The 70,575-nt window shown below is 44.7% G+C and overlaps 4 protein-coding genes across 5 annotated transcripts in view; all 4 read right to left on the bottom strand.

Moving 5' to 3' along the window:
- The window catches only part of Mmp27 (matrix metallopeptidase 27), a 10,105-nt gene extending 421 nt beyond the window's left edge, over positions 1 to 9,684 (bottom strand). Inside the window, exons 1-9 of one of the 2 annotated variants that reach the window (XM_005077321.4) lie at positions 9,531 to 9,683; positions 8,429 to 8,667; positions 6,956 to 7,104; positions 6,746 to 6,877; positions 4,180 to 4,341; positions 3,895 to 4,018; positions 3,068 to 3,198; positions 1,884 to 2,043; positions 1,039 to 1,142 (exon numbers count right to left, since the gene is read on the bottom strand). In XM_005077321.4, the coding sequence (XP_005077378.1) occupies positions 1,039 to 1,142; positions 1,884 to 2,043; positions 3,068 to 3,198; positions 3,895 to 4,018; positions 4,180 to 4,341; positions 6,746 to 6,877; positions 6,956 to 7,104; positions 8,429 to 8,667; positions 9,531 to 9,632 (1,303 nt within the window). In that variant the 5' untranslated portion in view covers positions 9,633 to 9,683. Of the gene's footprint in view, positions 1 to 1,038; positions 1,143 to 1,883; positions 2,044 to 3,067; positions 3,199 to 3,894; positions 4,019 to 4,179; positions 4,342 to 6,745; positions 6,878 to 6,955; positions 7,105 to 8,428; positions 8,668 to 9,530 lie in introns of both variants that reach the window. The other variant, XM_040734772.1, reaches the window with a different exon arrangement.
- Positions 9,685 to 12,430: 2,746 nt separating this feature from the next.
- On the bottom strand, positions 12,431 to 22,974 carry Mmp8 (matrix metallopeptidase 8). Its single transcript, XM_040734764.1, has 10 exons — positions 22,717 to 22,974; positions 20,319 to 20,560; positions 19,639 to 19,787; positions 19,434 to 19,559; positions 17,749 to 17,910; positions 15,733 to 15,850; positions 14,800 to 14,933; positions 14,126 to 14,279; positions 13,189 to 13,292; positions 12,431 to 13,046 (listed from the first exon to the last, which is right to left on the bottom strand). The coding sequence occupies exons 1-10, from the start codon at positions 22,942 to 22,944 to the stop codon at positions 12,937 to 12,939; spliced, it is 1,527 nt and encodes a 508-aa protein (XP_040590698.1). The 5' UTR covers positions 22,945 to 22,974; the 3' UTR covers positions 12,431 to 12,936.
- Positions 22,975 to 45,730: 22,756 nt separating this feature from the next.
- Positions 45,731 to 54,563, bottom strand: Mmp10 (matrix metallopeptidase 10). Its single transcript, XM_040734774.1, is given in 11 exon segments — positions 45,731 to 46,092; positions 47,268 to 47,371; positions 48,083 to 48,242; positions 48,992 to 49,125; positions 49,927 to 50,068; positions 51,288 to 51,382; positions 51,384 to 51,450; positions 52,790 to 52,915; positions 53,295 to 53,443; positions 53,528 to 53,772; positions 54,347 to 54,563. Coding segments are annotated over 11 exon segments (1,464 nt in total). The 5' UTR covers positions 54,488 to 54,563; the 3' UTR covers positions 45,731 to 45,991.
- Positions 54,564 to 57,861: 3,298 nt separating this feature from the next.
- LOC101824185 (interstitial collagenase A) lies at positions 57,862 to 69,332 on the bottom strand. The gene is made up of 10 exons (XM_013118541.3): positions 69,234 to 69,332; positions 68,421 to 68,662; positions 68,174 to 68,322; positions 67,849 to 67,974; positions 66,687 to 66,845; positions 66,472 to 66,589; positions 60,831 to 60,964; positions 59,200 to 59,362; positions 58,637 to 58,740; positions 57,862 to 58,405 (listed from the first exon to the last, which is right to left on the bottom strand). The coding sequence occupies exons 1-10, from the start codon at positions 69,330 to 69,332 to the stop codon at positions 58,296 to 58,298; spliced, it is 1,404 nt and encodes a 467-aa protein (XP_012973995.1). The 3' UTR covers positions 57,862 to 58,295.
- Positions 69,333 to 70,575: the final 1,243 nt, after the last annotated feature.

The following is a 70,575-nucleotide window of genomic DNA, read 5'->3' as shown; positions in this document are numbered from 1 at the left end:
AAATTACAGACAAGGAAGCCTAGCACAAGTTTCAAAGGGTTTCTGAGTGTGGTAGCCAGACCCCGGCTAGATAGATTTCAACAAGGCATCTATCTCACTGAGGGGAAGAGAGGGGCCCTCTGGGTTTGTGAGTGGACCGTACCCTCATTTCTACAGATCTATTTCAGGCTTTGAGGTTCTGGTTTGATGCCAAGGAGATAACAAATTGTGGAATCAAATGTTTTAAAAAATATTATTATTATCATTGTAACTGTGTGTGTGTGTACATGTGCATGCCATAGTATATGTGTGGGGGTCAGAGGACAATTTTGTGGATTTTATTTTCTCCACCTTCCTTAACATGAGATCTGGTGATTACATTTGGGTCATCAAGCATCTAGCATCTGTGTCTACCGAGCCATCTCACTGGTCCTCAAACAATTTTTTGGACTCTCCGTTGTTTCAGCCCTGAGCCATTGTATCTGAGAACGCAGGGTGTGAACTTTGCGCCTGAAATTGCCTAAGGTTCTGGACTGAGGGTGTAGCTCCGTGGCGGAACATTTACCTGGTCCACGTGAGGCTCTCAGCTCAGTCTTCAGTACATCGAAGAACTGCAAGCTCAGCCAAACAAACCCAACCAAGCAACCAACAAGACAGGCAGCAGGATGAGACCTCAGACATATAGTTTTCTCATACACGCATTCCAAGCTGTGTATCTTAAACTGTGTGTGTGTGTGTGTGTGTGTGTGTGTGTGTGTGTGTACACCTATATGTATGTTTGAGAATCATTGTTCATCTTGTGAGTTTAGTCATCTTTCACACATTGGGGACTCTTTTATGGAGTATCTCAGGTCAGCAGGAACTAAAACTGATTTTTGGTTCTCTTTACTTAGATGTGAAGTAGCATCTCGGAATTCAGCATTCCTGGTTCAGTTTGACAGTGTCTATGGGTGTGATGCTCATCAGCTGGTGCTGAGAACGGTAGACTTACACTAGAATAAAAGCTTTCTTCTTTTGTAGTCTCCCCGGCACCCACACAGTGGAGGCACTGGCACTCACCTTTGTGCTGGAAGGCGGAGTCCACACGGAGACCGATTCCTGGAAAGCGTTTCACTATCCTCTGTGGGAACCCTTTGTCCATGGCTCGCGCCACCTCATCATACCTGCACGAAAGGATTTCAAAGGCTTCTGCTTGATGTCTGTTTGGTGAACTTCATCTTTCTACTGCCCGGTTCAGAGTCAAGCGGGGTTATGGGAACTGAGAAGGCATAGCAGAGGGAATCATCTCATAGGACCAATGATAAAAACATGGCAAAGACTGTGTCTGGCTGAATCATTTATGTGTGTGTGTGCATGTGTGAACGCACGCACACACACACATGTGCACATGATTGTATGTAAATGTACATGCACATATACTACTGTATCCAGCTTTTGACGCAAGTTCTTGGAATTGAATTAGGTTCTCACATCTGTAGACTGAGCCATCTCACCATCTCTTAAAAACAATAATGACAATGCTAAGGGCTGCAGCTATAGCTTCGTGGACAAGGACTTTAAACCACCACCATCACCAACAAAGTCGTCTAGGAAAAGGGCCACCTGTCAGAGCAGTTCTCCCTGAGGAATTGTTACAGCAAGTGGAGGCTCACTTTGTACCTCTTCTAGATTCTGACTGGCTATGCTTCTGCCATGGAAAATCTGGATAGTGTTGATAGATTTATTTTTTCTTATTTTTATTTAAATTGGCGGGAGATAAGCATCCAAGCATCTTAGTTTGACAAATGCCATACACGACCCACGGGGAGACTACAGACTCATTTTGGTTTTGTCTACGTGGGTTACGATGCTGTGGTAGGTGATGCTCTCCCTAGTCAACCGAAGGGGTCAGTTGTCAGAGTTACCTCCAGCACCAGATGCCCACAAAAAAGAAGGTTTTCCTTGTGTTGTGGTCACAGACAGCTGCATCAATTTTCTTCACTCGTCTTGGAAACCCAAGTGTGTGGATGGATTTGGGGTAACCAGACAAGATGGCGTATCCCCTGATCACCCAGAAATTCTCATCTAGAGAGAGAAAGGAGTAGCTTTAAATGTCTTCTGCTTCATGTCTTACAGGGAGAAAGAGATGACTTGGGAAGTGTGAAAACATCTGGGTACCCAGTTCCTCAGCTCCAAGGCCAGGTATCACTTCTCTATTCTTTTTTTCTTGTTCTATTTATTTTATTTGCTAAATACGACAATACTATAAAAAGGGAACATACAATTGAGATAGATTGTCTTCTTTACTTGGAAGAAAAAGAATAGACTTCCATAGTTTTTAAAAAAATATTTATTTTTATGTATGGGAAGTTTGTCTGCATGAGTATCTCTAGACAATGTGTGTGTGTGTGTGTGTGTGTGTGTGTGTGTGTGTGTGCGTGTGTGTGTGTATGGTATGTGGTATCCATTGTCTTAGTTATGGCTTCTATCGCTGTAAAGAGACACCATGATCATGGCAACTCTTATAAGGAAGACAGTTTCAGAGATTTAGTCCATTTACATCACGGCGAGGCATGCAGGCAGGCATGGTGCTGGAGAAGGGGCTGAGAGTTCTGTATCTTGATCCACAGGCAACAGGGCATGAACTGTCTGCCACGCTGAGAGCAGCTTGAGCGAAAGAGACCTCACCCCCACAGTGACACACTTCCTCCAAAAAAGTCACACCTACTCAAACAAAGCCACACCTCCTAACAGAGCCACTCTCTTTGGGGGCCATTTTCTTTCAAACCACCACACCCATGGAGGCCAAAAGATGTCTTTGGGTCCCCTAGGACTGTCGTGAGCTGCCATATGGATGCTGGAAATCTAACTCGTCACCTATGGAAGAGCAGTCAGCACTCTTAACTGCTGACCAGCTCTTGACTTTTATAGTTTTTGTCATATATATTTCTCTTAGTGAATTTGGGGTGAGAGCCTAGCTCATTGTTACTTGTGACAGGAGTATAAATTAGGGGAAAGGTTCTATCATTCAGCTCATGATGAAGATTGCATTTGACTGAAATACCCATTGCCCTGTTTGGGAAAGAGGAGGAAGAGCAGGCAAGCTTACCTTTGAAAACAAGGATCTGGTCTCTGGGGCTTTCATAGGCAGCTTGAAGGTCAGCTGGCAGAGATGGCCAGAAGGAAGCAATGAGTTCAAATTCAACATCAGCAATATCAGTGTAGGTCCTCCATAAGTGCCTGGTTAAACACAAAACACTTCGTGGATGTTGTTTGGGTGTCCAAGTCCTTCAGCATGTTGTAATCTTTGTTTGTCTTTTTTGTGGTATGTGTATGCATGTCTGGACTGCATATGTGCATGCATCTTATATATGTGGGGCACACACGTGAATGTGTGTGTGTGTGCATGTGTGTGTGTGTGTGGAGGCTTCAGGTTGCATCTGGGTGTCTTTTTCGACTGTCTCCACTTCATTTATTGAAGAAGAATCTCTTGCTGTGGTGTGCCGATAAACACTCAGCGGGGGCTCTCCAGGTGGGTGGAAGACATGTGTGTCAGTGGATGCAGATTTCCAGCGTATGACTAACATGACCAGTCCCAAGCCGATGTGGACTGATGCGCAAAGCTCCCCAAAGTTTAACAGGCCCCTGAAGTCAGCTGGACGTTGACTTTGAGACGCTCTACAGATTAGTCTGCATCAAGAAGACACCGAACATAGACTTTATATTATAATATCTACTAAGTTAAATTTGCTTAAAATTTTTCAAATTAATTTACCAAGTGAGTATGAGATGTATGCACATAGAAAACCATTTTAATAGTATGTGCATTGTAAAATGTGAAGTACATGTGTTCTTACAGTGACCAGGACTTCCGGGTTGCCCCCAGTTCCTTAGGAAAGAAAATCTTCATATGGAGGTGGAGTGTCAAGGGTTTACCTGCCTTTAAAGAACATGACTTCTCTGCGGAAGGTAGTGATAGCATCCATAGCCAGGCCAGGGTCTGTACAGGCGTGGGGCTCAGGGCTTGCCTTCGGTTTGGCGGGTGCCTTGCGTGGACTTCCTTTGGGGAGAAAAGGAAGGGACAGGAACTGTGTCTATACCAGGATCTTACCTAAGCATAGGTTTACTTCATGATAATATTTCAGGAAGCAACCATGTCAATTTCCTCTCTGAAAAGCTTTCTGTTTAGTTACATACATTCGGTTGCACAATGCTGCTCACCATAGATGGACTGGATCCCATCAATATCATCCTGAGAAAGTGGGTATTTGCTAGGATCCAGGGAGACATAATTGGGGAACATCAAAGCTGTTTGATCACTGGAGTGAGAGAGCCCCAGAGAGTGGCCAAATTCATGAGCAGCCACGAGAAACAAGTTGAACCCTTGATGAAAACAGAACACATGTCCATGTGAGTTCATGAAGAAACTTAACTCAGCAGGCAGATAGCTTGAGACCACTTACTCAGAAATGCGTAGTATTACTTAACTGGCAGGACAGTGTACACTTTTATTTCCAGGATCCGGGGGGCAGAAGTAGGCAGATCTCTTTGAGTTCAAGGCCAGCCTTGTCTACATGTGTTCCAGGCCAGCCAAGTTTACACGGTGAGATGCTGTCTCAGAAACAAACAAAACAGAACAAACCAAGTGGATAGCATTATTTCAAGAAATGGAGCAGCCACTTTTGACTTCATCTGATCATCCTTATGTTCTTCTGTGGTCCTCTATCAACCAGCCTAGAAGGTTTCCTCCCTTAGCCCTTGGCAATCTAGCCCTTGCCCTTTTCCATCCACAGACACAGCTGCACAGCCCTCTGGTCTTTCTTCCCTGTCTCACGTTCATTTCTCATCTGTACTAAGTTCTTTTTCTTGTTTTCTCAGATGGAGTCTCATGTTTACCTGGCTGTCCTTGAACTCACTGTGTAGCTGAGGATGGTCTTCAGCTCCTAACCCTCCAACCTCTGCCTCCCAGGTGGTAGGATTGCAGACGTGCACTACCACACCCCGTTGATTTTGTCCTGGGGTTGAACTCAGTCTTGGGCATGCTAGTCAAAGCTCTTCCAACTGAGCTCCATCCCCAGCCCTGTGCATTCCTGTCTCCCGCTCGGCCAGTGTGTCCTGGCTCCTACTCTCTTCCTCTCCAGAGGGATGCAGCACAACTGGCAGATCACAACTCCTCCCGGCCCATGCGGAGCCTCTTCCTTAGAAAAATCAGCCTTTCTAAACTTGGACCACAACCCTGCCTTTTTGATAGTTCACCTCACACATCCTCTTCGGCAGACGGCTGGAAGTAATGTGCAATGCAGCAGTTAGCACTAATCATTTGTTAGGGATACTCAGCTAACACTAGCCATTGGTTAAGGATAGTCGGATGGTGAAATCGTCTACTTCTGGAAGTGAAGCCTGCTGGAGGAAGGTTGCCAGTTCTCAGTTTGGCAAGTGCTCAGGCCATTTCTTATAACTGGTGGAGCACATGTACTCTGGCTTTGGACCAAGATAAAATGCAAAGAAGTAGTGGTTGCTGCTCAGTAGAAGATACACAACAGAAATGTTCACTCTGTCTTTCAGTGTCGAGTACAATGTTCCTCCTCCGTCCCCTTCTCTGCGATGCTAACTCACGTGGCAGTGGTCATACCTCACCCCAGATTCCTTCTGATGCCTGGAGCTCAGCTAGTGCTGACTTCTCCGTCTGTCTCAGCAGCACTGGAAGGTAATAACTCCATGTTCCCAGTGGAGAGAGTGGTCAGTGTTTGTTTGTAGAAAATAAAACACAAGCAGAGCATTTGGGCTCTCGGAGTCAGGGATGCTCATGAGGAAGGTCATGACACTCACTTCCCTGGGGTCAGATCCCAGACCCCAAACTGATGAGTCACTGATAGGGATAAAAGGATGGTGAGAACCAGAAGTTCTGTGGAGCCTGCTCCTTTACAGTGTCACCACGGGGAGGTTTGGGTGCTCTGTTTTAATATATGACAGTACACTGGGGCTGCAGAGACCAGTCAGTGGTAACGAGCACCGGTGCTCTTCCAAAGGACCCGGGTTCAATTCCCCAGACCCACAAACTCCTATTCCAGGGGATCTGATGTCCTCTGAAGGAATCATGCACGCGTGTGGTATAAGCATATGTGTAAGCAAAATACTAATACATAGCACAAAACATGTCCAGTGCTAGTCACGCCCTTCAAAGAAATGAAATCAACTTACTTGCCTTACAGGAAATAGCAAATGTAAGAGCAGGGGTCCAGTCCTTTTGCAGATGGCGAGGTGGGTAGCATGCTTTCGGATTGTCTCTTTATGGGCCACACCTCAGGCTTGAAAGCACCAGCCCTCTTAGGTTTTGTCCCAGTCTTCAAGCTACAGATGACTGCAACCATTGGCTCGGTGTGCAGCCTGGTGGTAAGCACCGGTTTAAAGCTTCACACATCACACAGGAGCACCAGCATCTGCAAGGCTGGACCTTTTGAGCTCACCTCTGGGGTTCATATAACACACCTTGGGTAGCTTTATGTTCACAGTGGAGCAGCAGGCACTGTGAGCGTTCAGGGCTATGCTAAAGAGTGCATGGCTAAATGGCCAACGCTGTTCTTACATCAGGACTAGGAACGCTGTGAGAGCCTCTGTTGGGACAAGACTACGCAAGTACAACTATTATTAATGGTTGTTGATCGCTTTACTGATGTGATCTGAGATACAGAAAATTATGAGAGGAAATAGATTTGGACTCAGGCAGCTAACAGCACAGAGAGTCTTTAGATTGATGCAGTTTTTTCCTAGTGAAACTTAGACTCACCTTCTCCATCCTTGGCGGTCCAGTTTTCATCTTCATCAAAGTGAGTGTCACCACCTAGACCCAGCCCTGGAGGAAAGGCGTGGCCAAGGACTCCCAAGGGACCATCAAAATAACGAGGACACCAGCCGTGGACTGAGAGAGTCAGTGGGGAGAAAAGTCAGCTTCCTGAGATCTTGGAAACTGCCACACCCACCCCATCGCGGGCCTCACCTCTAGTCCTGAAGGCTATCATGATGTCTGCCACACCCTTGGAAATCTTGGTGAACATGAGTGGAGTGACCTTGCTCCAAACTTCTAGAGCTTTCTCAATGGCCTCATCCACATCAGCTCGTGTCATATCTGGAGTGTAGTTCATTATTCTGTAAAGTAGGCAAATCACAGCAATTGCAGATATATGTACATGTATGTCATCTAGTATGTGTGTTCTATATATCAAGCGATCTGTCCATAATCTATTTATACCAGTTTACTTTATTAGTCACAGACTGTAGTAACATATGCTTTTGCTGTCATCTAACATTCGCTGCCACTTTATTTAAATAAGCAGTTTTACATAACCTAACTCAGAGGTCCCCGCTCTTGCTGAAATAGAACACTTTGACCAAATGCAGCTTGCAGGAGAAAAGGGTTGGTTTGGCTTACACTTCCTGGTCACAGTTCATCACTGAGGGACTCAGACAGGAGCCCGAAGCACCATGGGAGAGCACTGCTTGTTAGCTCACTCCCGGCTCAGGCTTGGCTGCTCTCTTTTTCTTCTATTTATTTATTTGTTTGCTTGCTTATGTGGCATGCGTGCGTGCGTGCGTGTGTGTGTGTGCGTGTGTGCGTGCGTATGTGTGTGTGCGTGCATATGTGTGTGTGCATGTGTGTGTGCCTTAGTTTTTACATGCACTACATGTGTGCAGGGGCCTGCAGAGCTCAGAAGAGGGTATCGGATCCCTTTGAACTGGAGTCTCATTCGGTTGTGAGCTGTCATGTGGATACTGGGAATCGAACCTGGGTCCTCAGCTAGAGCATAACAGCTCTTAACTTATTAATCATTTCTCTAGCCTCTTAGCTAGCTTTCTTTCTCTTCTTCATTCAATCTCTTGGTGCCCCTTATTCTTAGATGGCTGAGGGAAAAAGCCTTTTTAAACTGGGACTCATCCAAGATTTGAGATTTGACAGTTTTAGAACACACACACGTATCACAGACACACACACCACACACACATCACAAACACACACTCAGATAACATACAACATGCACAGATGATGCACCACACACACATCACAAACACACACTCAGATAACACACAACATGCACACACACGCATGTGCGCACACACACCCTTCCTATCTTTCTGTACAACCTCATCACGCCTCCATGCGCCACAGCAGAGGTCGATTCTTCCCATCCTGTACTCGCATTGGGAAGGAAAGCCTAGAGAGTAGAGCCTCTCTGTCTAAGCCGGTGTCCTCTGCAACACCAGCTACAGGCAGCAGACTTTGGATTTCGTTTCTCCGTGGGTAAGGTGTCAGAAACAACACTGCCCACAGCATAGGTCTAAAGTGGAGACAGGATTCATGGAACCCCGTAGAGTGACGTGCACTTGTGAGGTGTCGGTTAGATAAGCCGTAATTAAGGTTGCTTCTTGGAGGTTAATTGTTTGGATTATTAATGTAAGTTGGTAGGGACATTACCTGTATGTGAGGTTGTGTTTTCTCCACCCAGGGAGGGTGTAGCCATACTGCCCCACATCGGGCACCCCACACCTGGGCACCTTCATGATCTCGAGGGTGTCTGAGTCCAGCTTTCCTGTCACCGCCAATCCAAAAAATGCCTGCATTTCCCGCAGTTTGCTGTCCAAGAGACTCCTGTTCCTGCTTTGGACAAGATGACTCCCTTCCACTTCAAGAGAGTAGAACTGGTTGAGATACGCCTGACCAAAAGAAAAAAAGACAAGAAGAGAAGGCAGAGCAAATATTCTCCTCAAATGAATCAAAGTGGCCTGAGAGCCCCCTTGGCAGCAGGGAAGATAAACAGGAAATAAGCAGCAGGGGGAAGAAGGGGGAAGACTTATCAGTCTTCCAGGGCCATGAATCCTTGATTTGTGAGTGACTAGAGCCAGCCAAACCACACAGTCCATGCAGCTCGGGTCCTCCGTCTACGGGTGACCACTCAGCTTGTTCAGTGCTGACACAGAGTATGCAGCTTTGCTGTCTCTTTTATCTTGTAAACTTCAGGAGATCTTATGGGTGATTATCTGCTTTACACACTTATATGATTTAACCAAAATATGAAAAACTAACCGACTTTCAGAAGGAATTGCCAAAGCCGCAAACTTTTTACATATACATTTATATATGCATGTATAAGTATATGCATATGTACACATCTATACGTAAACATACATTGGTGTATCTCTCTGTATATGTACATACACAAACACATAGAGTGTATGCACTAAAGGCTTCTAGACTATAGTTTTGTGTGGTTGGTTGTCTTGAAATGTATTTGTACAGATTTCTATCCTCTTGAGCTGTTCCTTTCTTCGCCCATTTTGGCCCCTTGGTGACCACTGTTTAAAGGTGTAGTAAATTCAGTCTCCTCTCAGATGTCCCTTCCCTCACCTCATACCCAGTTCATGTCTTTAGAGTTAGACACATGGAAGGGACCTCATTCTTCTGGGGACCTCTGAGTGCTGCAGAAATTTGCTGTCTTGGAAGGTCCGAGTAAAGCTAGAGAGAAGCTAGACAAGGAACATTTTATTGCTAGTTGCTGATGCATGCATTGAGATCCTACCTGGACCAGCTGGTCGTTCCCCCCATCTTTGTCCTTCCGGTCGGGAGGAAACGCAGAAGAAAATGTTATAAAGTTAAACAGCAGGGGCAGAAGACACCTCATCCCTGCCTCTTCAGATAAAGCTGCTTCCTGTTTGCAAGGGATTTAGAGAGTTCACAACGAGACGTGGCACCAAGTGTTCATGTAATTAATAACAGCAGGGGACACTTGCCATGAGTGTCCCGTGACTCCCCCGCCCTAGAGAGACTGGAGTTTTGCAGCCAGAGCCTGCGGTAGTTTATCCAGCATATTGCTCACTTGTGAATTGAGTGAATTACACAGCAAGGCCCCAATTAGCTTTCTCTTTTCAAAATTGGTAGTTTCCAACACGAATTTCGAAATATTTTTCTGCTAGGAAGTACTAGCATGTCTTGGCATTTGATGTACAAAGACAACTGGTTTAGGAATGAGGTGCTAAGGTCCCGGCTTCTACAAGAGTTCTGGAGACCCTAGCTTATCTCTTCCACGTGTCCAGCAAATGCTCCCACTCACCGAGCATCTGCCTGGCTCTGTGTCGTTAATTGTAAGGAGTATTGTCTAGTGATCCACCTGTGTGTTTATTTTTATGTATTGTGATTGGTACTTGGATGTTTTCTCTTTCTGATGGTGGTGATGTTAAGCATTGTTTATTTTGACTTTTTTTTTTTTTTTGAACCAGGATTGTCTCTCATTTCTCAGGCTTTCTTGTTTGGTCTCCGTTTTTCACATTGCAAACCTTCTTCAAATGTTTGGAGGGTCTGTGATGTACGGTATGTTTGGACTGTGGGGAAAGAAAGCCTTCCGGGGGCTGCTGTGTTCGAGGATGGCCTGGGAGTGGGGAAGCTTCCTGGAAGGAAGGGGTGGCTGTGTCTCAGGCCTTCCACGGATCGATCAGGGTGGGGTTTCGTTGAACACAGCAGAAAAAAATCTCAACAGTAGATGGGCAATAATACCAAAATCTGAGTTTTCCTCATGTAAGAACAGCCTAGATTTGGTATCTGTGGCTTCTAGGATGACTCCGTGCAACCAGGATCTGAGTGGTTTCTCAAGATGGAGCATTGCAGGCAGGCAGCTCGAGGAAGGAAGGAAGGAGACAGGCAGTTCTTAACACCCTTTGAGAAACGATTTTTAGCTTACACATTTTGGGTAAGAATTAGGCACACGCCACACCTATCTGTAGGGGAGGCTGTGAGGTCTTGGCTGTAAGCAACGGTAACACGGGCTTGCAAAAGGAGTGGAGAATGTCAGCCGGGGCAGCCATGCAGGGCTTCCGTCCGGGCCAGCATCTGTAGATCTGCCTTTCTCAGACTGCTGAGTTTCTCAGAACAGACTCCCCCAATACTGTGCCATCACTGTCTCCTAGCAGCAAATTCTCAGAAGACATCTTTGATGCCCTCCCCGGGTCACTTCCCCTCCGCACACCTCTGCTTTGCAAAACTCACCTTCCTGTGACAAACTATGTGTCTTTCTGCCCGTGCGGTGACATGGGGTCGCCACATCAGTTTGAAATACAGCATAGAAGTGTAGGAATCAAACACTCCCAGGAATAACCCTCTCCCAGTCAGAGCTGGGAAATGCCTCCAGTATAAAGTATCCTGTGGGATTCTTGGTAGGGCCTGGGGAACCAGAGCCGATGCTCACAGTAGAAATCTTCATGACACGCTGTACTCTATCTCCGTTCCCACCTCATGCTCAGGCTGCTCCCCCTTTCCTTCTGGAATCATGACACTCTCCCAAAATAATTGCACCAGAGTCTTCACTTAGGGTTTGCTTTTGAATAAACTCAAAATAAATGCGGAAGAACCTCATAATGTAAAATCTAAGCTTAGCTTCATGTGTCTCTTGTGTTCTGCGACTCTAAAATGTGGATAGTAAAACAGCAGGAACTGCGTTCTCATCTCAAAATGTAGAAGTGATGTTTGGGCCAGCAATCTGTCAAGACCAGCCCACAGAAGTAGCAGATGTGAGGGAAAATGTCCCTCTTGCTTTTATATCTTTAAGAACTGTCATGTCAGGAAGTTTTGGAAATAGGGCACCTGCCACTGTGGTTGACAGAGGAACAGACGACTCGTGGGCGCCTGACACTGACTGTGATTGACAGGGGAAGAGACAGTTTATATGTTTTCTGCTGTTTCTGGTTTGGCTTCTTAGAGAGCAGAGAGATGTGGGGAGGGAGTGGGCCTGTCCTTCTGTCTCTGCACTGGGAAGCCACCTCAGAGTCCTCAGCAGGGTGTGACTGAACCTTCTCCATTGATTTTTTTCTTAACTGATGAGTCAATGCACCTGAACTTGATGGTGCATTCTCATTTTTGTTATTGCTGTGTTTTGCTTTTAATCCTGCTAGCAGGAATTGAACCTGGGGCCTCATGCATTCTGGTCAAGTATTCTACCACTCAGCAACGTGCCCCAGTGGTCTTAAGTGCTCATGTACTGTGTTGGTTTTCCAGGGCTTCTCTAACAAAGGAACACATATCAGGTAGAGTAGAAAATAATTTTTTTCCACAGAAGACAGAATCCCCAAATCAGTAAGTGTCTCAGAACCAGGATCTGCTTGCTGAAGGGAATGGTCCTCCTTGGTCCCTTCCTGCCTGGCATTGGCTGGGGAAGTATGGGCAAACAGCCTTACTGATGCACCATACCTGCCTTTGTTCGCTTTGCTTGGTCTCTTCCAACGCGTGGCACTGCCTCTGGTGGTTCTTCTCCAGCCCCCTCAGAACCAAACAGGTCAGGCAAATGCTTTACCTCTGAGTTATTCGTGCACCCTCTCCCTTTTCTATAAGGACACACATGTGGGTTCACCCTTAGCCCTATAAAGCCATCTTTTCCCTTACATACAACCAATTCTATTGGCAAAGACTCCAGGTTCAGATAAACATCTGGGGTTAAGATTTCAGTATGGTTTCATTTATTTATTTTTTTCTTGGCATGAAGAAGGGCATGACTCAACTCGAAAAATATATTCTCACAAGGGAGGAACTAACAGCACTTTTTTTGTAAAGACTCAGGGGTGGATAATCTTTATGTGTTTATAATCCTATGTGTAATCAAAATTCATTGCTAGATTTTGAAGAGATTTAGGAATACCAGGAGTCAGATAAGCAAGTAGTAAAGCACCAGGTTTAAGAGGCAGAAGGCAGAAAGGTAGATGATGAAACAGCCTGGGTGGAGCTGACAAGCGACTTGCTGTCTCCTTGTGTTCACTAGCCAGGCATGGGATGCACAGAAGGAATCAGCCAAGAACGAGAGATTGCAAACGCCGATTCTTCCAGGACCGCTGCAGAGTTAGTCACGGTCGAGGAGAGCGTAAGCAGGACACATGGCATGAATGTGTGGGTTGAGCTTCCCTTTTGTACTCAATAGATTAGATACAAGGACATTTGACTTTACTTCAACTCAATGGACAGTTAAGCCACAAATTGCTTCTTGCTCTTCTAGTGACCGTGCGAGTGGCGAGATTAAACGCAAAATACTGTGGTCCCCCGAAGAAGAGGAAGAAGGCTGTAAGAAAGAGACGAATGCCAAGTGAGCTTAGGGATCTCGGGCATCCGGGTGAGCGTCCCACCAAGTAGACGGAACAGCGTACAGGTGCAACCGTGCTGTTTTACAGACGTGAACAATTGCTAACTTCTCTCCTACTCACAATCCTGCAGGAAAACTGCATCGACTCTGAAGTTCACTCCTGGGAAGGCACTTGATATGCTTCTGGGATAACCTGGGTCCATGGATCCTCTTCTGTTGTCATATCTAACGAGAGCAAAGCATCACACGACTTAGAAGCAGGACACACACAGCAGCTTCCTTTTAATTTCTGCACATTACAAGGTACTCGCCTACACGTTTTCACATTAAGTCTTCACTGTGCCCCCTTCGCTGAGGGTAAGAAAGCTTAGCTTCTCTGCCTAATATTTTGTTTGTAAAACACACAGGAGTCACCAACTCTGATCACTAACTAGGGGTTATTTTCCCAAACTACAGGCTATATTTTCTAAGTATTTTGCTTACTTGGTAAATCAAGCATAATTGTGTGTACTTATATGCATGTGTATATAATGTACATGTTGTTTTATTAATATTTTTCTTAGCATGCAAAACAATGGGCCTGATTATGAGCCTCCCACACTTATTCACCGTTGGTCATCCGCATTGATGTCTCCATCGTCCTCCTTTTAGCCCCTCCCACCTGTCCTCTTCCTCCCCACAGAGCATCTCTCTTCTGCTTTCTTTTAATAACTTCCTCTTGTGCACCCAATCCTGCCATTCAAAACATTCATTTGAGGACATCAGAACTCAACTCATAGTAAGAATCAGTCTTCTGCCTTTATGCCCCACCCTCAAGCTTTACGGGGGCGTGAACTTTTCATGATACAGAATCCTCAATACATTTGTGTAGGCATCTTAACGTGATAAAAATGAAAAATCCAAAGTCTGTGTAACATCATCTTGTGTTAAGACCGTGTCCTCACCAAGTCTATCAAAGATCTTGTATATTAAAATGTCTCTGGATGTCCACGTTGATAGCTTGTACCAGGGAAGAGAAACAAGATTTCAACTTTAATGGAAAAACTTGTTCATCTCACCTCCAAAATTGGTTGTTTACAAAGAAGTACGTCTTCCCACTATAGGAAACAGCTGCATCAATGGCTTGGACGCTGCTTGGAAATCCGTAGTTGGAAATATCCCTGGGGTAACCTCGCTGAATGTCATAGCCCCTTAGAGCCCAGTACTGTCTGCCTGTCAACAATGCAGGAAACATCTTTAACAAGCTCTTTTTTTCTAGAATATAAAGTATAGCACTTTGTGACCCCCCACAGTAATGAAAATGGAGCAGATAGTCTGTAAACAAGAGAGTGTCAAAGAGGAGTTCCCAAGTGCGATGGCAGCCCTAATGGTTCCTCTCTCAAGCTGTAACACAGCAAACATTTCAACCTGCCATTCAAGGCCCCCAAGTCAGATGTCTTGTTTGGTGTGACTTCTGTACAGAAACTAAACCACAGCCTTGAGTCATCGTAGAAAATAATATCTAGGATGAGGGCAGAGCAACAGAGGACAGTGCAAGACCTAATGAGGGTCCAGCTTGTGTAAATTCCTTCAGTTGTTTGTGACCATGATGGGCCTAAGCCTGGAGTCTTGACAAGGGTCTGGCCGACAGCATGCTCTTCCCGGATTGTCCTCTCTGACAGTGTGGAGCAAAGGCGAGTTCTGCCCCACCTGTCAGGAAGAACAGAAGGAAGAGGATATAGTAGGAGGTTACCTTTGAATAGGAAAACCATATCTCTGTCAAAATCCTCATAGGCAGCCTGAAGACCACTGGGTAGGAATGGCCAGAACAGAGAGATGAAATTGAGTTCGACTTCTCGAAGCTGAGGGTGCCGCCTCCAGAAGTACCTACAGGAGCAGAAGGACTGGTGTGGGCGTGGGGAGGGAGACAGAGTCACCTTCTGTGATGCGTGGCTACAACTGATCCTTGTGTGGCTTACACAGTATACAGATGTATAACACAAGCATGATTTATGCTATTGATGTTCATCTGGTGACCCCTTGACAGATGCTGGAGGTCACAAACATGCTCTTATTTGACCCTGACAAACCTAACTTGGATAGGGCCTCTCAGTGTTTAATAGGTCTTGTAGCAGGAAACAGTGTTCCACCATTAGCCATGTGACTTATTAGAAGCGCATACAGATGAGGTAATAAAAGGGCGGTTTGCCACACCGCTAAACACACCCACTTTAGGCATGACTAAAGACATATACATGGCTAGGGGCATAGTTCACCGCCTACATCCATATACATCTTTAGTCATGCCTAAAGTGGGTGTGGTTAGTGGTGTGGTAAACCTCCCTTTCATTACCTTATCTGTATGCACCTCTAATAAGTCACATGGTTAATGGCGGAACACTGTTTCCTCCTACAAGGTCTAATACTGAAAGAGCCTAACCATATTAGAAATGCTTGTGGATGTTTGATGTTTTAGTTCCCCCCCACCTCTGCATGTCTCATGATACCCAGAGAACACTAAGAATTTCAAGAAGATGCCTATGTGTTGGGTCAAAAGGAAAGCCGAGTGACATGATTCATTAGAACCTTTTAAGATCTGAGAGAGAGAGAGAGAGAGAGAGAGAGAGAGAGAGAGAGAGAGAGAGAGAGAGAGGAGATGTGAAGAAGGGACAGCTCAATTTTATACTTGTCTTTAAAGAAGTAAATCTCCCCTCGGAGTGTGGTAATAGCATCAAATCTCAGGCGGGGGTCACAGGCTGTGGGTGTGCTGGGCCCTGTAGGTTGGATAGGGCTGTTTGAAGGTCCTGGGGAATGAAGACATTTAGTGTGAGCACGGGCTGCTTTCAGTGCTTTTCAAATACTGAGGAAGGTAGAGTGTCTCTTCATGAGGAAAAAGCCACCAGTCATTCCACGAGACACAGCAGACTGTACATGCGACACTTGTAAAGACTTGGTCTGTTAGCAAGAGTAACGTGACTCCTGTATAAGCTGGGAAGTCATTGGAGATCTATACTTCCTCAGGTTCTGACCCCTCCTTCTCCCTCCTGTTTCCTCTTTCTGCCTGTTTGTCACTGAGAACACACTCCCTTGTTCCTCACCAAAATCCAAACACAAAGGCAGATCTCATATTAGTCTTTTACCCTATAGAATAAATATAACTCAGGTTTTTTTTGTATAAAAATTTGCATCTTGGCTGGACATGGTAGCTGTGGTGGTTTGTAAGAAAATGGCCCCCAAAGGGAGTGGCACTGCTGGGAGGTGTGGCCTTGTTGGAGTGGGTGTGACCTTGTTGGGGGAGGTGTGTCACTGTAGAGGCAAGCTCTGAGGTCTCACACACTCAAGCCATGCCCAATGAGACTGACCATTTCCTGTTGCCTTCAAGTCAAGATGTAGGATACTTGGCTGTTTCTCCAGCATCTTACTGGCTGGCCTACATGCCCCCATGCTGCACCATGACATTAACGGACTAAGCCTCTGAACTGTAAGCGAGCCACCACAATTAAATATTTTTCCTTGGTAAGAGTCATCATGGTCATGGTGTCTCTTCACAGCAATAGAAACCCTAAGACAGTATCACAGGCTTTCTAATCCTCTCACTGTGGATACTGAGGCAGGGGGATTGTAGGTTTGAGACTAGTTTGGACACAGAATGAGACAATATCTCAAAATATTAAGTAAATACATAATAACTTATATCTTACTGAATTTTCTCATTGAGGAGTTAAGGGTTGTACTTTCCACTAAGAAATACTAGATTACCAAGAGAATTGAAAACATTGACAAGCAAAGTAAGTGACTGTTAGCATGTGTTGGGGGGTTTGGGTCAAGTTCCTTGTTCTTAGAAATTCTGCAGTGATGAGAAAATTCTCTGACGTGATGCTATAGGGCAATCCCACCACAAGAGGAGAGAGCATTTTCTCCGTCCCACTGCCTCCCACATTCTCCCTCTGGGTCCTCCGCCACAAGCCACACTTCACTGAACGTTCTTGACAGGCCTCAACCATGTCCACTCTGGGATCTATGTGAGGATTTCTTCAACAGATGATTCTGGGAGGAGAGTTGCTGTATGAAAATGGGTAATCACATTTTTTCATAATTTATAAAATTGGAAAGCATAAAAATGGAGGAAGAAAATGCCTCTTCCATTTAGAGATAATTATGGAAAAGTACTTCTACACATTTCTCCAAGTCTTTCCCCTCTCTCTCTCCCTACCCTTCCTTCCTCCCCTCCCTCCCTCCCTTCCTTCCTTCCCCTTTTTCCTCCCCTCCTTTCCCTGACTTCCCTTTCTCTCTTCCCTCCCTCTTTTCTTCCTTTTCCCCATTTTTTGTCTTGAGACCAACTATCACCATGTAATCCAAGTTGGCCTCAAATTCCTGATTCTCCTGCCTCAGGCTCCCGAGTGCTAATATTGCAGATATGGGCCCACAGGCCTGTTCTCCAACCTTCCCTTTAAGGCCATAATAACTAAAAGCCAAGCTGCAGAGAAATCACATCCGAGGCTCAGTGTGGTGATATCTTGCTTATACGATTAAAGCCTCTTTTGCCAATACTACCTTGCTGGTGACTTTCAGAGATCAATTTGGGTTTCCCTTGTGCATAGCATCCAGAGAGTCCAAAGGAGAGATGCTTGGATGGATGCTGGACCTGTTGGGATGGATTCCCAAGTCCTGCTGTGTCCGGCCATGTTTTCACATGTCTTACCGTAGAGTGTCTGAATGCCATTAATGTCATCTTGAGGTAGTGAGTAGGTGCTGGGTTCACTGTAAGCGTAGTTGGGATACATCAAGGCACCGGGATCAGAGGAGTGGGAGAGTCCTAAGGAATGGCCAAATTCATGAGCAGCCACGAGAAACAGGTTGTAATCTGAAATGCAAGAAAATACGATGAATGGTCTAACTGGCTCCATGGATGGTGGAAAATATGATCTCAAAGACTATGAGCTTAAGGCTGAAACTGCCTAGGAAGGACACTTGCATAAGTTCATCTTTTTCTTTTTCTCTTCAGGTGCCTAAAGAAAGGCAATTAAGAGACATCAGGGTAGACACCAAAAGCTTCTCATCAAGTCTCAGAGCTGATGAAATCTGCCTTTGTGGAAGACTGGTGTCAGGGCTGTGGTTCTCGGGATGGTGAGAATCTTTCTCTTGCACTCAGCACCCTCTGGCCCTCAGGCTCATTAGCAGAGTCTCAAGGAGAAGACAGGAAAGAGCCTGCCTCTTGACTGCAGGACCCCACTACACTGCCCTCAGGTAAGGAGATGTCCTGTTCACAGACACACACTGCTGAGAAGGGAGGGACCACGGGAGCGACAGGAAGAGAGAGCGTGGCTGCTCTTTGAACAGGCTAACTTTTCAAATGAATCCTGTGCTTCAACATTTTCAAAGATGCGAAGGACAGGCCTTTTCAAACATTAAACTCAGACTATTAGAGAGGGAGGGGGGAGAGGGAAAAGGAGAGAGGAAAGGAGGAAGGGAGGGAGGGAGAGAGAGAGAGAGAGAGAGAGAGAGGAAGAGAGGGAGAGAGGGAGAGAGGGAGGGAGGGAGGACGGAGGGAGAGAACTAAAGCAGAGTGGTTAGCAAACTTTTTTTACCTTGGGAGCTAAGAAGCCCCTGTCTCAACTACTTGACTTGGCCACCAGAGTGAAAGCTCTCACAGATGAGTGAGTGAGCGTGGTCTCCCTCAGCTCTGCCTTGTATGCACACCCAGGGCCTGGACAGGGCTTGGCTGTGGTTTGCAATGCTAGATTCCCTTCCCTGCCTATGACTTGTGAGGCTTCTTTCACAGATCACGAGTCACAAAGAGAAACAACGCTAGCTGGTGACCCTGATGGGAATGGTCTGGAGTGACGCTGCTGTGAGAAGAGCTGGTGGCTTCAGCTTCATTGACTCGGTTTTCCCTGTCCTTCTGCCATGTGAGGATGCATTAACAGGAACCCCAGCCCTGGGCTTCCCAGTGCCTTAACACCGGGAGACAGGCTTCTCTCATTCGTCAGTTAACTCCATTTATCCCAGACAGTGACACACACAGACCTCAGCACTGTGTGGGAAATAGCTTCTGATATTTTGCTTTGTTTTTTGAGACAGGGTTTCTCTGTGCAGCCCTGGCTGTCAGAGAACTTACTCAATAGACCAGGCTGGCCTTGAACTCAGAGATCCCCTGCCTCTTTCCCAACAAGTGCCGAGATTAAAGACACGCACCACCACAGCCTGGCTTGAATTTTTTTAGCTCTAAGTTGATTTATCTTTAAGTAACAAAAAATGTAAATGATTGATTTGTGTTTGAAATATTATAGTAATGCAAGTGGATGTGTATTTGTGAACACGTCTTGATATTGATGTGGGAAAGGTGAGTGTAGAAGCTACGTGTGACCCTGACAATGATCCACTTACTTCTGGAATCTTCAGTCCATGTTTCTTCTGAATCAAAATGGGTGTCTCCTCCAATCCCCTGACCTGGCTGAAAGGCATGGGCGAGGATCCCATTGGGTCCATCAAATGGAGAGTTGTCACCGTGCTCTGAAATGAGATGGCTTACGGTTAAGCCTCTGCCTGTAGTCTCGGGTTAGCTAGGGAAAGCAAAATGCCTTGGGGCTACCTCTTGGGACGAAAGCAATTTTGATGTCTGGGTCTCCCTTTGAGAGCTCGGTGAAGGTCAGGGGCGATGCTACACTCCACACCCGAAAGGCTTTCTCAATCGCTGCTTTCACTGCAGCCTTCGACAGCTGTGGGGTACAGTTTATGATCCTTGAAAGTGAAGAGCGAGAATGCCTTGTTATTATGAGCGATGCCTTTGAACTACACAGTCAGTGAGTCACTCCATTTGGACTAAGCTGCTGCTTCAGTATGCTCCCACTTGGACAGAGCATCGGTGCTCACACTCGTAAGATGAGTACCGTACTTTAAAATCCCTCTCACAGGTGGCCGAGGGAGCATTAGTTAGTGGCTTGACAAATAGTACTCCACAGATACTATTATTATTGCTGTTACCAAAACATACAAAGAGGGTCCCAGGCACTCTCCTGCTGCCACAGTCTCTTTAGATGGCTGAGGGCAGACAGTGCAGTAAGCTTTGTGGGCGAAAGACCCAGGGTCTCCTGATTCTTGTCCTTCCCCTAACTCCCATTTCACACTCTACTCACTGCCCCACTCCCTCAGAATCTGCCAGGGAAGGGTGTTTGCCCGTTTGTCTCCAGGAGTTCTGCAACAGACGTCTGAGCTTTCACCGGCTCTCATCACTAGCTGGGCGGATGGATCCGAGGACTCTGGGAGTGTTACCTGTAGGTCAGATTAGTGTGTGGCCACTTGGGGCTCCCTGGGGTCAGCATGAAGTCACCAGAGTCGGGCACTCCACATCGAGGCTTTCTCATCATCTCCAGAGTAGCGGCATCTGCCTTCCCCGTCTCGGCCAAGCCAAAGAAGCGCTGCATTTCCTTAAGCTTCTCTGTAACTGCTGTGCTGTTCCTCCTTGCAGTCCGAAATTGATTGCTTGGTAAGTGGTAGAATTTTTGTAGGTATCTCTGATCAAAATGAAACAAGAGTTTTTTTGCTGTGAAATGGCCTTTAGTGCTCTGGACATCCTTTCTAAGTCACTACATAATGCCAAACAGGACCTGAGATTTCAGAGGCTCAGTGGGTAAAAGCACTTACTGCCTCGCCCGCCAAGCCACCATCAGTCCTCAGCACCCACACGGTAAAAGGTGAGAGCTGGCTCTTACAAGTTGTGCTCTGACTACCACACATGTGTTGTGGCATGCAATACCTTCCACATATAAATAAATACACTTGACTAAAATGAGGAAATTCTAGATTGGCTTTGAAAAAACAATGCCCATAGAGCATCCTCTCCATTCATTGATCTGACTACCTTATATTGTATTGTTTGTTTGTTTGTTTGAGGCAGGGTTTCTCTGTGTAGCCCTGGCTGCCCTGGAACTCTCTTTGTAGACCAGGCTGGTCTTGAACTCACAGGTTCATCTGCCTCCGCTTCCTGAGTGCTGGGATTAAAGGTATGCGCTACAACCACCTTGCAAGAATCTAACTACTTCTTAGCACAAACATTAAAATCTTACAACAGGGGAGGAATGAATTCAAACCACACACAAATGGCTTGCCTTATTATTATAGAAAAATTAGCAGTAGTTTTTTGTTTTCACATCTGTTGAGGTGTTATTCTCATCCAACTCTCCCTCTTCGAGTCCTCTGACTCAAGGCCGCCAGACCCTTCCTGCCACCAAACCCCGCAAAGGGACCTGGAGGCAGAAAAAGCAGCCAGAATCATTGGCCCATTGGCCGCTGTTCTAGTCTTGCCCCTCTACCCTCCAGGATAGGGGAGAGAGAGAGAGAGAGAGAGAGAGAGAGAGAGAGAGAGAGAGAGAGAGAGAGAGAGAGAGAAGAGGATAGAGCCTTGAACCCATACTCACTGGAAGAAGACATGGAAAGACAACAGTATAAGAACACATTCAACAAAAGAAAGACTTACATGACACCAACAGAGTCTAGGGACTCTACACCAGTAACATTCCCTTTTAAAAATCACTAATGGAGAGAGTTCAGTCATCCCCACAGAGAAATGGAGGTACCAAGAAGCAAGTGACACTTTAGGTCCTAGTTCAACTCTCAATGAGGACTGATGGTTTCAAAAGATGTGTGTGGTAACAGTAGCATTTTATTCACTAAGACACTGTCCTGGAAGGGGCCAGCTCTCACTCAGAAGTACTGTTCACGAGGGCTGTAACATGCCAATCAACAGTAAGGGTTCTTCACCTTAACGCATGTAGCCTATGTGTACGTACTATGTGCCCTGTGTACATGTGACCTCCTGGTAGTCAGGAGGTGACAGAAGGCAGAGCTCTCATTTTGAGATCTGACAGCTTTAAACAAATCCTAATATCCCTGACATGGAAAAAATAAGCTTTCTGCTACAGGTTATTAAGATACGCTTAGAGGCCCAGCCTCTACAGAATAAACTTAACCCACTCTGAGTATGAATTTAGGGGTTACTGTGCCAGTCACAGAAAAATCACCAAGAAAAGAAAGAACAAGAATGACACATCCCAGAAATTTCAACGCTAAGAAAATTATGCACAGGAAACTTGTGATCACATTCCCTTGCATAAAAACAAAAAGCAAGCAAATGAAAACAACTGGCCTCACTACACAGTGTGCTAACTCTAATTCCTTATAACCCACCCCAATCTCTACTCTGTCTTCACACATGATAGTTTTTTTAGCTGCAAAGAAGTATCCACAGAGGAAACAGTAGGCAGGTCATAACCGGATGGCCCTGCACCAGGACGGCCCCGCACCATTGTTTTCCTGTGTGGAGACACTTGCAAGCGTCCTATTAGTCTAGCACTGGCCAATAGAACACCTGGATTACAGGGTTACCGGAAGAGAAGAACGTTAGGTAAAAACTTCAGTTCATTATAAATAAACACACTCTCTCTGAAAGGGTGCAGCCGCAGCAGCCTCGGCCTTCAAAGCATCGGCTGTTTTCCCATCTAGATTTCCGAGGGCCTGGCCTTGTCAGCTTGGCGTCCTCCAAGCCCCAGAAGGAGATGCTGACCCTCTGACAAGGCGGCCAGAAAGTCTCTGGCTGTTCAGACCAAGAAGGGGAAGCCACCCTCTGAAGCCTGCAGCAGTCAGCAATTCACCCACAAAAGAGTTCCTTTACCTCAACAGTTTTTGCATTTTCCTCTTCCAGGTCTTCAGGAGATACCGGAAAGGCCTTGGCAAGCTGAGTGTGGAGTAAGAAGAGAAAGGGAAGCATCTTCAGGCAAAGCATGGCCCTTCTGTCCGAGACAGCCTGTCCGGCCTTCCTCTGCCCGTCCAGCAAGCGCCCCGAAGCTCCCAGCATCCCTTGCCAATCATGGCTCTTGTCTGGTCCCTTATAAAGCTGCATCTTGAGCAACAGCTGTCTCCGCAGAGTGAAGCAACATAGTTAACCAGACCCAGGCAGTTCTGCAATGTTCGAATGTGATTTGGAACCCGAGAGTGGGGCCGTCCTTCAACAGGAGAAAAGAGTGGAGGTTGCTCTGCCAGCTGCCAGGACGCGGTTCCAGGCTTCCACTCTCTCGCGGTGTGTGATGTGGAGGCTGTACTAGTTAATATTCACAGATCACCCCAGAACACACTGCACACCTGGCAGCCCCCTGGGTCTAATCCACCACTGCTGCCTGCGAGTCTGTGTCACAAAGTAGTCTGTGTGGGGACCACAGGCAGCATCCAGAGATGGCTCAGCGTTTGCCACACAAGCACACCTGGGTTCCACTCAGAAGGCAGGTAAAAAGTTGGGTGTAGCAGCACATGAGTGTGATCCGGATACTGTGTGTGCGTGTGTGTGTGTGTGTGTGTGTGCGTGTGTGCGCGCATGCGTGTGTGTGCATGTGTGTGTTGGGGTGGGGTTTCTATGGCTAGTTGGCCAGCCAGCCTAGTCTACTTGGTATGTTCCCCGTTAGTGGCACAAAAACAAAACTCACATGGCAGCGTTTAAGGAGCGGTGCTCAAGGCTGTCCCCTGGCCTCCACACACACACTCGTGCAGACACGCGCACACAACAGTAGGCAAGTTTAAATGCACACATACGCACACAGTGGCTGCCTTAGGGCGTGGCTTTGTCATAACATACTAAAACATTCACTATCTGTAAGGAGGGTTTTTTTTCCAGAGAAAGGACAAAGATTGGGATATTTATGATACAAACTAACATTTGTTAATATTTACAGTGTTTCACACATGTTCACGTCACCTAAATTCCCCGTCTCCTCTCCCAAGGCTATTATTGTAACTGGGAGGAAGGAGCAGAGGTTGGAAGACACAGAGGAGTCACAAGCTCAGTTTATGGAAGACTCAACCCCAAGGGGGCTGAGAGAGAGAGAGAGAGAGAGAGAGAGAGAGAGAGAGAGAGAGAGAGAGAGAGAGAGAGAGAGAGAGAGAGAGAGAGAGAGAACATCCTGTACCAGGCTCTGGTTCACCAAGCCCGTTTGAATTCCAGGCTGGACCACCAGTGCCTGCTGAAAACTGGCCTGGATTTATGGATGAGAGGACAAGGGAAAGCGTGACATGTGTCCTAGGGAGAGCGTGACATGGATGTCCTAGGGAGAGCGTGACATGGATGTCCTAGGGAGAGCGTGACATGGATGTCCTAGGGAGAGCCTGACATGGATGTCTAGGGAGAGCCTGACATGGATGTCTAGGGAGAGCCTGACATGGATGTCTAGGGAGAGCCTGACATGGATGTCTAGGGAGAGCGTGACATGGATGTCTTACATCGTCCCAGAGCGATAGGAGGGTCAGTGGGGTGGGGATTCTGGACAGTGCGGCCTCACAGGTCACCGCACTGCTCTCTCCGCCACCTGGCCGTCTCCACCTGGGTCCTGGGATCTAACTCATGTCTTCATCTTTGCAAGACAAGAAGCGCTCCACAGATTATGCTCTCTTCTCAGCCCCTAACCTGAACTTCTATTTTGCAGAGGTGTCTAGAACATAATCATTCAGTACTATTTTCAGTCTGTGACGAACATGGCAAAGGGGAACCGGAGGCCCCGCTTGGAAGCCTGAGTTCAAAGGAAGCGGTCAGCCCCCTGTGTCTGCTCCACTCCGAATGGACTCCACTGTTTTCCTCTTCCTGCTACACATGGTGCAATTCCAGAGTTGGGAACAGAGGTGAGGGTGCCACTACCTGAGTGTCTGCACCTCACCTCTGTTCCCCCTCCTTCCTCTCCCCCAGCTCCCACATCTCCCCTCCGTGCTCCCTTCCCGTGCTCCCTCCACCCTCTCCTCCCCCATTTCTATTCGGAGGCCAGGCCTCCCTGAGTCCCTGCAAGCGGTTTATTTGATTTCTGGCTATTGGGCGACCCCTGCTGGCCACAGGGAGTATCGTCACCCCCTCTTCTTCATTCCCCTCCTTTCTCTGATGGTCTCTTCTCTTGTAACCCTTCCCCTCCTATCCTCCTTTCTCCTTCCATTTCTTTAACCCCCCTCTCTACCTCTTCCTCCTTTATTGGACTGTCATGAAGGATTTCACAAAAGTTACAGGTGAAGGGGCACAGACACAGGAGTAGGAGAAGGCACATGGCTCTCTTATGCCTAATGCGTGCTGAGGCTTCTGTCTTCTCTCTCTCTCTTTCCTTCTTTCTCTCTCTCTCTCTCTCTCTCTCTCTCTCTCTCTCTCTCTCTCTCTCTCTCTCTCTCTCTCTCTCTCTCTAAATGAAAGGAAAGCCTTTTTTTTTTGGCCAGGCTTTGAAACAATGGTTCTCTCCCAGAGGTCCCAATTTAGTATAAAATTAGAAGAATCTTTCTGTAGAACCGGGTAGAAAATATGTAGACATATTATGTTTTTCTTTCAGTATGAGCTGCAGTGACACTCAGACATTTAGAGAGAGGTTACTCAAGGTTGTGTTGTGTATTCTGTTGTGGCTGTCATTTAGTGCAGCGATGGGCAGACACAGATTGTTGATAATCCTTTCTATTTCTCAGTGGAAAACACGACCTGTCAGGGTTTGAAGGGCAATCCATTAGGAAACAAGCACACATCTCGAGTTTGCTTTGCAAATTAAGTGAGATGCATTCGTGGAGATATCTCTTGCATGGTGGGGACCGTAACAGGTACACGCCATTTAACCACCGTTGTCCTTCTTCCCGTACTTAATTTGAAAACCTCGTGTCTTTCATAGCTTCAGAACAATGCTCACATCTGCATGTTCAGCTGAACTTGGGATGTAGCCTGTCCACCTTGTATTTGGTCCAAATCCAGTCCTTAAGATTACTGCTGTATGTTCAATTTCATTAACAGACTCTCAACAACTGTTTTGTGCAATCATCTTAAGACTCCTATTCCCATTTTGTGACTCTCCCCAACCTCACGTGAGACTGTCTTTGTGGTATTACCTGGAGACTCTATCGTCTCTTTGGGGCAGGATTTTGCAGGGGCGAATTTCTCCCCTCCCCCACTCTTGGTGTCTGACCCTCCTTCAGCAGAAACCCTACCACGTTTCTTCATATGCACGGTATGAAATTTGGCCAGAAACTTGGTTTCCCACACACCGACACCCACAGTGTTTCTTGGGTACAACTCCCCCCACCCCAGCATTTGGTGTTCAGAGTGAAGCCCAGGCTGCGTCTAATAGTACATCTCTTTTTTTCCCTGCTGAAATACTCCTTGAATAAAACCTGTCTTTTTCTATCTACTGTTCAGTCCTGGTTCTCTCTCTTCCTCTACGTCCCCTCCTGTTTTTTACTTAATGTTGCCTCTCATTGTGACATCCTCATAGTCTGCTCCCTCACTACCATCCGCTGGTTCTCCTAACAAAGGAGAGGTTTCTGCCAAAGCCCACAATCCCACAGCGTGGTGGAGATGGTTGGGCTGCTGGCTTCTAGAATCCCAGAATCCTAGTATTGCGTGCACCAGTGAGTTCCCACGGGAATAAACCGTCACAGCCCAGACTAGACAGACCCAAAGCACCGCCTTTCTCTGCGCCCTCTGCTTTTCAGCTACAGTGTAACCCACGCTCTCCTCTCTCACGGGGGGGGGGAGCTTCTCTGACAAATTCACCTAGAGTAAAACGTTCATGCTTCGCATTTGTCCCCCATTTCCACGTGGGGTGCCCCCACGACACCCGGGAGGCGAGCGGCTTAGCCCTGGCTATGACAGGCGGCATTGCAGGCAGCTTTGCGGCTGTGGCTTCCTTGCTATGCTGCTGCACTCTATCTGGGTCCTTGTTTCTTACTGAGTTGTGACAAAATACCGGAGAAAACCGCCGTGGAAGGCAAGAAGTGTTGACCCTGACTGACAGTTCCAGGAACGCACTCTTCGCGGCAGCAGGAGGTGGCTGGTCCCATTGCCTCCACAGCCCGGAGGAGAGCTATGGATGAAGCTCACCTTCTCCTTTCCATTCTGTCCAGGATCCCGGCTGACGCACTGGTTTGTCCATGCTAAGGTGGCTTTCCACCCGCTCGCACTCAAGCCAAGCTCATTAATAGTCTCTCACGACTTGGTTTCCGAAGCGATTCTAAACCGCATCTGCTTTGCAGCCGAGACTAACCACCACATCTGGTAATTTCACTTCTTCGTGTATGTTAGTCCTTTTCAGTGGGAACTGTCTCTCTGTCCACCCCTTTAGCCCCGAAAGACCCGCTACAGCAGTGGTTCTCAACCTGCGGGTCACCCTCCCCCTTGGCAAACCTCTATATCTAAAAATATTGCATCACAACTAATGACAGTAGCAAAATTACAGTCATGAAGTGGCCATGAAATAATTTTATGGCTGGGGTCACACAGCGCGAGGAACTGTAGCGTTAGGAAGGTTGGGGACCACTGCTTTAGTGTATCTTAGTCCTTCAAGTTCTAGAGAGATGCGTTGCCTCCTTATGTGCTTTAGGGACAATTTATACTCTCCCTTCCATTTCCTGCGTGGCACTCATGAGATAACTCATAGCGGTGACAAAGTGGATGCATGGAGGGATGAGTACCACATCAGAGCAGCAGCTGAACCTCAGATACTCGTCTCTTGTTGAGTGAGGAATTCCTTCAATTAGGACAGTTGAGAGTGTAGGCAGAAAGTGAGTGGAGGGGCTGGAGAGATGGCTCAGCTGGTAAGAGCACTGGCTGCTCTTCCAGAGGTCATGAGTTCAATTCCCAGCTACCACATGGTGGCTCACATATCTATAGGGGGATCTGATGCCCTCCTCTGGCATGAACACATACATGCAGTTAGAACACTCACACACAAAATTAAAAAAAAAACAACTCAGAAAAGCCTATAAAATTTTTTGAATGAAACATCCGCAATTAGGGATTAGGCCAACCTGCTAAAATCATTTCACCTTAACTTTGTTCTATCCAGTTTACTTACCAATATGTCCTTTCTTGCATAATTGATGAAACAGTTCATGGCGCACCATTAACACACAAGGAACACGACTTTCATATAGATAAGTGCCTCTTGTATAGTTACTTTTCTTTTTTAACCTTATTTGTCTTTTATATTTATTCTTAGGAGTTCATTTCTTTTTTTAAAGATTATTATATGAACTTTTATTTAGTGTTTATCCTTTGAGAATTTCATACTTACAATATATTCTGATCATATTCATTTTCTTACTTCTCACAATTCTTCCCAGATTCTTGGCCCTCACAACCAACCCTCTCCCAACTTTATGTTATCTCTCCTTAAAACAAACACACACACACAAACAAACAAACATATGCATAGGCATGAGACCATCTACTGGAGCACAGTGAACTTAAAGAAAACCAATTCTGTTCATTTCTAATAACCATCACAAAGTCCTGTCACTCAATACAGCCCTTGACCCAACTTACAAACTTAATCAATGTGGTGAACAGATAGTATCTACATACATACTTTTGTGTTTACTTAGTATTCACATGTATATATTGTGATGCTTTGACATTATGAAAATCTGGCAAGGGACAGCTGTGGAGAATACATGAAATAAAATTGTGCTGATAATATATAAGACAATACCAGTCCAACATTCAGTATGTATATTAAAACAAGTTTCAAGTAAATATAGGAAGTTACTTTATTTATTTTATTTTTATTCATTTTACATACTACCCACAGTTCCCCTCCCTGTCCCTTCCACTCCCCCACCTCCCCCATCCACTCCTCAGAGAGCCTGGCATGTCAAGTTGAGGCAGGACCAGGTCCCTGCCCCCTGAATCAAGGCTGAGCAAGGTGTGCCATCATAGGAAGTGTGCTCTAAAAGGCCAGCTCACGCACTAGGCATAGGTCCTGGTCCCACTGCCAGGGGCCCACCAACATACCAAGCCACACAGCTGTCACCCACATTCTAAAGGTCTAGTTCAGTTCCATGCAGGTTTCCCCGCTGTCAGTCCGGAGTCCGTGAGCTCCCACCAGCTCAGGCAACTGCCTCCGTAGGTTTCCCATTGTGATCTTGACCCCCCCCCCATGCTCACATCATCCCTCCTCCTGGACTCCTAGAGCTCAGCTTGCTGCTTGGCTGTGGAGCTCTGCATCTGCTTCCATCAGTTATGGGATGAAGGTTCTATAATGATAGTTAGGTTTGTCTCCAATCTGATACAGGGAAAGGCCAGTTCAGGCACCACTATTGCTAGGAGTCTTAGCTGGAGTCATCCTTGAGGGTTCCTGGGAATTCCCCTAGCACCAGTTACTCCCTAACCCCATAATGGCTCTCTCTGTCAAGGTATCTCTCATTGCTCTCCCTCTCCACCCCTCCCCCTACCTGACCATCCCGTTCCCTCATGTTCTGATCCCTCATGGCCTCCCCTGCTCCCTTCTACCCACAAGTTACTCAGGAGAACTTATATATTTCCCCTCTTAGGGTCCTCCTTGTTACCTAGCTTCTCTGTGGCTGTGGATTGTAGCATGGTTATCCTTTGTTTTACATCAAGTATCCACTTATGAGTGAGTACATACCATGTTTGTCTTTTTGGGTTTGGGTTGCCTCACTCAGGATGCGTTTCTTCTATTGTCCATCAATTTGCCTGAAAATTTCATGATGTCTATTGTTTTTTTATAGCTAAGTAGTACTCCATTATGTAAATGTATCACATTTTCTTTATTCAATCTTCAGTTGAGTGGCATCTAGGTTGTTTCCAGGTTCTGGCTATTGTGAATAATTCTGCTATGAACATAGTTGAGCAAATGTCCTTGTGGTGTGAGTGTGGGTACATGCCCAAAAGTGGTATTGCAGAGTCTTCAGGTAGACTGATTCCCATTTTCCTGAGAAACCACCATACTGATTTCCACAGCAGCTGTACAAGTCTGCACTCCCACCAGCAATGGAGGAGTGTTCCCTTCACTGGACATGCCCTCCAGCATAAGCTGTCCTCCGGGGTTTTTGATCTTAGCTATTCTGACAGGTATAAGATGGTATCTCAGAGTTGTTTTGAGTTGCATTTCCCCGATGATTAAGGATGTTGAGCAATTCCTTAAATGCCTTTTGACCATTTGAGATTCTTCTGTTGTGAATTGTATTTAGATCTGTACCCCATTTGTTTGCTTTATATTTAAATTAGAAACAATGTTATTTTTGTATCAATCCCAGTTCCCTCTCCCTATCGCTCTCCCTTGCCCTCATAAACCCCCATCCCATCCCTCTTCTGCTTCATAGAAAGAGTGAGGCCTTCCATGGGGATCTTCAAAGTCTGTCACATCATTTGGAGCAGGGCCTAGGCCCTCCCTTGTGTGTCTAGGCTGACAGAGTATCCCTCTATGGGGAATGGGCTTCCAAAGTCCAGTTGTATACTAGGAATAAATTCTGTTCTACTACCACAGGCCCCATAGATTAACCAGACCTCCAAACTGACACCCACGTTCAGGTGGTCTGGGTTGGTCCTATGCTGGTTTCCCCGCTATCAGCCTTGGGTTCATCAGCTCCCCATTGTTCAGGTCAGCTGTTTCTGTGGTTTTCTCCAGCATGGTCTTGACCCCTTTGCTCATCCCTCCTCCCTCTCTGCAACTTGGTTCCAGGAGTTCAGCTCAGTGTTTAGCCATGGTTGCCTGCTTCTGCTTCCATCAGCTACTGGATGAAGGCTCTAGGATGTCATATAAGGAAGTCATCAATCTCATTATCAGGGAAGGGCATTTAAGGTAGCCTTTCCACTATTGCTTAGATTGTTAGTGGGGGCCAACCTTGTAGATCTCTGGACATTTCCCTAGTGCCAGATTTATCTTTAAACCTATTATGGTTCCCTCTATTATGGTATCTCTCATCCTGCTCTCCTCTATTCTTCCCTCAACATAATCCTCCTGCTCCCTCATGTCCTCCTCTCCCCTCTTCTTCTCCCCTTATCTTTCTCCTAACTCCCTCTCCCCAACCCCCATGCTCCCAATTAGCTCAGAAGATCTTGTCCCTTTCCCTTCTCCAGGGGACCATGTATGTCTCTCTTAGGGTCCTCTTTGTTTCCTAGCTTCTCTGGAGGTGTGGATTGTAGGCTGGTAGTCCTTTGCTCTATGTCTAAAATCCATATATGAGTGAGTTCATACCATGTTTGTCTTTTTCTGACTGGGTTACCTCACTCGGGATGGTTTCTTCTTGAAATTACATTGCTTTTGTCTACTGATTAGTGTAAATGTACCACATTTTCTCTATCCACTCTTCAGTTGAGGGACATTTAGGTTGCTTCCAGGTTCTGGATATTACAAATAATGCTCCTATGAACATAGTTGAACAGATGTCTTTTTTGTATGAATGTGCATCTTTTGGGTCTATGCCTAAGAATGGAATTGCTGGACCTTGTGGTAGGCTAATTCCCATTTTCCTGAGGAACCACCATACTGATTTCCAAAGAGGCTGTATGAGTTGGCACTCCCACCAGCTGTGGAGGAGTGTTCCCCTTTCTCCACATCCTCTCCAGCATAAACTGTCATTCCCTCATTGGTGTTTTTGAGTTTAGGCATTCTGACAGGAGTAAGATGCTATCTCAGAGTTGTTTTGCTTTGTATTTCCCTGATGGCTAAGGATGTTGAGCACTTTCTTAAGTGTCTTTCAGCCATTTTAGATTACTCTATAGAGAATTCTCTATTTAGTTCTGTAGCCCACTTTTTAATTGGATCCTTTGGTGTTTTGGTGACTAGCTTCTTGAGTTCTTTGTTTATTTTGGAAATCAGACCTCTGTGAGATGTGGGATTGGTAAAGATCTTTTCCCATTCTGTGGGCTGTTGTTTTGTCTTGTTGACTGTGCCCTTTGCCTTACAGAAGTTTCTCAGTTTCAGGAGGTCCCATTTATTAATTGTTGATTTCAGTGTCCATGTTACTGGTGCTATGTTCAGGAAGTGGTCTCCTGTACCTATTCTTTCAAGGGTACCTCTCACTTTCTCTTCTAAGAGGTTCAGTGTGACTGGATTTATGTTGAGGTCTTTGATCTATTTGGACTTCAGTTTTTTACATAGCAATAGATGTGGACTTATCTGCAATCTTCTACATGTCCGCATCTAGTTATGTCAGCACCATTTGTTGAAGATGACTTCTTTTTTCTATTGTATGATTTTAACTTCTTTGTCAACAAAAATCATATGTTCATAGATGTGTGGGTTAGTATCAGGGTTTTCAATTCGATTCCATTGGTCTGTCTATGTTTGTGCCAATACCAAGCTGTTTTCAGGACTATAGTAGAGCTTGAAGTCAGGGATGGTGATACCTCTGGAAGTTCCTTTATTGTACATGGTTGTTTGGCTATCCTGGGTTTTTTGTTTTTTCATTTCCTGCAATTTGTATTGTTGTATTCTGACTTTAAGCCATGATGATCTGATAAGATGGGGGTCGGGCGTGTTTCATTCTTTTATGTCTGTTGAGATTTGCCTTGTGACTAAGTATGTGGTCAGTTTTAGAGATAGTCCCATGGATTTTTCCTGTGGTGAATATGAAACGTCTATCTCATCTCTTTTGATTATTTTAGTTTGTAGTCTATAGATATTAGATATTAGGATAGCTACACCAGCTTGTTTCTTAGGTCCATTTGATTGGAAAATCTTTTTCCAACCCTTTACTCTGAGTTAATGTCTGTCTTTGTAGTTAAGATGTGTTTCTAGTGTACAGTAGAAGGACAGGTCCTGTTTTTGTATTCACTCTGTTAGCCTGTGTCTTTTCTAGAACCAAATTCAATGATATTAAGGGATTTTAATGACCAGTGGTTGTTAATTGCTGTTATATTTTGGTTTTGTTTGTTGTGGTGGTAGGATGTGTGTGTTTCCCTTCTTTGGGTTTTGCTGGTGGGAGATTATCCATTGCCTGTGTTTTCATGGGTGCAGCTAACTTCCTTGGGTTGAAGTTTTCCTTCTAGTAATTTCTATAGGGCTGGATTTGTGAATAGGTATTGTTTAAATTTTGTTTTGTCATGGAATATCTTATTTTCTCTGTGTATGGTGATTGAAAGTTTTTCTGGGTAGTCTGAGCTGGTATTTGTGTTCTGGTAGTGTCTGCAAAAGTCTGTCCTGGACCTTCTCGCTTTCACAGTCTCCGATGAGAAGTTGGGTGCTATTCTGATAGGTCTGCCTTTTATATGTTGCTTTACCTTTTTCCTTTGCAGCTCCTAATATTCTTTATTTATTCTGTATGTTTAGTGTTTTGATTATTATGTGGGGAGGGAACTTTTATGTATTTATTTGTTTGTTTGTTTTTGGTCCAGCCTATTTGGTGTTCTTTAAGCTTTTTTTTTTTTAACCTTCATAGGCATATCCTTCTTTAGGTTCGGAAAGTTTTCTTCAATGGTTATGTTGAATTTATTTTCTGTGCCTTTGAGCTGGTATTCTTCTATCCCTATTATTCTTAGGTTTGCTCTTTTCATGGTGTCCCAGATTTCCTGGATGTTTTGTATTAAGACTTTGTGGATTTTATATTTTCTTTGATGAATCTAATTTCTCTATAATATCTTCAATACTGAGATTCTCTTTTTCATCTCTTGCATTCTGTTGGTTATGCTTGCATCTGTAGTCCCTGCTCATTTACCCAGATTTTCTATTTCCAGAATTCCCTTGGTTTGTGGGATTTTGTATTTATTGCCTCTATTTCAATTTTCAAATCTTGAACTGTTTCCTTCACTTGTTTATTTTTTTATCGGCCTTCTTGGCTTTCTTTAAGGGATTTACTGAGTTTTTGCATCTTTTTGCTTGTCTCTTTAGGGGAGCTTTTCTTTTCCCCTGTAATGGCCTGTATCATCTTCATGACATTATTTTTAGGGCCATTCTCTTCTGCTTCATCCGTGTTGGGATGTTCAGGTCTTGCTGCTGTAGAACCACTAGGTTCTGGTGGTGCTCCTTCTGTTGTTGAATGTGTTCTTACGCTGCTGTGTACCCATGTGGGTTTGGGGTAATTAAAGGGGCAGGTGTTGATTCTTCCTCCAGTCACGGGTGGAGCCTGTGCCTCCGGGGCCTCGGATGCTGCCGGGGATGGTTGGCTGGGTGGGCTGGGGAAGTGGGTGGCATTGTGGTGAAGCAGTCTGCCTGCAGGAGTCTTACCTGCTGACTGCTTGCTGGGGTTGTAATGGGTGGGAGAGGGGCACCGGGTGTGCCCTGGGGTATAGGACCTAGAGACCAGTCACTTACCCTTGTATATTTACTTTTCTACTGAAGAGACACAATGACCAAGACAATTTATGGAAGAAAAAAATGTATTAGTGACTGACAGAGTTAGTCTATGATCGTTATGGAGGGTGGCTGACAGAGAGTTAGTCTATGACTGTTATGGAAGGTGGCTGACAGAGAGTTAGTCTATGACCGTTATGGAGGGTGACTGACAGAGAGTTAGTCTATGACCGTTATGGAGGGTGACTGACAGAGAGTTAGTCTATGACCGTTATGGAGGGTGACTGACAGAGAGTTAGTCTATGACCGTTATGGAAGGTGACTGACAGAGAGTTAGTCTATGACCGTTATGGAGGGTGACTGACAGAGAGTTAATCTATGACCGTTATGGAGGGTGACTGACAGAGAGTTAGTCTATGACCGTTATGGAGGGTGGCTGACAGAGAGTTAGTCTATGACCGTTATGGAGGGTGGCTGACAGAGAGTTAGTCTATGACTGTTATGGAGGGTGGCTGACAGAGAGTTAGTCTATGACCGTTATGGAGGGTGGCTGACAGAGAGTTAGTCTATGACCGTTATGGAGGGTGGAGCATGGAAGCAGCAGAAGGCACGGTGCTGGAGCAGTAGTTGAGAGCTCACATCTTGAGACAACAGCTATGAGAGAGAGAGAGACAGAGACAGAGACAGAGACGGAGACAGAGAGACAGAGAGACAGACAGACAGACACACACACACACACACACTGAGAGAGAGAGAGAGAGAGAGAGAGAGAGAGAGAGAGGTGTTCATTGGGTATTTAACTGAAGAAAAGGGTAAAATAGGCCAAATTATTTGATGTAATAATTTATTCAATATGTTTTCTGCCTTTGTATCCATTTTCTGGGTGACATTATTTACTTGAAATCATTCTGTCTTGGTTAGCATTAGCTAACAGCATAATACAGCTTAGAACTTTGTGAAATGGAAGTCTTAGCAAGAGGGAACCAGAAAGCAGCATTTCTCCATGGTTCCTGCCTTGAGTTACTGTCCTAACACCCTTGTTGATGGTCTGTAACCCAGGAATATAAACCAAAGGAAGCCTTCCCTCCCCTAAGCAGTCTTTAGCTATGACATTCTTACAGCAGAATGAAGCTAGAGAACACAATTTGTCCCTTCTCTGGCCTCCTAATGTGACGGTTAGTGATATATCCCACTTGCCCTTCATCTTTCTGTCCCCAATACCAGTATAACTCCCAGAGATTCACTGCTTACAAACTCTGCAGCCACAGACACTTTAAAGTAATATCAGCTCCACGAGAGACAGAGAGAACTGTGAACTCCCGTTTGCTATTTCACGCAGAGTTAAGTATCCCAGCCCACAAAAGTTTAGTTTTCTTTTCTAGAAAATGCATTGAAAGCTTTCAAGATGATTTCTGGGATGTCTAGATGACGTTGAGTGAACTATATTCCACACTGAAGGACATTCAATGAAGCTGGTTTTTCTTAGGGTGGACAAACATCCTTTTCCCCTGGAAAATACCTTTTTTAAAAAACCAGCTAAAATCCCTCTCATGTGAGATGATAAAAATGAAATTCAGAACGTTAAGTTGTTTTATTTCTTAGAAAAGTATGTGGCACTTCCACTGACAGAGAGTCTAGGAAACAGGAAAGAACCTAAGAGATATGCATGCTACCCAAGAGAAGAGGAATGAGGCAAGATCTTCTGAACAGATGGGGAACACGGCGAGGGGTGTGGGGGGGGAGTGGAAGCTGGGAAGAAGAGAGGGGAACAAGAGGAAGAGAGAGTAGGTCATGGGGGAACAGGAAGGTTGAGTTGGGGGTAGAATAGGGGGAAGAGGGAATCATAGGTTAGAAGACAGATCAGGCACCAGTGTGACCTCTAATGATCTAAAGGGATGACACCAATTGGCAAGCTAAGCAATAGTGGAGAGACCACCTCAAATGCCCATTCCTGATAATGAACTTGATGTCTATAACCATCCTGGAGCCTTCATCCAGTGACTGATGGAAGAAGAGGCAAACACACACAATTAATCACTGAACTGAACCCAAGGAACCCAGTGACACAGAGAGAGGAGTGATGAGCAAATTGGCAAAGAATGGGCTGGCAAAACCAGCAGAGACAGGTGATCTGAACAGGGGAGAGCTCTTGGACCCCAGACTGACAGTGGGGAGGCCAGCATGGGACTGATCCAGACCCCCTGAATGTGAGAGTCAATGAGGAGGCCTGGGCAACCTATGGGACCCTGAGCAGTGGATCAGTGTTTATCCCTGGCATACAAACAGACATCATGTATCCATAACACAAAGAGGGATGCTCTCTCAGCCTGGACTCTTAGGGGAGTGCCTGGACCCTACCCTGAGTGAAATGACAGACTCTAGATATCCCCTATGTGGAAGGAATTGGCAATAGGGTGGGAGGCTAGGGGGGATGGTGGGGGATGAGGGAGGAGGGGAGGGAAAGGGAACTATGATTAACATGTAAAACAAGCTATTTAAAATTAAAATAATAAAAAATCTTAAAAATAAATTATTTGAGAAACCGAGTGAGGTCATTTGAAGTGGGTTCCAACCTCTTAAAGTAAATTTCCTGAGGAAACAGTTTCTTGATGGTTGCATGAATTTAAATGAAAATATCTTTTAGCTGAATCAACATTATGAACCACAGAACACATCATCTCCTGTGTAAATTTTGGAGTCTGTTTAGGGAGAGAGTCACATGACCAGAAATTCCCACACCATCGTCATTGCCATGAGTTGAATATTGAGTCTAAGAAAGTCATAGTTCCAAAACAAAAACTCCCCAGCCCTGATCCCAAACATCTACAGCTGAGCTTTGTGTGAGTATGTGACAGTTCTATGCCATCCCATCTATCTCTATCAATCCAATCACCACAGATGAACTTCTGGGGACTCAATGCCGTGTCTGTGGCTGAGGGACAATACTCCACATGGGTCAGCTTTCTACTGGCTGCTCAGGGGTCAAGTTTGCACCAGTCATTAGATAGCTATAGTAAAATGATTTAGAATGCACTCAAATCCTATCTCCCCTCATTTGGGTGGAATCTCCAAGTGCTTTGGCTACAAGAGTAAGCAAAAGCAAGGCAGCGCCTGAGAGGCTGGGCCTCGTACAGGTTGCTTGGGAATGTTTGTGTCCGTGGGAGAAGGCAGGCTTATTCGAAGTCACACACCATGAGCAAGTCCAGCTGTAAGGAGTGAGGCAGCTGCAGCTGCAGCCTTTCCAGTGAGTGCCAGACATGAGAGCGAAGAAGCCGGAGATGAGTCCAATCCCACTAGCCATCGGACTGCGACCACACAGCTGGAGCCAGCACAGCTGGAAACCACCAACCACATAAGCGTGGGTGACTGCAGCTGTCAGCCGTGAAGTTGGAGGGCATTATTATTTTTTCTTTATGCACATATATTTTTTCTTTTTTTCCTCTTACTTAAATTTAAAGCAATCTTATTCTACATACCAATCCCAGTTCCCTTTCCCTCCCCGTGCCCTGCCACCAACATCCCCCAAGTCCCAGCCTCCCCTGCACTCCCCAGACTCCCCAGGGAGGGTGAGAACTCCAATAAGGGATCCTCAAAGTCTGTCATCATTTGGGGCAGGACCTAGACCCTCCCCATGTACCTGGGCTGAGAGAGCATCCCTCCATGGGGAATGCACCAGGAGCACAGAGACTTGCTCTGCATCCATTTGCTGCTTAGGTTGCAGAAAGCCAGGTCTAGAAGTCTGAGTGCTTGGTACAGTAGAATCTGCACCACGCCTGCTACTAGGAAAGAAGTATTTCTTTTAGAGACAGAGGGATTCCAGCAGCTGGAACCAGGAGAGCTTGAAATACTTGGAATCGGGTAAGGTGCTGACATTTCTTCGTAGCAGCAGAAGCAGACACCCACATCAAAACACTGAACTGAATTCCTGGAATCCAGTTGCAGAGAGGGAGGAGTGATGAACAAAGGGGTCAAGACTAGGCTGAGGAAACCCACAGAAACAGGTGACTTGAACAAGGGGAGCTCATAGTCCCCAGACTGACAGCTGAGGAACCAGCATAGGATGGAACCAGGATCCCTGAACATGGGTGTCAGTTAGGAGGCCTGGGCAGTCTATGGGGCCTCTGGTAGTGGATGAGTATTTATCCCTAGTACACGAATGGACTTGGGGAGCCCTTTCCACATAGAGGGATGCTCTCTCAGCCTAGACACATGGGGGAGGGCCTAGGCCCTGTACCAAATGATGTGACAGACTTTGATGATCCCCCATGGAAGGCCTCACCCTCCCTGGGGAGCAGAAAGGGGATGGGATGGGGAGCTGGTGGGGGACATGGGAGGAGGGGAGGGAAAGAGAACTGGGATTGATATATAAAATAAGATTTTTTTCTAATCTAAATAGAAAAACTAGAGAAGAAAGCAGGGCTAGGGACATAGTTTAGTTGGTAGAGTTCTTGCCTAGCAAGCACGAGGTCTCAAGTTCTCTACCCCATAGGATGTAACAGGGTTGGGGCGCTCACTGGTAATCCCAGCACCCAGGAGGCAGAGGTAGGAAAACAAGAGCTTCAGTGTCATCCCCAGCTATGCAGTGAGTTCAAGGCCGGCTTGGGGCACATGAAACACTGTACAGAACAGGCCTACGTGACATTCTTAGTGTCTTCGCAATTTCGTTTTCTTACTAATTTCTCATCTTTGTTATTTTACAGAAGTCTTTACTCTGCAACCTATTGGATTAAAAATTTTTTTTTTTTTTTGGTTTTTACGAGACAGGGTTTCTCTGTATTGTTTAGGAGGCTATCGGTCCAGCCCGGCCTCGAACTCACAGGGATCCGCCTGCCTCTGCCTCCCGAGTGCTGGGATTAAAGGTGTGCGCCACCACCGCCCGGCTTCTGCGACCTATTGGAAATGTGAAGCTTGCAGCCCTTCACCAAAGATGGTTTGAGAAATGCTGGCAGACACTAGACCTGAACATTCTCTGCTCTTCCTGTTTCCTGGAGCACCAGCTTTCCCCCCTTCCCCTCCTGTGTCAGGTCCCAAAGAAACCAAGGATAAGGCTCACTCGGTATCTGTGGCTCTTCCCAGAACTTCTTACCCTATCCCTGCCCTAAACCTCTCCAGCTTCACTTCCTCTCTCTCAGCTTCTAATTCCTACAGAGCCTCAGGCACTTTGGCCACGTGCTCTCTTGGTGGTTTCTTCATTTTCTGCTGTTGGTCTCGGTTCCCATGCCCTCTCTTGGTCCCCTCTCTTCTCTTCCTCTTTGACTCTCACTAGCTCTCTGGTGACGCTCAGTCTGGACTCTTCCAGGTGACTCTGGCTGTTCTCTCCCTCATAACTAAATTAAAGCCCACTCCTCAGTCACACCTAGGAGAGGTCAGGTCCCCCTTCTCATTCACTGTGCTTTCCTGAGGAATTTCTGTGACTTGCCAATATGAGATGGTGAGGATGAAGCCCTTTCTGAGTGGGTCCACGCCTCTGTGTGAGTCTCCAATGTGGCTGCAGCCACGGTGTGTGAATTTCGTACAATTTCACAGAGCCCCACATCAGGACTAGACCAGCGTTCGTGACAAATCGATGAGAATTCTTAGAGAGGGGCAAGGTGGGTGTTTCCATGCTTCTGCTTCTGCCTGGTTCCAGCTCAAGGATTTGTGAGCCTGCACCTGCAGGAGGCCAGCCAGCGGCTTAAGCTTTAGGAGACAGAGGGATACTGAGAGGGACGTCTGTGGCTGGGGTTTGCTAACCAATAGCCATCAACAGTGACAAGGAAAAGAAAGCAAACATATGTCCACCCTGAGTGAGTCTGAAGTTAATTTTCCAAGGTAAAACTTCTAGATGAGAAAGGAAACCTACAGGAAGCCCTGAGGCAGACACTCAGAGGAGGCGGCTGAGTCATGCCCCTGCCTACAGAAGCAATGTTCTCATCTGTGGAAGTTGTGGTAACATTTCATTAGCAATGGACTTTTAAGGAGAGGCGTGATCTCCTTAAGTGGAATCACGCTTACAGAGCAATTATCCACAAAATCAAACTCTAACCCAGTTCTGCTTAACATCTGGAGGCAGGACAATGCCATTGGCTTTGAACCTTACAGTCTGCTGGTAACGTTCTTAGTATATAATTGTGTCCAAGGTGGCCACTAAGACAAATTGGGAAAATTAGCCTTTTTGGAATGTTCTGGTACTAGGATGATCTTCTGTTCTAATGTTTAGCCTCTGTCCTATTTCCTGAGATAAGGTAAATGAATGTTTTATTTTAGTATCTGGTCTTTGGCTGTGATTCCTGACACACATCTGCCACACCCTTGGAATTTCCTGCATGATAGGAGCTTCTTTTGTTTTTGTCAGGTGGCTTTTTGTGGGATCCTGGGCAGGGTTGCTCATCAGAAAGATCAAATTGTGGTTAGAAGCTTGCAGTACCGTCTTCTACAGAGGGAGATTATGCTAGCAACCGATCATGCCTGTGTGAGGAAGCTGTGGTAGAAATTCCTCAGGTGGGGACTGGAGAGATTCCTGGGCAGTGAACAGAGCACACTGACATCTGAGAGGACCTTTGGGGGAGAGTACGGGCTCTGTGCCTCTCTTACACCTTCCCAGGATGCCTCTCTATCCGTATCCTTTCTGATGCTCTTTGACAACAGTAAGGCTTCCCTGGGCTCTGTGAGCCATTCTAGCAAATTATTCCACATAAAGAGAGATAACAGGAAGTCCTGGTCAGGGTCCGGTCTCCAGAGACCCAGGAGGCCCAGCTATGCTCTTGGGATCTGCAGTGAAAAGCAGTGTTATGTGGCTGCCTACGCGCTAGGCAGCGGTGCCATACTTAAACTGTAGGATACACAGCTGACGTTGGGACACCCAGAGAACTGGTTAGTGTGGTAGAACGCCCCCACCTGTCTGGTGGCAGCGTGTGGAGAATACGGAAGAGAAAGCAGTTCGGTTTTCCCACACAGATCCAAGTCTGTTCAAATTCCTTGACTGAATCTCAAAGCGCCCGGAGCCTGCATAGTGTGCTTCCACACATCTTCCCGTTGTCCGCAGACTCTCGTTTGTACTAGGTCAGCTGCGGCTCGTCAAATAAGTGCTCAGCTGTACGCTCTCCGCCTCCCTCCTTTAGCAGCCTCGTGACCCGTGGCGTCTGGCCTTTCCAGGGCTGGGCTCCACCGGTCTCCCTACACAGCTTACCTTGGGTCGTGTCAGATTGCTCTCAGTGGCCCTCTCACAACCTGGGAGCTTCACTTCATCGCCAAACCTCACCTGTTCCAGTCAACTGAGATCGGAGCCCGACCTTAACCTCACCCGCTTCTCTGGCGGTGTCTCCCTCTGTAGCCCAGGCTATCCCCAAAGTCGCCGCCTTCAGGCCTTGACCTAAATGACGGCTGAGACGGGCACCACATGCCTGGCCTTTCACCCAGTTTGTGTGTTTGCCCACTGGGCTGCGACTTCGTGTCAGCACCCGGGCTGTTTTCAACGCAGGCTCAACTACATTCTGTTCCAAACAGACTTAACGTGTGTGCTCAGGAATTTGTCATGCCAAAATTGATTCCAAGACTTAATAGGTACCTTGGGGTTCAGTTTCATCTGGCTATCACGGGCAACGTGGGAAGGGAGCCACGTTCTGTAGGAGGGTGAGCTTTCTGTAGGCGAAGCGGCTTGACTTGGAGGAAGACTGTTGCTAAGGGTGAGTAGCAGCCCTGTAGTCTCTGCCGTTTTTACAGTGCATCCCTTAACGCCCCCGCCCACCCCCGGACAGAGGTGGAGTGCATCGGCTGTGGTAAACCGTAGAATGTGGTCTGTGAGCAAGGAGAAGACGGGGTTTCAGGACAGAAGCAGGTTGCGCTGCTGTTACTAATCCTGGGATCATGGGAGAAGGAGTCGCTCTGCAGAAGAGCAGACTGGTGGAGGACTCAGAGCTTTTCAGTTTTCAGTCCATGAAGGACGCCCTCTGATAGCACGGAGTCTAAATCAGCAAACACAGGAAAAGGCACAGCTGCAGTGCCCCGCTAGAGCCCCGAGGGTGAACTCTGAGTGGCATCTGAACATGTCTTAGTGCTAAGGGTCCTCATGGTTTTCATGCGTGGAGGGCTGTAAATTCAGAAGCTCTGTAATGGAGGCAACTCAGCCTTCCTACAGGACCAGAATCACTAAAGGTCTGCAATCTAAAAATGCAAAGGCATTGACTAGAGAGCAGTAACGACAGAGCTAAGCTCAGTTAACTCACTTTCTGTTTACCTGGCTTGCGAATGGCGAGCCCTTGGAAGGCAGAGTTCTGGGGCTGAGTATTGCTTCTGTGTGGCTGATTGAGGTCTGGAGCTCTGCTATAAAAAAGTCTTTTCCAGAGTCACCATTAGGGATAAGTAAATCACATTTTTTAAAGAGCCAATACATTTCTTTCTTTCTTTCTTTCTTTCTTTCTTTCTTTCTTTCTTTCTTTCTTTTGTTTTTTTGAGACAGGGTTTGAGATCTGCCTGCCTCTGCCTCCTGAGTGCTGGGATTAAAGGCGTGCGCCACCAACACCCAGCCATTTGTTTCTTTTAATCATCACCACAACAAACTAAAGGCACACACACAAACATCACACACACACACACACAGACAGGCATATACGTATCACACACATGCCACACACATATACACACCAGACACAGACACATAAACATACCACAGATATACATCACACACACACACATATATGCACCATGGACACACACACCACATACATATACAGACAGTACACACAGACATGCACATACACACACCACACATAATACATACATATACACACAGAGAGACACACAACACAGACACATACACACCACACACACACACAACACATACATACACAGACAACACACCACACACACATGTACATACACACATATACACACCCCACATACATGCACATACACACACACCACACACAACACCTACATATACACATACACACCACACACACACACACACACACACACACACACACACACACGCACGCACATATTAAACCCATCTGTTTTCTGAGTGTGGGTTATTTAGTATGATGACTTCCAGGTGCATCTGTTCTCTTGCAGATGTCCTGAGTCCGTTCCTCCAAGGTTAAGCACTTCCGTTGTGCAAGTGTGTTCCTTCGTCTTTCCCCTTCATCTGTTGACGGCCATCCAGGCAGGCCGTTTTCTAGCCACATGGACAGTGCAGCTGTTAACCGGGGTGTGCACGTATGTTGTCATATGGCTCTGGGTAGATCCCGGTATCGGCACAGCTGGGCCATATGGAAACTCTGTTTTCAGTTTGTTTGTTTGAGGAACCTCGGCACAAGTTTATGCTTTGAGCTCTCCTTTCTCTACATTCTGGCCAGCATTGTTCTCATCTGTTTTCTTGATAATACCTATTCTGACACAGGTAAGATAAAACTATAACATGCATTTTTATGATAGCTGGTAGCTAAGGATGTCAAACATTTTTTAAAATGTATTTATTGGCCATTTGTAGAGAAATAGAATTTTGGCGGGGGTGGAGGAAAGCCCCAGACACATGACTGGTTATTGCTTCCCTATCTCCTTTGTTAGAAGAAGAGATGCAAGTTCCTTTGTCAAAAAAAATGTGGACAAGTCATGTTTGTTGTGTCCACAGGATCTTTAAGAGGCAGTATGATGTTTACCAAAGCTCCTTGCCCTGCATAGAGAAGGGCAAGGCCAAAACAGTTCCATTAGACAAGGTCTTACGTTAGGCCACTTGGAGTAGAGACCCCGGTGGCATATCTTGATACGTTTTGGTGGTGGGCCACTAGAATTCAAGAGCTGTTTGTCCACAGCGTGTCCTTATGTCTGGACAGTTCATGTGACGAGGTTTCATTCTGAAATATCACCTCTTTTCTCTCTAGTTAATCTATAACTGTGTGTTCAGTGGGCTGAGTGGATACCACCAAATCTCCCATTTTGAGTTTCATGTTTTGTTATTAAACAGATTATTGATATCTTCATGTGGTTACCTCTTAGGAGTCTATACATGAGATTAAAAATGAGATTATTCCCCTGGGTTATTGTCTGGTCTTCCCTGGACAAATGAAACTACTACCCTCCAAGAAGTTTCTCAGACCACACATCTAGGATTGCTTCTTTTACTTTTGTCCTCTTCCTGGGAACTCTCTTGTCTCTCTATTATAAAACATGAATGCTATAAAATATAGCTTGAATCTAGAGTTCTCATGCAGTCTTCTCCAAGCATCTCTGTCCTTAGTATCCAGCTCTGTTATCTACACAGCCCTTTATTTTTTCTTTTGAAAACTCTTTCATTGAAAAAATTTCATGCAACATATTTTGATCATGTTTTTTCCCTTCCCCGATTCCTCCCTACCTTCCTACCCACCCAATTTGTGTTCTTTTTCTTTTTCTCTCCTAAAAAAAGAGAAAAATGAAACACATACAAAAAACACTCCACAAAAACACAAAATGGAAATCAAAACAACAAGAAAAAGATCAGTAAGCAAAAAAATTCAAACAAAGCAAAATAAGACAAAAAAATCTGCAAAAATACCATTGAGTTTGTGTTGTGTTGGCCAACTGCCCTTGATCATGGGGCCTGCCTGGAATTGTGGTTAGCACACTCAGTAAGACCCCATTTGGGAAGACTGGCTTTTCCTTTGCCTTCAGGTATCAATTGCAGAGAGCATCTTGGGGTGGATTAGAGGGTCTACAAAGCTCTTTTGTCTGTGTTCCAACTTTTATCATTGCTTCCCTCCCCTGCCTGTTCTTCTCAGGTAGAGTAATTATTCACTGTACAGCAGACCATGTCACTTCTCTGTTTAAATTTTCTTCCACGCATAGTAGGTAAGTTATGCTTCTATGGATATCTAGATAGCCTGGATGACCTGTTCTGCTTACCTAATGTCTTCCACATCTCCTTCCCAACACTCTTGTGAACCACTCGTATCTACTTTTTAGTTTCATTGGTTAGAAAGCTTTCTCCAGCACAATAATGGAAAAATGCATCTGTCCAAGAGATGGATCCATGCCAAGAAAACATAACACTACTATTGAAGACTCACAAATTTTAAAAAATCTTGTCATGTTCAAGGAACTGAAAGAGTGGATACTTTAATAATATCTATAATTTGCAGTTATACAATCATTCATTTATGGGAGTCAGCGATAATGTACCTTGTATGGAATAAGATACATCTTAGTGGTGTCAATGATGCCATACAACTGAGATGTGCGTGCAAAGCCCTATGATCCAGGAACACCTAGAAACTAAGCTCTAACGAGACTGTTTTGATGATGAAGTGAAGCTGTTACAAGAAATCCAGTCTCCGTGACAGTTAGGAATACCAGTGAAGAAATGAAGGTCTGACTAAACCTCCAAATTAATTCTGTTTGCCTACATGTAAAGGCATGAAGTGGACTAATTCATAACCTCTGTTTGTAGGCTTCAGTATTCTAGAAAGCTCTTTCCCCAGTCTACCGATGTATCTCCTTCCTCTTTAGATACATCAATAATACAATGTGTATGGGGCAAAAGTCAAGCTTTGGTTGGTAGACAGGATAGGAGAGGGGTACGTGATAGCCATGTGGCCCCACACGTGGGGTGTGACTCCATTAACCCTGATGCACACTTTCAGATGTTCAGTACATAGCACGTTAACACTCTGAACAGGGATTACTCTAGGAAGCAAGGAATGGTCCAAAAATAAAGCTCTTTATTAAACAATAGGAGATGCGCGGAGACACACCCTGTCACTGCTGAGATGAGAGGTTTTCACTTCTGTGCAACACGACTCAAGAGAAGTACAGGGTCCAGGAAATGCTCACGAGAAAGACTCCTGGACTCGTCTTCCTGAGCCACACAGCATACAGGAATAGTTAGTCATTGTGACATGCAATAAATTAAGTGAGAAATGAGGGACGCATTTTCCAGTGTTTGTGTATCTTCTGTGACAGTCAGCAGAGAAGCCAGCTGTTACTCTTCAGGGTGTGTGTCACCGTCCTGGCATTGGGGTCAAACTCATACTGGGATGATCCACGGAAGAAATAAAAAAACCCTGTAAACACAGATGAGAAAGATGATGACACTTCCTTAAGTAAGTGGAGTTTATGATATGAATAACTGAGACAGAACACGAGCTGATGTCTGTCTGGCACCAAGCCGAATGATTTGCATGAGTTTTAAGTCACTGATGAATCCTTACCAAAAATGTCTGCCACACCAAACGAGGACAAACTGAAAATTAGGAAAGCGCTAGCATTTTCCCAATGAGCAGCAGAGTGAGGATTCCACCTCATTCCTCTGGCTCTGAGGCCAGCAGGCTAAAGCAATATACTACTACTAAACAGAGAATCCTAAGGGATTTTAATATTCAAGGGTTTCTTCCTTTCTTTCCAACCTCCCTTGCCCAATGAGCTCTTAAATCACGGTGTGGTAGGCAATGGGCGTAAGGGAATGAGATAAACGATGAAATTCATCAGAGGCTCATTTTCTTCTTGTGTATATTATGGGCAAGTTGTTTCAATAACGTCATCAGTGGTCTCATGATTGTCATGACTAAAGTTCAGGAAGATACCCTAGATATGTCTTCAGAGGGAGCAAGGAAATGTTTTGTTTTCCTATAAGCCCATTACCAGCAATCAAAGTTCGTCTTTTGAGCACGTGAAAGGACGGTATTATTTATTTTCTAGTGAACAATGTAAATAATTTCAGACTGCTCCAGGAGCCCAGGCACAGTAGATGGGATAGGAGAGATAGGAGATGAGGGCTGGTGGGGAATGGAACCAGCTTCCAGCCCACCTGGCTCGCACTTGGCTGTGTCTTATATGACACAGAGGTGTGGAAGATCACTCTGAGGATGTCCCAGTGTTATGGAATAGAATCTTGGCAATTGTTAAGCAAAAACAGAATTTTAGACCCAGTTTGTATCAGTTACCAGTTAACATTTCAAGAATTTAAGTAAAAAAGACATAAGGCAAACGATTTGAAAGCTTTTCGATTGATTTCTCCCTTCATTATTGTCATTTTAACAACCTTATCAAGTCTTGACATCACATAAAAACAACCAACCTTAGTAAGTTCCAGTAATATTATTTAGAAATTTGTAGGCAAATGTTTATTGCAACATTTTTTATAGAAAGCTATGAATTAAACCAGCCCCACATACACTTAACTGTGATGCCATAAAATGCGCAAATGCCCCCATTGTCAATGACATGAAGTTTTTCCTACCAAATGCCTGCAACACAGCATCAACCTGTGGCTCGATTCCTGGAAAGTCGTCTTTTATCAGCCTGGGGAAGCCTTTATCCATAAGACGTCTCTTCTCATCAAATCTACAGCAAGTAAAAGGAGTTCAGATCCACATCACGACAAGTTCCATCACACACACACACACACACACACACACACACACACACACACACAGTGTGACACGGTGCAATCAGTCCAGTGCAGGGCCCTAGGACAACTTTTCAAACTGTGTAGTGGAGGTATGATAACATGTAAACTACCTGGGTGTGTTAGCATCTCCTGTTCAATAATGATGCCTTGAAACAGGATTACCATGCTATAGTCTATAGAAATTCCATATTTGTACTGAAGGTCAATTTTCTAACCCTGAACACACAAAACCTGATAATCTACCTGTCATAAATACATAAAATTTATATAAACAGAAGATGGAAGCTAAGTTAAAGCCAACTGGTGAAAAACAAGCTTGCTGTTTACCACAGCAGGCCTGGGAGACAGCACAGTGTGTTAGACCTGGCTTTGCCTGGCAGTCAATGGTGAGTGACAGTGAAGAGAGAAGGCAATGTGCTTGTGGCCTCAGGTTCACCGCCCCCATGTCCTTTGGTGTCTGGATGCATGCCCAGTAACGCACACCGTAAAAGCCCTTTGTGTTTGCAAAACCGAACCACCATGTTCTTTTTTGCTTAATCTGAAAACTTGAGGTTTGGGAACGTTAGAGGGTGGACAGGTATCCTGAAAGAAAGAAAACTAACTTCTGTAATTAGGCTTTAAGCAAGTTTCCCACCGTAGCTCACCTCCAGTATTTGTCCTCAACAAAGAAGTACGTGGTCTTCCTCTCCTTGTCACTAACAGCTGCGTCGATTTTCTTCACGGTGGGAGGGAAGCCGAGAGTGTGGAGCGCTTTTGGATAACCTGCTTGGACCTCATTTCCTCGGACTGCCCAGAACTGGTTTCCTGTTGAAATATTTCCCAAGAAATTTTGTCTGAGTGAAACCAATTGGTTTTAGAAATGAGAATAAGTGAATTGTTTGATAAAAATGAAAGGTGAAACCTTGGTTTTCTTTCAAACCCCTAACTCCATGCTTAGCCTACAGCTGGTATTTTAAAAATTGTTTCCTGGCTGGCTGTGGTGATGAACACCTTTAATCCTAGCCCTGGGGATTCAGAGATAGGGGAATCTTTGTGAGTCTGAGGCCAGCTTGGACTACACAGTGAATATGAAATCAGCCAGAGCTACATAGTGAGACCTTGTTTCAAAAATAGTACTTTCTGAACAAGGAAAAATGGTGAATGAACAAATAGGCAAGCAGATACATTGCCCTTTCTGTGTTCATTTTTCTGTATTCCTATCTTCATTTATTGTCTGATACAGTAACCAGCCCTAGTCCTTCCCTCTAGCTGCCTCTTGGTCTACATGAGTTACAGTAACCAGCTCTGGCTGTTTCTTCTAATTGCCTCCTGGTCTACATGAGTTACAGTAACCAGCTCTGGCTGTTTCTTCTAATGGCCTCCTGGTCTATGCTTCTTAGACTAAGGTTCCCTTGGTAGGTCAGACGTTTAAAATGCTTATTCACGGTCACCAATTCTGGTCTGCTCATCTTCCCATAAAACATCTAAAGTGTAGCAAATGGAGAAAACTCTTACTTCCAAGGTTTTACAGTAAGCGTTATCTCAGCAGAGTAAAAAATTGGTACAGTTCTTACCTTTAAAAATGAAAACTCTGTCTTTGCTGTGAGCTTCATAGGCCGCATCTAAGTGTGAAGGAAGAGAGGGCCAAAATGCCGAAATCAAATGGACTTCAGGCTCGGGATTCCAGCGGGACATGCGCCAAAAGTACCTGTGATATATGATAACTGCAACAGTCTTTCCTTCTTAAAATAGTAAACACAGAAGGACACAGTCTTCTCCTCCACGGTGAGTCACCTGCCCACAGCAGTGTACTGCATTGTCCCACAGGTGATTAAGGTGATGGAGACAGCCAGGGTGACAGGGATTAGTCAGCACCCTAGGAGCACCCTGTTCCAGCTCAGTTCCATTCATAGGCATGTAAAAATAGTATATATTTTATGAATCTGTTAGCATTTTTAAAATGTTATATACCTTTCAGATGTGACCACCTTGGTAAAGTGGCACAAAGAAAATTGGTGGCAGCAGGCACGCACAGGCAGGGACACGGGACAGAGGGAATGGAAGGACTTCTGCCTTTTGTGCTATTCAAGAATTGTGCATGAGTATGCATCCCCTTTGCTAAAGTGAGTTCGTTCAAATAACAGTGCTTCCTAGCAAGGGTAAAGACACTTGTCTGGTCCTAAAGATGGCTGGAACTTTTAGAAGTTCCATGACTTATGATACATAAAGACTGAAAAGTAAAAATAAGAGAGGAAGTTCCCTGATTTTATGGATCTTATAGTCTACTGACCAAAAATCATCTTCTGGGAGCCTAGAAAGAAATTCTGGACAAATCCAATGAGATCTTTAAAAAAATATATACCAGAGATTTTAAAATATGCCAGACATATGCTATAATCACATTACAGTATGTTTTGTATATAAATACATTACATATAACCCTAAGTTTATTTTCCTTTCTGAGCATTGAAGCAAAAGAATAGCTAGGGAAACAATGTTGTGTTCTAACCTGTCTTTAAAGAACAGCAGTTCCCCTCTTAGGGTGCTGACTGCATCAAAGGACAGAGCAGGATCACACTTGGCTGGGATCTCAGGTCTCGGAGAGACAGAGGACATGGGTACCACTGTGGCATCCGAGAAGGGCTGTGGTCCTGAAGGGAACAGGTTAGGGGAAACGAATGTTAGAAGACCAGGGATGTGTCTAACAATTTACACACTGTCCAAACTTCTCCGCCGCTGAGTGGACACAGAGAGCACAGTAGGAGCCGCCTTATCAGGTACACCCCAAGCATTGCCTTCCGGCCATGTGAACCTCTGCCTTTCACACCCAAAGCCACCCCTAACAGTTCACCCACACCCCACAGCTCTTTGTAAATGCCCGATTGCCCCAGCCTTAGAAGGACTTATTTTTTTCTTAAAATATAAGTTAGAAACAATCTTATTTTACATATTGATTCCAGTTCCCTCTCCTTCCCACCCTCCCATGTCCCCCACTGACCACCCCTGCCCCCTCCCATCTCACCCCCACCCACTCCCCAGGGAGAATGAAGCCTTCCACGGGGGATCATCAAAGTCTGTCACATCATTTGGGGCAGGGTATAGGCCCTCCCTGTGTGTCTAGTATCCCTCCTTAAGGGAATGGGCTCCCAAAGCCCATGCATGCATTAGGGCCAAAAGCTATTTCCACCACCAGAGACTGCCCAGGCCTCCTAGCTGTCGGCCACGTTCAGGGGGCCTGGTTCGGTCCTATGCTGTTTCCCCAGCCGTCTGGCTGGGGTCCTTGAGCTCCCATATGCTCAGGTCAACTGCTTCTGTGGGTTTCTTCTGGGGAACTCCTGACAACCTGGATGCCATCTGGAGTCACCATCACTCCAGGTCCCTAACAGGGTTTTACAGACATCAGGGAAGCAGAATGTCATCCGGTTCAGACAAGTCCATCTTCATGCCTGCAAGCCCCTCTTCTCTCCTCACAGAGGCTTAAACTCCAGCAGGGCACACCGGCATGTCCTTGTGGGCCCCACTGCTGCCTACTCACCACGTTGGAGACATGCTTCATCTGTGGCCTTGGCCAGTAGCTGGCCGATCCCTAAAGACCTGTGTGGCCAGTTTCCCTCCTGGCCATTTTTAGGACTCTCCCTTATTTTGATGGATTTTGTGCTTGGAAACTTCTTTAAGCACCAAGCCTGTGTTAGTTCCTGATGCTGTCAGTTTTATATTTCTTCAGGGTCTTCGGGGGCTGAGGTAAAGACGAACTTAGGATCAGCCATTCACACTGTAGGGCTATTAAAGACATGTGCAGCGCTCTAAAAGAACACTGAAGAGAAAACAGACAAACAAAGAACGCTCTAGGCCTTTTTTCTCCGTGCTCACCATACAGGGACTGAATGCCATCTACATCATCCTGAGACAGCTGGAACTGGGCCGAGCCGGTGGAGAACTTGTAGACAGGGTACATCAGAGCTTCTTTTGTCCGAGTGGAAGAGACCCAGGGAGTGGCCAAGCTCGTGAGCGGCAACCAGGAATAGGTCGGTCCCTGTTTGAGAGAGCACAGAGCTTAGGGTCTAACAGGCACCATCCCACAGGCACGTGCATACTTTCCTGCAACCGCACGGGGCACCCTTGCGGTCACACACCGCCTGCTCCTCATTGTCGGCTCACTGATTGGCAAACTCCGTCACGTGCCTTTCATGGTTGACTTGAAGTCAGTGTCTGAGGCAGTTTCTCACTAGCTAGCAGCCTCCTTACTCAGAATACTAGCTTCCTCTTCCCGTACTAACGGTGGCAAGTCCTGTTTCCAAAAGAGATTTCTTTGGCAGGCCCAAGATGAATCCCATGCCAATAAAAATAAATCTTTATTCTCTAGAAATCAGAAACCATTGTTAAGATTTAGTAACAAACTGGTTTTAACCACACTTTAAGTCAACCACAAGCTATTTATATAGCCTTCAACCTCTTAAGTAACAAAACTACTGGGGATTTCATCACTATTGTCAACTTTTTATTGTTATAAAAAAAAGTTCCCATGAGGTTAATGGGAATAAATATATTCGCAGTGCATCACATATATTTGTGAAACCATCAAAAACTAACTTTTGGAGAAAGTCCACTTCCCAGCCCTGGGTGCCGCACGAAGGGTATAAACAGAAGCATGCCCACTGCCTGTTTCTGTGGTGAACACAGCGAGACTCAGCTACTTCACACTGCGGAAAGATCTGTAGGTGCTGGCCATTGGAGCAGAGGTTCAGGCAGTTAAAGGGAGTAAATCCTGGTCGTGTCCTGCGGCCCTGCGGCAGACATGCTTCCTGTTAATGGTCCCACCACACTTAGAAACCCAGAACTCGTGATTGTTTCAACAGTCTGTGTCCAAACTTCAAATGCCGTTTACAAATTTCAACTAAAGTGCTTAGACTCAGTACAGTTTTTCAGAAAGAGTCTGGGGAGGAGAAAGGCTTCCAAGCTAGCAAACGTGGCGTGTTTATCTAAACAGAGCATCTTCCTTTAGTTTCTGGCATTTTCTCCAAACCGTTGCATTTAAAAGGAAAGGGTGCAGATGAGAATTCAAAGGGCAGCTTTTGCGATCTTAACTTACTCAGTGGCATCCATTCAACACTACTCTTATTACTGGGGTGGTAAACAGTATTAACTTACAACACGCTTAGCCCTGTACAAGACCCTGAGTTGTGGAAATGACAGCTAATGGCAATTACTCTTTTGTACTTGGTGGGGGCAAAGAAAGAAGCGGCTTACACAGTTTGTTAGTATTAGATGGATAAGGCTTCAGGTTGCCACACAGATAATCAGAAATGGAAGGTAACAGAACATCCCGTTTGAGGCTTGCTCTAGACAAGTTATTCTTGGAAAACTCATCCTACCTGATGGTCCCAGCGTCCATTTCTCGTCATCATCGAAGTGAACATCTCCATAAAATCCAGGCCCCGGTGGGTAGGCATGAGCCAGACTCTGTCCTGGTCCATCAAAGGGGTAAAAGTCTCCATGCTCTGGTGGGAAACACATTTATAGAAACATAAGACAGCACAGGAACTGTGTGGTCTGAAAGCTGCTGTCTCTCAAAGTTCTCATGTGGAAGCATAATCTGCAATGTGACAGGACCACGAGGAGCTCCTGTAGAGATGCTCAGGGTGTGACACACTGCGATGGTTAGTGCCCCTGTGAATGAAGCTGAGGGAGTCTCTTGGTGCTACCTAAGAACAGACCCTCAACAAACTGAGTCTGCAGCCCTTTTATTGTGTATTTCTAATTTTTTTTGGCACTCCAAGCAATACCTTTCTGTGGTTTACAAATTTCCCAGTGTGAGGCTTTTTGTTTTAGTAGCCTGAACAACTCGAACACCAGATGAGTGACCGTACACTGCATTACCTCCTGCTGCGAAGGAGACCATTATGTCAGCCTCTCCTTCAGAGAGCCTGGAGAACGTGAGTGGGGTCACCGCCTCCCAGACTTTCAACGCTTTCTCAATGGCAGCGTCTACACTCTCTTTCGGTAAATCTGGCGTATAATTCACAATCCTGCCGAGAGAAGGGGAGAAGGCAGTGTGTGATGCCTCTGACACAGCGCTAACACTGTGTGAAAACCTTGGGCCCGCTCGTTACCTGTAGGTGAGGTGGTTCTTCCTCCACTTGGGCGAATCTGGGAAGGTGCTGAAGCCACCAACATCGGGGACGCCACACCTGGGCTTGAGCATCATGTCCATGGTGGGGGAGTCCAGCTTCCCTGTCATCTCCAGCCCCAGGAACTTCTGCATCTCTTGGATCTTTGTGACAACAGGACTGCTGTCCTTTCTTCTAAACGCTTGCTTCTCATTTTTCCCAAAGTTGTAGTACTTTTCTAGATATTGCTAGTGGAGTGACAGTACAGTTTTAAAGCCGTGGCTGTGAATTTTAAACCATTTATACAGACCTCAAAATCTATTTTAATTATTCCCAGCTTACTGAAACAAAAGTAGGCATCATACCTAATTTTATTTTTTTCACTAAGACTCCCCATTTTATTATTTCATTGCAATTTAATATGCTACCAATGTAAGGAGGCTGGCATAAGTGTGTGAGGGCGCTAAATGAATGAATCTAAGTTTTCCCCTCTCCATTATTAACAGAACTGTTAATACTGGATGGTGTTAGATCAATTCATCTGTGCACAAGAAAAATTAGAGTGTGCATTGTTTCTTTAAGTCGCAGCAGATGAATAATTCTGAAGGAGGAGAGACTTCATCTATCCCCATTGTCCCTTCTTAACTTGTGCCATTGCCACTGTTAGCTACCTGTCCTTGCCTCTCTCTCCCTCTCTGTAGGGTGGAGTTTCTACCCCTCACTCTCTCATGTCTTCCAACAACAAGTCGTCTACTCCTGTTGGAAGACCAAGGAGGTACAGGTGTCCTTCCGCTTGAGGTGGGCCCCTCCCTTGTTGCTTACCTGAGCAAGATCCACGCTTGGGTGGTCTTCTTGCCTCACTGCTCCGTGCAGAGGGTACGCTGAAGAGACTGGCAGGCATGCCAGCAGCAGGATGGCCAGAGGCTCCATCCAGACAGGTTTCACTGTAAAATGCGGCTCCATCCAGACAGCCTTCACTGCAAAATGCACTCCTTCTCTAGCTCCTGACTTGTGTATCTTCGTTCTAGTGGCCACTCATTTATAGGGAGTCGGTGTTTAGGCCACTAAGGGCATGACTCACATGTGTGTTGTTTTTAATCTGAATGACGATGTGCTCATTCACAAACACTCAGCATTAAGACGGAATGGATTCCATCAGTGAATCCCTCGACCTACTAAACTTGAAAGAATGCTGAATCTCAAGGAAGTGGCTTCTGTGTTTGTAGAGGAAAAGGAACTGACCGGAGAACTGATGTTTGTAGAATATTTAGATATTTTGAAAACAGTGGTTTTTTTTTTAACAGCAGGCATGAGGCTCAAATACATACAGGCAAGGGGGTAAACAGATTAATGGAAAAAGATTCCAAATGTAACTGTGGGGATGGCTATCTAGGAAGGTACAATGACAGAAATTTTTTAAGTCCTTGCGTGTAACAGGCATCACTGGTTTTCAGATGGGCTCACTGGCCCTTGGGAGAGGCGGGCGTACTGTGAGAGGCAGCCAACATGGAGGTGGCAGGTCCCAGAGGTGAAGCTCAGGCGTCCACCCAGGCTCCCATTCCTGATGATGTCATCAGTCTCTGCTTCAAGACGATGGCCCCACGAAGACTTGTCTAATGGAAGTCGGGTGATTTCATATTAGGGGAAGATGCTACCACATCCCTTCCTTGTCTCTGCTTTCCAGTTTTTATCCTTTCCCTCCTTCCGAAGCACAAATGATCAGGGTTCACAATGGAATTTCCAGTCCCTTCTCTTCACCTAACATTACCCATTAAAAGTATTTTCATTCCTTCCCTTGGCCAAGCTGAGTGCTCTTCAAACACGGAAAGGCTGCAGTAGCTGTTAAGCCAAAATTATCTCTTTAAAGGAATATGTACGTGTTTCTCTGTGTATATGCCATGTGTGTTCAGGTGCCCTCAGAGGCTGGAAGCGGGAGTCAGATCCCTTGGAGTGGAGTCACAGGTAGTTGTGAGCTGCCCTGTGGGTGCTGGGGACTTGAACAGGTCCCCTGGAGGAACAGCCAGTGCTCTTAGCTACAGAATTGTCTCTCCAGCCTCACAAGCTTGCTTTTTAATACAGAGGCTGGAGGGTGCCAAAATGTTTGAAGTACATTTTTCTTCCAGTGAAAGGAAAGCCATCCTACCACATCTAAAGTATGAAATTCAAGTTAGTGGGCTAGAGACAAGTAAATACGGGAGTGACCTTTTCAGTACCATCTACCTCCTTACCACAGGGAGGCGTGTCAGCAGAGACTTCCAGAAACAGCCAAGTCAGCTTGTGACTTAGTATAGGTGCTACACAGAGAATAAACACACCTGAAAATCAGAGGCAAAGTTGACTCTAAGCAGACTCAGACAAGGTCAGCTAGACTTGAGCTAGTATACAATATCACCACCTATCACTTTTCCTGTGGTGTGGAAAACATCACTCAAGGTGTTAGTTTGTGTATGTGCTCCATGCTGGCAACAAGCCCCTTCTCATTTTATTTCCGTGCCTTTAGCAGACAGAGCTGTTGGCTGGGCAGATTCCTAACAGCCCCAACGTGCTGGCTTGACAGGTTCTCAGTTGCCTTTTGTTCACTGAGTCATACCTTTGTTGGTGTTGGCACACCCTGCCAACCTGATGGTTCCTGTGTGCCCGAGAGCTATGGTTGTGACTGTAGTTGACTAACCATGAGAGGACATGCCTCCCAGGAGGGATTTTGTTGGATAAGCCACCACACCTGTAGAGATTAATGATTTAGGGCTAAGGAGTCCTGATTGTTATTTATTAAATTCATTGAATATTTATGCAGTAAAGCAAGCGGGCATATTCGGTTCATCAAGGAAAGGTTCAACTCAATCCTCAGAGCAGAGGCTCCTACATGTGAGATTTCAAGCATGCTCTCTTCCTAATCTGCATAAGAGCCCAAGAAGGTTGAGACTAGAATCATAAAAACAGGAATGCACTCAAGGTCAACTAGCTAACCACAACTAACATGAAAATAAAGGGTGGTTGTGACTGCAATTCCAGCACGGGGGAGGGGTGGAGGCCGTAGGGAATCTCTGAATGTCGCTGACCAGCCTGCTCAGACAATCCAGGGAGTTCCAGGCCACTGAGAGATGCTCTCACAAGAAAGAAAGAAGAGGAAGAAAAAATAAGGAAGAAAAAAAGAAAGGTGGACGGCATGTAAAGAATGAAAACTGAGGTTTCTGTCTGTGGTGGTCTGAATAGGAATGGCCCCAACAAACTCATTCGTGTGGATGCTCAGCCCATAGGGAGAGGCACTATTAGGAGGTGTGGCCTTGTTGGAGGCAGTGTGTCACTGTGGAGGCAGGCTTTGGGGTCTTACAAGCTCAAGTCTAGTCAATGTGACACCGTTTCCTTCTGCTGCCTGCAGATTAAGATGTGGATCTCTCTGCTTCTTCTCCGGCACCAGGTCTGCCTGCGTGCAGCTATGTCCCGTCATGACGATAATGGACTACACCTTGGAAACTGTAAGCCACCCCCAGTGGAACATTATCCCTTTAGGAGAGTTGCAGTGGTCATGGTGTGCCTTCATAGCAGCAGAAACCCTAAGACACTGTTTGACCTCCACAATATGGACACGCTCAGACACCGATGTGTCCCTTTTCTAATACATACCTTATAGTCTTAGGGGAAACTGCCCTCTGGGCCTTCCTCAGGCCCAGAGTCTTGTGCAGGGCGCTTCATTTCCGTGTAATAAAGCTCCCGTCTCCCTGCACCTTCCGGCTGCTAACTCAACACTGTGAGACAGAAGTTTTGGTCTTTCCACCGTATACTGTGGGACGTCACGTGTGCACGATGTGAGACGCCAGGTGAACAGCACTTGGGGACAGCTCCTGGATTCCTTTTGGAATACCTAGTCCCAAGTTACAGGTGCCCATTTCAATAACTCCTTTCTTGTCCAGCCTCGTAGTCCTGTGGGGTACATCATGGCCCAGTGTTTGGCACCCACTCTGAGCCTTCGTACCTGATGAGACTTAAGAAGGACTAGGTGCCATGATGCCTGTGCTTATGTGAGGCACACCTGCTGTAGACGAGCTCCACAAAAGTGTAGAAATTCGAAAAATTTGGATAGACTAATTTTCTCATGAGTAGGTTTCATATTGTTTTCCATTTCAAATTTGAAAGAAATAGCATTTATAAGTGAGGCTTTATAATCAGGTAGCGACAGCATAATGAAACAGAAGGCTTATAAAGCAGTAGAGACAAAAGTAGCTTTGTTTTAAGTATCAAATCTTTATTTTGTACAAGTAAACTCTTAGCTGGGCATGACAGGCACGCTCGTAACCCAGCATTTGGGTGTCAGCGTTAGAAGAGGTGTGAGTACAATGCCAGCCGGGGCTGTAAGATGTTTTAAAAAAACAGACCCAAAGCACCAATGGCTTTTTCTCATGTAGAGTGATTCATGTGTTCAAGAACCGCTTTTCTTCTGGGAGAGTTTGTCTGCTGACCCTCCTCTCTTGAAAGGAGAGGCCTAGGGGTAATGTCAGAGACACACACAAACAGCCTCCTTCAATGACTCGATCTTTTTGGGCTGTCAATTGTGGCACTAAACTGTTTTAGTTCATAACTATTGTCAGCCAAAATATGCAAGATGAGATATAAAATATATAAAATATGAGCTATAAGATATGCAAGGCAAAATATAAATACAAGTGTACCAACAATTCTAGAAGATAAATAAATATAAAAATGCTTGACTCTTCAGAAAAATATCTTCTTTTACATCATGAGAAATGCATTTTCATTGACTGGGAACAGGCCACTAGAATCTTTGGCAGTTGAACCAGGTGTTAGAATCCCGGATAGCATCAACCCTTTTTGTTTGAAGGTTAAATCTGTATTGAGTTGTTTCACGAAAGAAATAGAAATACCCTAGAAATGCAATGAAATATATTTATTATATTATACATGTAGTTTCCAGATTTTAACTAAAACCTGAGTACTGCATGACTTCAGTATATATATTTTTAACATTTGTATTTTAATTTACATTTATTTTTTGTGTTTTTTTTTGAGACAGGCTTTCTCTGTCTTGGTTATCCTAGAACAATACTATTACTTTTAGTATTGTCACAAATGAAGAAAATACATTTATACACTTACCATTTTTCTCGAAAACATCATCAACTTTATTGCCAACTCCAGGGAAGCCCTCTGATATTAATTTTGGATAACCTGGATCCATGGACCGTCTACGTTCATCATACCTGATCAAAAAGTGGTTAGAACTATCAGGACCTTTGACCAAACATTCAGATTGCTTACACTATTTATGGAAAACACATCAGCATGGATTGCATACAAATTTTTAATTCTTGAAATTAGAGAAGAGTGAATTGGGTGAGGGAAGGAAAGTTGAATGTTGGGTGTGTCAAAACATGCATAAGGTCCTTCTGAAATCCAGTGAACTACACAGATACTCTCTTAAGGTAAAATGCTATGTGAATGGTTAAGTTTAGGCCAAAGCAGTTTAAGAAGTTGGATGCCCTTACTGTCTTACCTTTTCACAGCCCCAAACAGTGTCATAAACTCACTGGATTCCCTGTCAGCCCACAGACTAATGAATGGTCAGTGACTACAACCATTCACAAAAAAGGCAATTGGCCAAGACCATGTCTGTATTCAAACAACTGTCACCCTAACATTATTTGGATTTCAGTCTTTACCTCCAGTACATGTCATCAACAAAGAAGTATGTCTTTTCACTGTATTCCTCACTGACAGCCGCATCAATGTGTGTCACACTGCTGGGGAAGCCAAAGAAGCTCTGGATGTCCACTGGGAATCCTCTCAGGACACTCTGCGTACGGACAGCCCACACCCTATTGCCTGCCAATCAAAAGCCACAGATGAACTTCTTTGTCTACATTTCCAGCTAAGCCTCACAGGCTAGAGTGGTACCCTAGCTACAGACTGCAACCATCCAGGGAAAATGTTCTGTGTTAAATGCTAATACTGGGATCCAATTTCAAACTGATTAAATTAGTTTATTTTTTGTTTGTTTGATTGATTCTTGTGTTTTTGAGACAGAATCTCACACTATAATGTAGTCTGGTCTAGAATTCACTATGAAACTATGCTTGACCTCCAATTTGCAGCAATCCTCCTGCCTTAGCCTTTTAAATGATAGGAATAAAGGTATGAGCCACCAAGCCTGGTTTATCTGTTTTTTTTTCTTTCTAGGTCATTCTATTCTGTAACAAGCTTTGAAAGTTATCTTTTCCACCCTATTTCATTTGAAGTTCCTTTCCAAAGCCAGATACTCAAACAATTAGAAGTTCTAGGTTACCTCAATGGTAACAAAGTTCAATGGCATTTTTAAAAAGTATATCATAGAAAATTGATCTGTTTTGAAGGCAAGATCACTCTTGTTCACAAACATGCTTATTTTAGCCCACTTGAAATGGTGTCTTGAAATGCTGTGTATGTGAACTTCTATTTAATTTCACATAATAAAGGCTGGAGACGTGTTGTTCCAGTCTGAACTGCATTCTCTCCTTTGTGTGAGTGTGCAACTGTACCACGCGTCTCCATGGTTACACTATACCAAACATGGTGGTAAAAGCACATGTGTCTGACATGGTCTTCAAGTCAGAAGTGCTAGACTCTTTGAACTCATTGAGTCACACAGACTCACTGGATTCCATCCACAGTGACTTTGATTTTCTCATACATTCATCTATGAGTTGCCTGGAAAACTTGGTAAAATTTACAGTCTCTCAAGGAAGGTTTGCAGTGAGACTTGAGAATCCCTTTTGTTTTTTGAGGCAAGATGTCATCAGGACAAGGGTACTGGGAACACAACTGATTTCATTCACCACCATGCAGCCTGGTGTTGAGAAAAGAGCCTTGGGATGAGAGTCAGAGGAATATGGTATATCTTTCCAGGAGAAACCAAGTCAGCAGTGCCTTGTCTGCCTCTCTTTCAAGGGGATGGCTCACATTAAAACGGGGTCTAGGAAACTGCATACACAAAAGTGTTCTGTGTCACCCTTTCTAGGACTGACTCATGTCTCTCAGCTTTATTTCTGACCACTCCCAGTGATATGAAGGAAGTTTAAAACACAGTGATTGTTTGCAAGCCTAAAGAGTTATATCTGCAGTCATTTACTTTTTAATTAAAATGATGCTAAATATATAATACAACTTTTAACTAAGCCAGTGGGCTCCTATTAACTTACTTCATGAAACTTAGATTTTCAGAAGCACGCTCAGTGAATACAGCTAACCATTTTATCTAACTCCAAGCTAGATGAAAATTTCATTTATAAAACAGAGAAACAATCAGAAACATTACCTTTGAAAAAGCGGACTTCATCTATTATACTAGCTTCATAAGCAGCATCAAGTTTACCTGGCAGATTTGGCCAGAGTATACCTATCAAATTGAGCTCAGGTTCTGGCAAGAATCGGGCTACACGAATGTAGAACCTGATTTGAAAGGAAGAGAGAGCACAGTTGTCAGTGAGTCTCCCAGCAGTCTCTGCTCCATTTTCACTGGAGTGCTGCTGTCAGCAAATGTCTACCATCTATCCAAAAGAGCCTGGGCATGAAGGTTTCTGTTCAATATGCTTGTCTCTTGACAGAAATATTTATGCTGCGGCAAATCTTAAAATTGAAAGTAGTATATCATCTGGACACAATATAAGGAATAAAAGGCAGTGAAGACAGGACTGGGGATACAGCTCAGTGGTAGCTCTGGTCTGACATGTGTAAAGCCCTGGGTTTGAGCCTCGGTATCAACAAATTTCAGTGAAGATGATGACAAACAATAGTTGATTTCTATTATTGTCGGTTCTAGTACAGTTTGATTTTTGTCTTGACTGTGATTAACAATATTGTATAAGCCTTCAAAATGCAATAGCTTTGGTGACCTATGAGGACCTGTCTGTGGCATGTGACCAAATGCAGCACAGTATCCTGTACTGAGTGGTGGTTGTCATCCCCGAGTATCTCTTCTCTCTCACCTGCTCTGGCCACATCAGATTTAGAACTGTCAAACGATGCTCACATTCCCAGACCCTGTTGAAAATATACCAACCATAGAAAATGACAGCTCAAACCTACATCTTCTCTTCAAAAGCTACCAGTCCTGTAGAAATGTTTGATAGTAAGAATATCCCAGATTAACCCGAAGGCACAGAATTTAAAAGAACAATCATAACTTCATTGAAGAATAAAAGAAGTTTAAAGAAGTTACAAAGAAATGACTCAATTAAATCAAAGATAAAGAGCTTAAAGAGAATAAATGCCTGAGTGATACCCCGGAAAATACAAACATAAAGTTGATGGAAAAGGCAAAGACAATCCAAGACTTAATAATGGGATTCAATAAGGTGATAAAAATATTGAAAGGAACTCAAGCTGAAATGAAGATGGAATTGAAAATCCAAACTCAACTAGAAAATGCAAAGGAAGGCCTGACAATTTTAATGAATCAAGCAGAAGCTAGGGTATGAGGACTCAGAGATAAAGGAGAAGATCTAGAACAAATAAGCAATGAATATGACACATTACAAAAATACACCTAGGAAAGGAACACTCAGGAAATGTGGGGCACCATGAAAAACAGCAAGCCTTCAAATAAATCACAGGCCTAGATAGGAAGGAGAACCCCAAGTCAACAGCATAGACTAGATCTTCAACAAGATCACAGAAGAAAACGTTCCCAAACCAAAGAAAAACCTGCCCATGCAGATACAAAAAGACCAGAAAAAGAAAATACCCACAGTATGTCATAGTTAAAACGCTAAGTGCACATATCAAAGAAAGTGTGCTGAAAGTTGCAAGAGAAAAAGGACAAGTCACATGTAAAGGGAACCCATTAGATAATAGATTTCTCAGTGGAAACTTTCAAAGCCACAAGAGCCTGAAGCAATGCATTCCGAATTCTAAAAACCATGACAGCTAGTGCAGACTAATATACCCAACAGAACTACCCATCATAACTGAAGGAGCAAGAAAATCTGTCCACAATATTAACAACCTAATTTTTTTCTATTCAACAGGTCAAATCTAAAGAAAATACAGTAAACAATATTTAGAACTGAAGAGAGACTACAGAAAAAATATGATGCCATAATTACTAATGCACACAGTATCATTGAGAACACAGCAACAACAACAAGAATTAACATCATAAGCACCATTAACACACATATTTCAATAATAGCTCTAAATATCAGTGACCCTAGTTTCTCAATCAAAAGACATGGGCTGACTGAATGGATCAAAAAAAACCAAAATCCATCTGCTGTCTACAAGAAATACTTCTTAGCTTTAAAGATAAGCATCTTTGTAGAGTAAAATGATGGATAAAAATACTCCTATCAAATGGGCCAGGAAGCAAGCAGGTGTGAGTATCCTAATGCCTGACAAAATAGACTTCAAACTAAAACTAATCAGAAGATACAAAGAGAGACACTTTACTCTAATCAAGAGACTATCTAACCAAGAAGACGCTTCAATTCTAAGAATTTACGCAGGAATTCTGGTTTACCCAATTTCATTTTTTTAAATGTAAAACTTGATTTAAAGACACAAAGTAAAATCTATCCATTAATAGATGGTTTCAAAATGCTGTTTTATCCAATAGACAGGTCATCTGGACCAAAAATAAAACAGAAACATCATAATTAATTTCTATCATGTGTCAAATGGACTTAACAGGTATCTACAAAATGTTCCATCCAAAGATCAAGGAATACAAGACATACTCAGTAGTACATGGGAGCTATTCTGAAATAGACCACATCCTGGAGCACAGAAAATCTTCACAATTAAAAAAGATTTAAACAACTCCTTGCATCCTATTTGATCATAGAGCAATAAAACTTCAAAATGACAGCACACAAATACTAGGAAGTACACAGACTCATGGAGATTAAATAACTCATTGTTGAATGATGAATGAGTCAAAGAAGAACTCAAGGAAGACATAAAAAATCCCTGGAACTAAAGAAAGCAGAACCAAACACAACAGTAGCTCTGCAACATGCTGGAAGCAGTCTTAAAGGGAAAAATTTATAGCTCAAAATGCCTATATTAAGATTAAAAATCAGAAAGAGTGCAGATAAATGATGCAACTCAAAAACTTGGGAAAACATAAGCAAACTAAATACAAATCTAGTTGACGGCAAAATATAATAAAATCAGATCATAAATCAATGAAATAGAAACAAAATAATATAAAGAATCAAGGAATCTAAGAGTTGCGTCTATGAGAAGATAGACAAGAGTGGTAGCCTCTTGGCCCAACTAAAGTAAGAGAAGACCTAAATTAAAGGAACCAGAATAGAACAGAAAACATTACCATAGATAGTAAAGAAATTCAGAATATTAAAAGGGAATATTTTTAAAATGCACTCTATTAAGCTAAAAAGAAAAACCTAAAAGAACTGGATTAATTTCTAGATCCAGTCAAATCACCAAAATTAAACCTAGAAGACGTCAGGTATCTAAACAGATTCATGACAAATGAGGAGACAACGTAGTAATAAAAAGCCTCCAAGCAGGAAAATTAAAAAAAGAAAGTCCAGGGCCAGTTGGATTCACATCAGAATTCTATCAGACATTCAGAGAATATCTACAGCCAATCCTTTTAAAACTATTAACAAAAGCAGAAGGAACCGACCCACATTCCTTCTATGAAGCCATTACTATTCTCTAATACCCAACCCAGGTAAGACATACACACAAAAAAAAATTATAGACCAATACCCCTGATGAACATAGACTCAAAAATCCTTGATGAAATACTTAAAAACAGAATGTAGGTATAATTACAAATGATAACCCTCATTCACTGTTTGTCGGAACTGCAAACTGGCAAAGCCACTAGGGAAATCGGTGTGAAGAATTCTGAAACAAATAAATATAAACCTGCCGTATCACTCCTTGGCATATGCCCATAGATACTTGCTCATCCATGTTCATTGCTGTTTTGTTAAGAAATGGAAGCAACCTAAATGTCCTTCAACTGAAGGAATGGATATTGAATATACATATATATGCATATATATGAGTATTTTATATATACATATATATGAGTATTCTTATCTGTAAAGAAAAATGAAGTTGTGAACTTTGCAGATAAATAGATGGAACTAGAAACATCATATTGAGTGAAGAATCCCAGACCCAGGACGACAACCAGCACACATTCTCTGTCATTGGAGGCTCCTAGCTCCAAATCATCAGAGGAGAGTAAACATCGTGGAGTAACTACAGAAACTAGTAAAATAAAAAGGGACCATTAGTAGGGTAGAAGAGTTGGGGAGCAATAAAGAGAAGAATGGTAGGGGACAAGTGATTTGATCAGAAAAAGAGTGGGTAAAGGGTAGCTCTAATTAGGGAGATAAATACAGAAGAAAGAAGGAGAACGGTAAAAAAAAGTAGGGGTGTCTGAAAATGTAACAAGGATTCAGACCACCTAACTAAAAAAAAACCAAAAAACCCAACACCAGGTATGAGAATCCTTCTTCTGAGTTCTTCTGAGTCTCAGACAACCCTGACATTATAGGCTATTGCCATTATCCTCAGTTGCCCCCAGAGGTGGAAGATAATATCCCTATTGCTGAAGACACCATGCACTTCACACACACTAACCTGAAAGCCTTCTCCCTGAGCTATCATGATTCCAGAAAATGCCGTGCAAGCTCCCAAAGGTGAGAGGCTGACAGGAGTTCTATCCAGCTGTGGCATTTATGAACCCACAGTAACGACCAGCATGGCACTATACCCTTAAGGGTGCAGTAGTGACCAACAGCTCTCTAATTGTACTTCAGACCTGCTCTTTTAGAGGCGAACTGTGCCAGGCATAGTGGTGTCATGGATCTTGGAGGAAAATCTATAATAACCACTTTACTAGACTATCATAATCCCTAACTTCATTCTAAATATTTGTCTTTATGGCCACAGATAAGTGTAGTGTTTAGCCCTCAACAAGGAAACTTCTTCTTGCAACATACAGAGCCCGCTACAGAGAACCACATCCAATGAAAATGTAAGGTTGTGGAGTTCAGTACCAGTGGATACATCAACAGAACACTCCCATACCTGAGGCTCAGGGAGCATTGAGCGAGTGGGATAGAGATGAGTGGGAGTTTGCCGCGGCACTGTGTCTCCTAGTAATGTTGGAAGTACACCTGAAACGTCTCAACTTGACTGCCTAAACACCAGCTGAGTAAGGACAGCAACAGAGCTTCCGAAGTGGGTTAGGAAAGCCCACAAGGCCTCAGTCCTACACAAAGAGCTACAGGCAACTAAGAAATGCCAAGAACAAGAGGAATAGTCTTCCCCAAGGAAGAGCACACCAATTGATTATCCAGTACTGAATGATCAGCCCTAAAAATACATACAAGTAACAAGATACAGAGCGAGCAGATTATATTTAGGGGTTTACATATGTATACACATAGATGCACGTAAAAACGGCTAATGAAGGAAGAGGCTATGAATTTGAAAGAGAGCAAGGAGGGGGTGTGGGGAGGTATTGGGGAGGAAAGGGAATGGCAAAAGGATGCAATTATGTTATAATCTCAAACATAAAAATAATACATATGTCTATGAACATCTTGTTATGCTTCGAATCATATAAATAATGCTCATCAGCGCACAGACTGGGAGCTCAGAAAGAGCTCTGGATAAGGGCTAGGAGACTGGTATCTGCTCTGTGTCCCCAGAGGGCCTCTCTTTCCTTCCCTGCCTGATTTTCAGATCCATAAAATGACACTAGATTAATGTGTTTTCACTACAGTGGTGATTTTACTCAGTCAACTGACCTAATCCGTGTGGAGCTAGTCATTATAAGTTGTAGAAAGAAAAGAAACATAATCAATCGTTACCACATAATTACAAACACTTGTAGGTTAATGCATGAGCCATGTTGGTGGCCTGCAACAGTGAATATAAAGCCCAGTGAAAACCAAAGATCTTACCTGCCTTTAAAGAACATCACCTCTCCCCGAAATGTAGTTATAGCATCAAAGGTTAGATCACTATCACACGGTTGTGGGGTTGTTGCACCTGTGGGCTGGACGGGATTTGGGGAAGGTCCTGAAGAATATCAGAGACATGGAGTTAGTTCCTTCGGTTCCAGAAGCCTACCTGAAGAATGAAAGCGCCTTCTACAGCTAGTGGCGGCTTCACTCACCATATAAAGCCTGGATGCGATTAATATCGTCCTGGTTTAGCACAAAGTCATCAGTGTACCATGTATAGCTGGGGAACATTAGTGCCCCTATATCGGAAGAATGAGTGAGGCCAAGGGAGTGACCCAATTCATGAGTTGCAACATAGAACAAGTTGAAATCTGGAAGGACAAAGATCAGTTTCTAATTACTAAAAATTATATTGTTTAGTAAGGAAATAATCTTCCAGGATGAATATTATATCCTCTTAGTCCCTTTTGAAATACACACACACACACACACACACACACACATATATATATATATATACAGCCTTTTTCTGATGGTCGGAGCATGCACACACAGTCAAGCCTACACTCTAGAATTATACTGGTACAATAGAAATCTCACTGATCTAAAGCCCAGCTCACATGAGTTCGTGTTAACAATGAGCTGGGATGAGTTCCTTTGCAGAGGGGCAATGAGGCTCTAACAGTTTGCATAATAGTTCATACAAAGATGCACACTTTCTGGGAAAGTACTCTCAAGCTCATCAACGCACAGATTTTTTTATTTCCAAATCTGGTAAATGATTAGTGCTGGAAAAATTGGAAAACACAGACTATTTTTTTCTTCATTCAGTTTTCCAAGTTCAATACCAAATTTGTTAAGTTTGTTACCTCTACTTGTAAAAAAATATTCCAGGTACATAAGTAAAACGTTAAAGCCTTCAACATTTTCTTTCTTCTTCAAAGAAAGGTTGTTTACATTTACTTATTGTGTGTGTGTGTGTGTGTGTGTATGTGCGTGCATGCATGCGTGTGCATGTGTGTGTGTGCATGCATCGCTCATGTGCAAGCACAGAGTACACAGAGGATGCCTGTGTGAAAGGCAGAGAACAACTCAGAGGATACAGTTTCTCCTTCCAAGGAATCAAACTCTGAATTTCAGGAGCTGCATCTCACCAGCCCTCAGAGTTTCTTGTGAAGTTTTAGAGTGACCTTTCTGCCACCAGGGAGACGATACATGATCAGAAATCACTCCTGTTTCTCGCTTCTCCGTGCGCCACTGGTTCTCTGAGTGATAATAGGCCACCTACTTCTGCTAATGCATTCTAGCCATCAGATCGATCAGCACGCAATGAGCTAGGAAGGGAATCGAGAGGAGCAGCATCAGAAGACTTACTCTCACTGGTGTCGGTCCACCTTTCATCAAGATCGAAATGAACATCGCCCCCAATCCTTGGGCCTGGCTGGAAAGCGTGAGCAAGGCTGTAGTTAGGTCCGTCAAAGGGGTTATTGTCGTCATGGTCTGCAAGAAACAAAATTCAATAAAAGGCTCATTTGGCTCTGTTGTTGGTTAGCTCAGAACTTTGCTGAGCAGTCAACAGACTTCCATGCAATGTGATGTTATTTGACTCCACCACCCATAAACTGAATAACTCTCTTCAGCAAGCACCTGCCCTGCAAAACAGAGGAGGGTGAGGGGCAGGTGAGGATAAAGAGCTTACCTCCTCTGTAGAAAGCCAGCTCGATGTCCCCCTCCTCGTCATAGACCCTGGAGAACGTTAGTGGTGTCACACTACTCCAGACTTGGAAGGCCTTCTCGATGGACTCTTCCACAACTGCTCTTGACAAATACGGTGTGTAGTTTAAAATGCTAAGGAAAAAGTAAGATGGAGACACGTTGGGTCTTGCTTCCTTCTACTCAAATGGCGGAGGATGACCCCGTTTTGATTCTGACGCGGGTCTCGTTACCTGTATGTCAGATTCGTTTTTGTCCAGCGTGGGTTGTCGTAAGTAATAGCGTATGGTGTCGCATCAGGTACCCCACACCTGGGTTTCCTCATCGCTCTGAGGGTTTCAGGGTCTGACTTTCCAGTCACCTTCAGCCCAAATATTTGCTGCATTTGCTTCAGCTTTCTAGCCATCAACTCCTTAACACTTGGGTCACTAGCTGCTGTCTCTTTGTTCAAGTTGTAGTAGTTTTCCAGGTATTTCTGAAAAACATAAAATTAATGAACCACTAGGTCTGGAGACATGGCTCAGCAGTTAAGCGCATTTGCTGCCTGCAGAGAACCCAGGCTCAGGAGGTCTGAAGACCAGTGTTGACCTCTACCTGAGGTTGGCGGAGACATGGCACACTCATACATTTCATTAAAACACGTAAATAGTTAAAGTTACTGAAGCACTAAATGGAAACCGGTTCTCCTTTAAAAAAAACTGACATCCTGAAGTTTCAGCCAAACTAGAGAATTACTTTCACTGCCCTCACTTCCTTCATTACTGCTGAGCAGAGATCTCCCACCATTGAGCACTGAGAATACGGAAGCCTGTGGTAGAACAAGATTTGTAGGTGAGGTTTGCACTCTTTTGAAATGCACATTTTAGAGGGATCTGCCTCTCCTTCCTTGGGTTCCCTCCCCTCCAACCAGAAAGGAGTATCTAGACTTTTTGAGAAGGTCCCGTTTCTGATGAACACCATATCTCGTAGGAGAAAATCCACCCATAACTGCCATCACTCTAGAACAGAAGGACGAAGAGACTTGAATTCCTGCCGCACCCATTTACCCAGGCAGTCTCCACATCTTGCCGCTGTCCGTCTTGAAACACAGGGAAGGCATAAGAGCTGGTGCCCCAAAGAAGCAACAGCAAAGGAAGGCTAGGCATGGTGTCCCTGTCCGCTGGGCAGCCCACAGTGCTCCCTCCCTGCTGCTTCAGTAACCCATGCAGGAAACTCCATCTTTTTATAGGGACTTCTCACACTTCTAGAAAGCCAGAGGCTGTGTGACTCATGACTCACGGCCTCCTCTTCATCCGCAGTGAAGAGACTGGGAAATCAGAAACTATGACCCCTAGCAAATTGTTTGGGCTGGCTTGGTGCGATAATCCCAGTAATCCATCGAAGAGGACATTTGTGAAAGAGATAACCTTCACCATTAAATGGTTGTTTTCGCCAATTCATATCCATCTTATTTTAGAAAAGGCCAAGCCTGTTAAACACATAGGCACAGCATGCTCCAACAGCATACTCCAAGGTCCTGCGTGTGCGTGTGTGTGTGTGTGTGTACATGTGTGTGTGCACGTGTGTGTATGTGTGTGTGTGGTGTGTGGTCTGTGTGTATGGTGTGTGTATAGTGTGTTATATGTGGTGGGTGGGTGTGGTGTGTGTTATATGTGTATTGTGTAGTATGTGTAATATGTGTATATGGTATATGTACCATGTGTATGTATGATGTGTGGTATGTGTGTGTATGGCATGTGTGGTGTGTGGTGTGTGGTATGTGTGTGTATGGTGTGTATGTATTGTGTGTGTGGTAGGTATGGTATGTGTGTGGTATATGTGTATGTATGTGGTGTGTGTGATGTGTGTGTATGGTATGTGTTGTGTGTGTGCTATGTGTGGTATGTGTGTGTATGGTGTATGTGGTATGTGTGTGTATGGTCCGTGTGTGGTATGTATGTGGTATGTGTGTATGTGTGTGGTGTGTGTAATGTGTGTGTATGGTATGTGTGTGGTGAGTATATACCTGTGTATGTGTGCATAATTTAGCGGGAGACATGTGTTTACACTACATACACACACACATTCATGCACAAATTTATGTGTTCATCCATTGAGAAAGTCACAGAGCCTTTCTTGCATGACTAAATACACGTATCACTGCACACTGAAAGGCATGCACTCAAAGACTCACATTCCATACAAAATTGAAGTGGGTGCTGACTCTGGCATGTGTCCCCATCACAGAGACAAGGTGGTCTGCCTCTGTAGGTGCCTCTACTCCCGAGTGTACTTGGAGAAGCACTGACCTCCCCTCCCTTACTTCAGCCCGCACGGCGTCACCCACCTTCCCTTGGTTCCAGAGTCAGAGTACTCAGGACAGCCTCACCGTGTGCATGTCTGTTCTCT

This window comes from Mesocricetus auratus, unplaced genomic scaffold (genome assembly GCF_017639785.1).
Source record: "Mesocricetus auratus isolate SY011 unplaced genomic scaffold, BCM_Maur_2.0 Super-Scaffold_100040, whole genome shotgun sequence".
NCBI lineage: Eukaryota > Metazoa > Chordata > Mammalia > Rodentia > Cricetidae > Mesocricetus > Mesocricetus auratus.
Note: the sequence above shows the minus strand (reverse complement) of the source record. Positions and strands in the feature narration are given on the sequence as shown.

Excerpts from the sequence above, each read along its gene's own strand:
- LOC101824185 (XM_013118541.3), bottom strand. The coding sequence starts at position 69,332 with ATGCCTAGCCTTCCTTTGCTGTTGCTTCTTTGGGGCACCAGCTCTTAT. Across the intron at positions 68,323-68,420 it reads AAAACGAATCTGACATACAG|CATTTTAAACTACACACCGT; the intron begins GTAACGAGACCC and ends CTTTTTCCTTAG. Across the intron at positions 58,741-59,199 it reads GTTGATGACATGTACTGGAG|GTATGATGAACGTAGACGGT; the intron begins GTAAAGACTGAA and ends CTTTTTGATCAG.
- Mmp8 (XM_040734764.1), bottom strand. The coding sequence starts at position 22,944 with ATGCAGCTTTATAAGGGACCAGACAAGAGCCATGATTGGCAAGGGATG. Across the intron at positions 20,561-22,716 it reads AAAATGCAAAAACTGTTGAG|AGATACCTACAAAAATTCTA; the intron begins GTAAAGGAACTC and ends CATTTTGATCAG. Across the intron at positions 19,788-20,318 it reads CACACTAATCTGACCTACAG|GATCATAAACTGTACCCCAC; the intron begins GTAACACTCCCA and ends TTCACTTTCAAG.